The sequence below is a fragment of the Cupressus sempervirens genome, chromosome 5 (genome assembly GCF_028749045.1).
Source record: "Cupressus sempervirens isolate cs-2001-9-10 chromosome 5, ASM2874904v1, whole genome shotgun sequence".
Classification (NCBI taxonomy): Eukaryota; Viridiplantae; Streptophyta; class Pinopsida; order Cupressales; family Cupressaceae; genus Cupressus; species Cupressus sempervirens.
The window spans coordinates 211217128-211289216 of record NC_143122.1 but is presented as its reverse complement, the minus strand read 5'-3'; the positions used below and the strand labels follow the sequence as shown (position 1 = coordinate 211289216).

General features: G+C 32.6%; 1 pseudogene; it reads left to right on the top strand.

Annotated features, from left to right (window-relative positions):
* The first annotated feature begins 42065 nt into the window (after positions 1 to 42065).
* LOC149555169 (uncharacterized) lies at positions 42066 to 59427 on the top strand (annotated as a pseudogene).
* The last annotated feature ends 12662 nt before the right edge of the window (positions 59428 to 72089 follow it).

Genomic DNA, 72089 nt, shown 5'->3' with positions numbered 1-72089 from the left:
TTGATCCCTTATTTTTTTCTCTAGGATCAAGTAGTAATGCCATTTATTTTCTACACTTGTATATAGCTATTTTTCCATTGTATTGTCTATTTTCTATTATGTGTTTATCATATTAAGGGGAGCACCCTCTATCAAATTTTATCAGAGATAGAGTTCTTGAGTGTGTGGATAGATAGTCAATTGTGAGGCAATTTACACCAAGACCATGGTTTGGGCTAAGCATTTAGACATGTCATCAATTATGAGGTAGTTTGCACTAGCATTTTAGTAGAAGTGCAAAAATGCCTCCATGAAGAGAGCATGGTGGAAGATTTGTGGGTATTATATCTAAGGGTTTTAGAGTCCTCCAGAGGAAAATGTAGGCATTACAAGTGCAAATGTGTAGAGGAATGAATCTTTTCATAGGCAATGAAAAAAGGGAGGATGAAAGGGAAGAAAGAAATATTGATCAAGTAGTGAAAGATGAAGTTTTGAACTCAGACGAGGAAAATATTTTCAAGGTCATTTCTAAGATTGGTAAAAGACTAAGTTTGATGTTCTCACATTTTTGGGAAACCTTAACCTAGAGGAATTGATTGATTGGATCAATGAATTAGAAGAATTCTTTGAATATAAAGATATTGAAGAGTTGGATCGAGTCAAGTTTGCAAAGGACAAACTAAAGGGTCACACCAAGATCTAGTGGTAGGAGATCTAGTTGGAATGAAATAGAAGAGGGAAAGACAAAATCACCAAATGGAATTGAATGATAGAAAAAATGAAGCAATAGTTCATTCTATTGGATTATGAACTTGATTTGTTGAAGAAGATGCAAGGGTTGAAGTAGGTGGGAAGATCCATTCAGGAGTATACTAAGGAGTTCTATCGAGTTCTTATCAAAACTGACCATGTTGAAGATGACAAGGAGAAAGTTACCCATTATCTTAATGGGTTAAGGCCAAGCATTTAGGATGAGCTAGGTTTGGTTTGAATAATCAATATTGAGGAGGTGTACCATTTTTCCCTAAGAGTTGAGGAGAAGCTAAGAAAAAAAATTGATAGCAAGAATAGTGGAAGAGGTCACAGTGGAAGATTTAGCAAAAAATATTATGGAGGCCAAAATAAAAATCAGAAGAAAAAGGATGAGGCTAGAAGTGGCAATTAGAACTAGAGGTGAAACAATTTCAATCATTTTCATGAACAAAACAATAGAGGTCAGAGAGGAAGAGGAAGAGGGCAAGGATCTAGAAGAGGGGGTTTCCATAGAAAATGTTTCATTTTGGAGAAGAAGGGCATAGAGCATTTGAATGTTCCTAGGGCCAAGGAAGGATAGATCAGAGAATCAAAGGCCAGGTTAGAGTTGTGCATGTCAATTAAGATGCTAGATCATCACAATTTGAAGATTCTGAAAGAGGAGAAGTCCTAGTTAATAGAAGAGTCCTACTGAGTGGTGAGAATGAAACTGATCAAAGAAGGAGCTTGTTTCACACAAGGTGCAGATGTAAAGATTAGTGTTGTGATGTGATAATTGATGGTGGAAGTACTAAAAATTTGGTGTTGAAAAACTTGGTCACAATGTTGAAGCTAAAGAGGTAGAAACACGTGTGTCCATACTATATTGCTTGGGTGTAAGATGACCACAAGGTCATGGTCAGTGAGAAATGCTCCCTAGAATTCAAGATTGGAAGCTACCAAGATAAGGCATTGTGTGATATGACACCTATGGACATGTGTCATATGTTGTTGGGTAGACCATGGTAGTTTGACAGGCATTTTGTACATGATTGGTGAGCTAATATCTACATTTTGACAAAGGATGGATTGAACCATAATTTAAAGCCATTCAAGGAGAAACAATAAAATCTATGTAGTGTTGCTAGAATATGTTTCATTGATGGAAAGGAGTTTCTCAAAGGTATGAAGTGTAAGCATATGTGTTTTTCTATAATTCCAAAAGATGGTAAAGAAGAAGAAGAGGAAGTACCTGTAGAAGTTACAAATGTATTGGGAGAGTTTTCTGATATTGTGTCAAGTAATGTACCTGATGGATTACCCCTAACGAAGAAAAATTGTAACCAAATGGATTTGATTCTAGGAGCCAATTTTTCAAACAAGGTAGTGCATAGAATGACACCATAGAAAGTGAAGAGTTGAACAAACAAGTTCATGAGTTGTTGTAGAAGGGGTTGATTCAAGAGAGTTTGAGTCCATGTGTTGTATCAATAGTATTAGCACCAAAGAAGATTGGATAATGGAGGATGTGCATAGATTCTCGCACTATCAACAAGAACACAATCAAGTATGGATTTCCATTGCCAAGGATGGATGATATTATGGACTATTTGAGTGGAGCTATGTATTTCACAAAGGTAGATCTAAAGAGTGGGTGCCATCAGATTTGCATTAGAGAAGAAGATGAGTGGAAGACTACCCCCACGATAAGGGAAGGACTATATGAGTGGTTAGTCATGTCTTTTTCACTAACCAATGCATTGAGCACTTCCATGAGGCTCATGAATGAGGTACTAAAGGACTTTCTGAGTAACTTTGTCATTGTTTACCTAGACGATATTTTGATCTTTAGTAAGACATTGGAGGAGCATTTGATGCATATTTGAAAGGTGTTTGATAAGTTGAGGGAAGAAAAGTTGTTCATAAACCTAAAGAAGTGTAGTTTTATGAAGAAAGAGTCGATGTACCTGGGATTTGCAGTCTCAACAGGAGGTCAAAAAATGGACCCAGAGAAAGTGGAGACTATCCTTGAATGGCATACTCCAAAGAGTGCTACAGAGGTAAGATCTTTTCATGGATTGGCAAGTTTTTATAGAAAGTTCATAAGATTTTTTAACAGTATTTGTGGACCTTTGACTAAAACAATGAGAGGGGATAGGAAAGAATTTAAGTGGACTATATGAGTAGATAAGAGTTTTAATCTTTTGAAATAGAAATTTACAGAGCAGCCTATTTTAGCACTTCTAGATTTTAATAAGGTGTTTCAAATAGATTCTAATGCTAGTGGTACTGCAATAGGTGTTGTTTTGAGCCAAGAAGGTAGAGATGTTGCTTACTTTGTAAGAAATTGAATGATCCCAAGAGAAAATATTTTGTTTATGATTAGGAGTTTTATGCTATAGTTTAGGCATTGATGAAGTGCAAACACTATCTTCTTCCTAAGGAGTTTGTTTTGTATATTTATCATCACACTTTGCAATATTTTAATAGTCAAGGAAAATTAAATCAAAGGCATTTGAAGTGCATTGAGCTTTTACAGAGTTATGAATTTGTTTTGAAACATGGGAGTGGGAATTCCAATAGAGTTGGAGATTCTCTTAGTAGAAGACAACTTTTGCTAACAGAAATGTAGATTGAGGTGGTTCGGTTTAAGGAACTCAGTCATTTATAATATCTGAAGGATCCTAATTTTGATGAAGTTTGGAAGAATTTTAAAAACTTGTTACTCTTGATAGGAAAAAGTGTTTGGATTTCATAATCTAAGATGGTATGTTGTTCAAAGGAAGCTACTTGTGTATTCCCATAAGTTTAATGAGAGAGAATCTCATCAAGGAGAAGCATATTGGAGGATTGGTTGAACACTTTGCTATAGATAAAACCATTGCTTTGGTTGTTGAGAACTATTATTGGCCATAGCTGCAGCAAGATGTGAAGAAGTTTCTACAAAGTTGTCGAGTATGTCATATGCAAAGGGGGTGAAGTAGAATATGGGGTTGTATCAACCATTTCTTGTACCAGAGAACCTATGGGAGGATGTTTGCATGGATTTCATTCTTGGATTACCAAAGACTTGATGAGGGAATGATTATATTTTTGTGGTGGTTGACAAGTTTTCAAAGATGACACAATTTATTCCATTCAAGAAGACTAGTGATGTTCATGTGGTAGAGTTTTTTTTCGAAGAAGTGGTGAGACTACATGGTTTTCCAAAGAGTATAGTTTTAGATCAAGATACCAAGTTTATTAGGTATTTCTCATGTACATTATGGAAGAAATTGAAGACAAATTTGAAGTTTAGTTCATCACATCATCCATAGACTAATGGGTAGACAGAAGTTGTGAATTACAATTTGGTAAACTTGCTGAGATATTTGGTTGGTGATAAACCAAAAGGATGAGATTTGATTTTACCATAGCATGAATTTGCATTTAATAATTCTATCAGTAGGAGTACTGATAAATCACCATTCCAAATTTTATATGAGGTGGTTGGATAAAGGAGAGATAAGTAGTGTTGATGTAGAAGAATTTGTTGAACGTTTGAAGAACATCCATGAGGAGGTGAGGAGGCACATTACAAAGATGAACACCTAGTATAAGGCAAAGGAAGATGTGAAAAGGAGGTATAAGGAATTTCATATTGGAGATGAATTCATGGTTCATTTTAGAAATGAGTTTTTTTTCCATTGGGTACATATAATAAGATGAAAATGAAGAATTTTAGACCATTCAAGATAGTGAAAAGGCATGATTTTGGAAATGCCTATGAAGTGGAGTTGCCTACTGAATTGAATATTTTACCTAAAATCAATATTTTAGATTTCATAGAGTATTATGAAGAGGTGATGGGGATGAAGTTATAGAAGCACAATGGATTATTCTAATGACTAGTTCATCTATAAAGGAGATTCAGGATATACTAAACAAGTGTGTTGAAAAAAGTACAACAAATATAACTTATGAAGAATCCTTGGTCAAATGGAAAGGGAGACCACTATAAGATTGATCATCGCTAGTATAGGAGGTGGTTAACAATCTTGGTTCTCCTTTGAACACATGAGACATGATGGGGTCACTTCGGATGCAAGAGCATTGTAGGTGTAAGAGAAATCTTGCATCAACCAAAAATATTTCATTTTAGTTGCTTCAATAAGGGTTGCTTAATGCAGAGTTGTTTTCTACGAAGACTTAGTACATAGTAAGTTAGTCATAGAAGCTTGGAATGTGCTAAATTTAGAAGTGGATATTCATCTTGGATATATTAGCCTACCAGTTGAGGCTTGGTTCTATATCATGCATATTCATGGATTTATTGCAGATTTTTGGTTTGTATTTTTGGTATATAAACTTCATCCTCACCATTGGATGTCTAAAAGTACCCAGATGAGGCTTGAAAACTCAATGAATGGGCATTTGCATGGATCTGAGCCTATAGATCAAGAGCTAAGGTTCCAAAAAGTGGTTATAATTGCCAATCGAAGAAATAGTTTGAGAGTTTTGGTCTTCCAAAATTGGGATGACCAAAAAATCCAAAATAAATGTCAAAGGTGTATTTGACCAACTTTATATGTATTGTTAGTGTCTATTGTCCCTAGGTATTAATTTTGAGTATCTAGAACCTTCCTGGGCAGCATAAAATTTCCTATTTAAGTAATGCTCAAACAAATATCTAGGATAGTTGTGGGTGATAGTTGGCAGCTTTGTCGAGTAGATTAGTGTAATGAAGACACCCATGTGGGTTAGCATATTGTAATTTCAAATTCTATAATTCCACATTTGTTACAATAATAAGAAGCCCATATTTTGTTCTCTCAAATTGTTGTTGTTTCTTTGTTTATGTTATGCATTTATGGTATTAAGGGTACCACCCTTCATCATAAATTCTTGTTGTTAACCCATTAAGGTAATGGGAAACCTTCTCCTTATCAGATCCTACATGCCTCTTCTAGATAAGGACTCATCAAAATTCCTATGTGTGCCTAGATAAATTTTATAACTTGCTTTAGCCCTTGCATCTCAAGAAAAATCAAACTCATAGTCAATATGAATGAACTTTTTCTTTAGTTTGTCCACCATCTCAACCCATCTTGTGATCTTCTCATTTCCTCTTTGACTTCCAAACTAGACCTCCTGCCACTAGATTTTTGCATGCCCCATCAATTTAACCTTTACAAACATGACTGTCTCAATATCCTCTACATCTTTATACTCAAAATAATCCTCTAGATCAAATTTATCCAATCAATTAACTTTTTTGGTCTAAGATTTCCAAAAAATAAGTGAACATCAATTTTAGATCTCTTTTCAATTCTAGAAATAACCCAAAAAATCCTAACAATCTCCCAATGCCTTTATTCTTATTGAACCTCTTAAAATTATCCCTCTTCTATGAATTCTTCCTTACTTTCATGTCTAGTCCCAATATCAATCCCTCTTCATTTTTGTTCTTCAAGTATGCTACTTTCCTTTGGAGGGAACTGAAACCCTTGGGTGTCACACTAAGCTAATTTATTCTACCATGTTCTCTTTGTGGAGGTATTTTCTTACTCTCCCATAACACACAACCATAGTCCTAATGCAAACTACCTCATAGTTAGTGATCTATCTACACACTCAAGAACTCTTTTTCTTATACTACTTGATGAAGGCACAAATTGAGACAAAAATGAACCCAACAAAAAAGGAAAATTTCTATTATTTGAAACATGCATTAGTGTAAAAATAAAGTCCAACTACATACCCTGTAGATTATAATATTATTAAATTATGGAGAAAAACCCTTCTCACAATTTCTTCTCCCAAACTCCACCAAAGAAATGCATTTTTACCTCAAGGATGGGCCTTAAATAGTTGACCTTATTTTTAGCTTTGAGAATGGAATTTGCATTTTAACATTTTTCTGGTGGCATCAAAAAAAGATTTTAGTTCACTCAAATTATATGTACAAAAATAGAAGGTTCTAGAAAAAGTAGTTCAATTTTTGGGAACATGACTTTTGATCCAAGACTTTGATTGGTGAATTGTTTATATTTTTAAAAATCAACTTGAGCTATATATAGCCTTATGGACAATAAATTCCATTTTTTGAGGTCATACAAGGTCATTTTGTGCCTCAAATATGACTTTGAAGCATTTCTAGGAGGTCTCTAGGAAACTTTAAAATGAAATAAGTTTGAAAAAATGAAATATTTTGACTTGATTCAGACTGCTTGGTATTTTAATTACAACCTTCCCTCCAACTTACACCATCTAGTTCTTCATAATTATGGCTCACAGATAAAATAAACCAATTTTTTATTTGCACATATCTTGAGGTGTGCCAAAATACGAACCCTAAAAATTAACAATGGAAATCTAAGAGTTGGAATCTCTATTTCACCCAAATGTGTAACTGGTACAATAAAATCACATCAAATAGAAACTATCTATAGAAATAATCTCAAGTGATACAAAATTTCCTTTATACTATTGGATGCTCTTGCATCATAATGTAGATTGTGTAGCAGAGGTTTCATGGTGCACCTTTGATGCTCAATCAATTAATTACTGTGTTATCATTCATGTCAACTTAAGTAATTTTTGTTGATAGTTTACCAATACTATTGTTTTAGTAGATGCATAGTGGAAATTAATGTTGTATTTTTTTTGTAGTAAGAATTAGAGTGTGTGGATGGAATGGGATACTACAAGATGTCTCTAGATGAAGTCTTTATGATTTCATAAGATAGAAACAATTATGGAATGAGTTATGATCGATTGAAGTGTGACAAAGAAACCAATAAGAATAGTATATGACTTGTAAACAATTAATGATTTGATTACTTTATCCAATTTATTTGGTTTGAAGTGTTGTGGTTTAAGATATATGATTTAGATATATGATTTAGACTCAATTATTTGATCTATATTTTGATTGTATAATTTTATTTTTTTGGAAGATATGGTTTACATTGAATAAGGATCACTTTATGGAAAGTTCATAGAACACTTAGAAAAGTTTGTGTTTGATCCTTAAATAAGATGTTTTGGCTAACTTTGATGAATCTTTTTTGATAACAAGTGTTATGGTGATATGTAAGTGATTTGCAATTGTGGGATTATGCCTAGTTTTCCTTGCATCAATCGTGGTGATTGAATTTCTTGGTGTCATACATATATGTCAAAAAAAAATGAAAAAGCCTAGCTATTCCATGTTAGATAAATGAGCAGCTGAATTTGGTGTCCAACTAAACTTGGAAAATGATAGATTATGGTATGGTATTACACTTTTGTGGGATATAAGTGAAATTAAAATGTGATTCTTTTTTATTAAGGTGGTGGCTACCCTAATAAGTGAAAGATATATTTATATTGTAGTTTATTCAATTTTCAAGTTTATAGATCACAAATACAAGGTGTGGTCAAGTAATTTTGTTGATAATCTTCAAGAAGAGGGAGAATTTGTGCTATGTTTGGTCTATATGATTGAATAAGAAGTGTTAATTTCATATCATATTCATTTTTTAATCTTAATAGGTCTACATATTAAATCCATTAAACTAGGTGGCTCATTAGTTTGAGCTTCATAGAGATGATAAACTAAATACTTTCTCACATCTTCTCCCTTGAAGCTCAAAATTACATGATTCTCCTTATTTATCTCAATAGGCATAGTTGTGAGAGGGACATATTTTTCAATCTTGAGTTCTTCCATGTTAAGTGCAACAACTAGAAAAAAATGTTAGAGGATTGAACCCAAATTTAAGCTACTTATGCAAAACTAAAACTATCATACATTGTAGGGATAGGTCTGAGGATTAAAGTGTAATGTTCAAAGTTGTTCATGATACTATGAATGGTATTTGTTATTACAATTTTTAATTATTATGGATAAATTATATACAAAGCATAGAATTATTATTCCTAAACCTAAGTACAAAATTTGAGCTCACAATCATGATTGTAACTTGCATCAGGAAGTGCTTCATATTTTTTCAAATATAATAAGTGTTATGATCATATGAATTTTACAATGAGATCTTGAAGATATATATAGTAATTTCCTAATATTTATCAATTCTTGTTTTGGATTAAGGTGAAAATAGGTTTGAGGGGACCCAAAACCCCATACAAAAAAAAAAGATAAATGATAAAGAGTTTGCATGGTTTTACAAGGACCCAAAACCTATAGTAGCAACATAAAAAAAAGTTTTTACAAGGACTTGGAATCCACAAGTAGAAATGTAACAAAATCTAGCTCGAAAGTAAAAACATAATAAAAACAACCGACACAGGAACTAGAACTAGAAACTTGGACCAGTGATCATGACTAGCAAAAGAAGAAAATGAAAACCCTATCACTAGAGCTCCTCCACAGGCTTAGTTAGATCTTTAGTAGTATCAGTAATCCCTTAAAGGAGATCCTCAGCAAAAAATGTTAGGATTAACCACAAATAGAAACCCCCTTTTTTCTACAAGTATTTTTGCCACTTTAGGGTTAAACTTAGTTACAACATGTTGGCCCAAATATGCCAATAAAATAGCCCCAAAAAAAAATTGAGGGGACTAGCCTAGCCCCGAACCCCGCCAAGGAATTATGGAGTATGTATAGTACTTCCTTGATTAGTCACCACAAAATAACAATCTCCCACTTGGGGCTAATTAGGCTCCATACAAGAAAATAATCGCTCACCCTGATATTGATTTGTGCCAATGTTGCTACTCTTTAAGGCTCCCATTGGAACATCAAACCACCCTGGACTCAATTGTTCTTTTATTTTGTTTAATTAAGAAGACCAATTGAAGTTGAAGAAGAGTTCAACTTCTCCCTTTTCACTAACCTCATAAACATATTTGTTGGATTTTCATCTATATGTATATTATCCATCTTTAATTATCCATCATCCAAAATTGACCGAATGAAATGATACCACAATAGTATGTGTTTTGTGTTTGAATGTAGAGAAAAATTATTTACAAGCTGAATGGATCTCTAGCTACCTGTAAATAAGTAATTATCCCTCTAAGGGTGTCCCAATTCTTTCAAGAAGAATTGAAGCCATATCATCTCCATGGTTACCTCTATACCAGCAACATACTTTACCTCTATAGTGGATAAAGCATTAACCTTCTACAACCAAGAAACCCAACTTACTGTTGTCCCACCAACAATAAATACATAATATGTAGTACTTCACCTGGTATCAATATCCCCTACCAAATCTGAGTCAACATAGACATATAAGTCAAAAGAGCCCCCAAAGTGTAAACAACTACTGAATGTTCCTCTCAAATATATGAGAATCCATTTGACTACATTCCAATGCTCAATTCCTAGATGAATCGTATATTTTCTAATGAATCCCATTGCATGTGCACTATATGGCCTTGTATTTATGCTAGCATACATCAAGCTTCCTATAGCTAAAGCATAAGGTACCTTGGAAATTTTATCCTCCTCTTCTTATGTCTTTGGACACATCTCCTTAGTCAACTTCAAATGACTAGGTAAAAGTGTGTTGATAGCTTTAACATTCTCCATAAAGAAACATTGCAATACCTTCTCAATATAATTAGCCTAAGATTGATTAAAATATTTTTTTCTTCCTATCTCTGTGAATTTTTAAACCAAATTTTTTTTTTGGCTACCCCCAAATCATTCATAGAAAATGAATGTGCTAACTATTCTTTTAATCCCTTAATGTGATCCATGTTAGACCCAACTACAAGCATATCATCAACATATAAACCTAAAATAATGTAGTTTTCATCCTCTAACTACTTAAAGTAAACACAATGATCTGAATGACACCTACTATATCTATGCTCATGCATAAAATTGTAAAAATTTAGATACCATTACTGAGGTGCTTGCTTCAAGCCATACAAACTTTTATGCAATCTGCACACTAAGTTCTCCTTGCCTTTGACCTCAAATCATTTTGGTTGTGCTAGATAGATCTCTTCATCCAAATCATCATGAAGAAAAGATATTTTAACATCAAGCTACTCCAAATGCAAATCTTCAATAGCCACAATACTTTGAAAAATATGAATAGAAGTCATTTTAACAATAGGAGAGAATATCTCATCAAAATCAATGCCCATTTTATGTGCAAATCCTTTTACAACTAACCTAGCTTTAAATATTTTATTACCTCCATCTTATTCTTTCAACCTATAAACCCATTTATTCTGTAAAGAATTTTTACCTATAGAAAACTTACATAAATTTCAAGTCTAATTTTTTAACAAGGAGTCCAATTCATATTTTATTGCAAACTCCTATTGAATCTTAGTAACCACCTACATAGCTTCATCATAAAGTTTAGGCTCACCAGCATTAGTTAATAAAATAGAGTAAAAAGAGGAAAATAATCTTTTTGGAGGTCTACTTAACCTTGTTGATTGTCTAACATTCACTGGGTTGTGTGGTAATTTTTATTATGGTTGTTGAAGATCATGAGGAACTATTGGAAAATCATCTTTTGGAGTATCATCTAGCTCTACATAATCATTTTCTTTCTTCTCATGCTATTGTAATAGATCTATGTACAACACTTTCTCATTGAATATGACATCCCTACTTCTTACAATTTTATGATTCATCCCAAAGACTATAACCAAATTCATCAATGTCATAACCAACAAATAAACATTTCTTTGACTTAGCTTCCTCTTTGGTTCTAATTTTAGAATATGTTCAAATGCTTCACAACCGAAGTTTTTGAGGAAAAAATAACTCACCTTCTTACCAATCCATGCTTCCTCTAGAATATCACAACCCAAAGGAGTAGAGGGACCTTTATTAATAAAATAAGTAGTAGTATTGATAGACTCCAACCACATGTTTAAGGGTGATCCAGCATGTAACTTCATGCTCCTTGCACACTCCATTATTGTCTTGTTCATGTGTTCAGCCACTCCATTTTCTTTTAGAGTCCTTGGAATGGTTTTCTATCTACAAATAAAATTAGTGGAGAAATAATCTTCAAATTCATGACTGCAATACTCACCACCATTATTTGATCTAAAACATTTTAAACTTTTACCTATCTAATTTTCAACCAAGCATTTCCATTTCATAAAAGTTTGAAATACATCAATTTTTTGTCTAAGGAAATAAACCCATACTTTCTAGTTGCATCATCAATAAATCTAACATAATAATGAAATCCACCAAGAGAAGATACCTGATCTATTCCCCATACATCTTTATGCACAAGCCCTAATTTTTCATTTCTCTTTTCCTTCCCACTCTTCACAAAAATCACTCTCTTTTATTTTCTATACACATAAATTTTACAAAAATCCATATTAATGCATTTTAGATCCAGTAGAAATTTCTTTGAATGAACTAATTTCATACCTTTATCACTCATGTGCCCAAGTCTATTGTGTCATAGCATTGTATTAGAATCTATAATAATTGTCTGTTCTCCCTGCTCAACTACAACAATTGTTCCTAAACATTCATTTTTCTCTAAAATAATTAAAGTAAAAGGAATAATATGACCTATCCAAAGATATAAGGTGCCTACTTTCATAGCTTTTTCTACTACAAGGGAACCTTTTGTAACCTTCCAATTTTTATAGTTAAAAGTAACTACACAACCCTCATCACTGAGTTGTTGTGCTGAGATTAAATTCCTACTTAAAATTGGAACATGTCTTACCTCATATAGTAGCTAATGGTTCTCATTCTGCAAATTAATCTTAACTTTTCCCTTTCCAACAATCTCATAGTGTTCATTATCTCCCAAATAAAAAAGGCCAAAATCCCCTTGGACATAATCAATAAAATAACCTCTATGGGGTGTAGCATGAAATGAAATCCTAGAATCTACAACCTAAGAATCATCAATACTTTCTAAAGAAAGAAGAAAAACATCCTCTTCGAATTCACTACCACATTCGTCCCCTTCTTACCATCTTATTTGTCTCCTTCATTTTTCTTGCAAGTCCAACAATATTTCTTCTTATTCCCTGATTTACCACAGTACTAGCAACCTCTTAGTCCTTTGGATTAAAACTTCTTCCCCATTGACTTTCCTCTTGATTTCCCATGATTTCCAGAATTACTTTCTCTCTGTCATTTTGCCTCTATAAAGAACTTCTTAATGTAGATCGATCTCAAGTTTTCCTATGAGTTTCCTCACTCAAAATAACACTAATCACATCATCATATTTTAGGGTATTATATTGATGCAGGAGCATCTTGGGTGTAAGAGCAATCTTGCATCACCTAAAAATATTTTATTTTCAATATTTTCTATTTTAATAAGGACTAGTAGGTAGGGTGGTTACTATTTATGGGAACTTGCTATTTTTATTAAGTTCGGCATATGAGCTCAAAATGTTCTCATTGTATATATGAAGGTTTATCTTAGAGTTAAAAACCTACCACAAAAATCACATTGCTCCAACTTAAGTATCAAAGAAGTTATTGCAGATTTTTGGTGGAAATATTTGCAGAAAAATCTTTAGGCTCACTGTTGGAGGCCTTAGAGTGCTTGGATGAGGTTTGAAATCTTGATGGAAGGGTGCTTGTAGGATTTTGAGCCTATAGATCAAGAGCTAGCATTTCCAAAAAGTGGTTATAATAGCCAATCGGAGAAACAGTTTGAGAGTTATAACCTTTCGAAGTAGGGCTACTCAAAATATCTCAAATAGTTATCAAAGATGTATTTGGCTGACTCTATATGTATTATTAAGGTTTGTCAGCCCTATGTATTAAGTTTCATTGTCTAGAACCTTCCTAGGTGGCATAAAATTGCCTATTTAAGAAAGACCCAAACATTGTCTAAGACAACTCTGGGTAGTAGTTTGTAGCTTTGTCATGCATATCACTATAATGAAGGCACCCATTTGGGTTATCATATTGTAATTGTGAATTTTGTAATACTGTATTTACGGTGATAACAAGAAGTCCATATTTTGTCCTCACATTTTTTGTTGTTTCTTTGTTCTTGTTATGAGTTTATGGTGTTAAGGGGAGCACCCTTCAGCATAGGTCAAGAAATAGAACTACTCACAGCCATTACCAAGTCATTCCAACTTCTAGGAAAAGAACACAAAATCAAGAGAGCTCTAATTTCTTTATCAAAATTAATATTCACAAAAGATAACTAACTAGTAATAATATTAAACTCGTTTAAATGATCTTCAATAGATCCACCTTCTTCCATCTTCATATTGAATAAACTCTTCTATCATCTTCACTTTTGTAATGTTAAATGTCACCAATGGTGCTAAGCATAATCAAATACTTCCCAGTGCCTGTCTATTTGAAATTTTCCATTCCTCTTCTATCATTCCTTGTTTATTGGTTTTTCCTTCCAATGACTTCCATAAATCCTTTTGATAAAGATAGTCCTCCATTTTAATTTTCCATAACTAAAAGTTCTTTCCATTAAACTTGTTAAAATTTAGCTTACCCTTGTACGTCAACACTCCACTCAACCATGATACTTCCACTCAACCACGAGACTTTCCTGCAAAGGATATTTGAAAAACAACCTGGCTCTGATATCACTTGTTAGAATTAACCACACAAAGAAATATAAATTACATGCAAATATAAACAATATTAGAAAATAATAAATCACATAGAAGAGAACACAAGACACCAAGATTTAACGAGGTTCACCCAATCCCTAGCCTACATCCACCAAACAATTAATCCAATATTATTACCCTCCATTGATTACAACCTAATTACAATTGGTAATCCCTTACAGCTCAATAATGTTGCAAGAAGTAGTTTTCACATCACACATTATACTAAAAAACTAATCAACAACAGAAATAGGGGTAGCTTCAATGGCCCTTTTAGTACTCTACCTTGTCCTTCTACTAGGTCCATGAGTCATTTTGATATGCATAAGAGAGATAATTTTCTTAGTGCTCCTCCTTCCCAAACTAACTATTGTAGCACATAAATGGGCAGTTATCATGCCCATCTTCTATCTATTTTCTTTGACCAATTGCCTAAGGCCATCTTCATAGGCCACCAGTTTCTCAGGAATTTTCCCAATTTTCCCTTCAAGTTTTATTGTTTTGTTTCTTTCAATATTTACACTATTTTGGAACTCTTTAACATTTTTCTTTAATGAAATGATTTCATTAAATAGCCATGTATCAGTCTATGGAGTCACATACACCTTCATTTTAGCTTTGTCAAGAAACAAAAGCCTTCCACTAAAGTTCTTTGCACCAACCTCCTCAACACACTCTTCAGCTCATGGTGACTAGAATCCATGTGGATCTCTTTTAGTGTGGCCTCTTCTAGCTTAGATTCTATGTCCCCAACAAAGTACTTTTCCTCCTTATCAATAGTATTTTAATCATGGGTAGTAAGCATAGTATTATGATCCTTCTTGGTTTCCATTTGGGCCCCTTCTTCCCTTGCATCTCCATTTGTGGGTGTAATATTTGTCACCTTAATATCTTTGTCCTTTAAAATCAAAGAACTCTCTAGGTTCTTAATTTTAGAGTTTAGAGAACCCACATTACTCCCTATCTCACCTAACTTAGCCATAGAATCATCTTAACTATCTAAATACCCTTCATTGTTCAAGCTAAAATTTTCACTCTCTATTTCTCCTTCCTCTTTATTCTCATCTTTTTTCTATGATGTTATTTTCCTCTTCTAAGCTATCTTAGCTAACCTTGGGTCTGTTATTAATTTTCATTTAACCTTCCCATTTTACTTTTTCTTTGCACTTTCCTTCTCACTAGCCCAATCGCTATCTGACTCAGTATCCATTACCTTAATCTCCTCAATTTTAACATTGTGCATTTTGACTTTTTTGGCACTAGAATTATCTAGAATCTCCTTCTAGAGGTATTCTTTCTTTTACCATTTGATGGAGAGACATTAATAGCATTGTCCCTACAATATTCCTCAATAGGAAGGATCATTCCTTCATGAAAAATACGCCTAGAAATCTTTTTCCTATGTGTATTAAGGTTGTTCAACAAGGAATACTTCAAGTAGAACGAAAAAAAAACCATGTCCTTGTATTTGAAGTGATTTAAAATAAAATAAAATTATGCACTCCTTTGGATATCCCATAAAGGATGAAATACTCATGAATGCATGATAGAACATCTTTCCATAGAACCTTAATCTGGTTAAGATCAAAGAATTTCCCTTCCTTAAACAATTTTCTCTCTTCTTCAGGGTTCTTTAGACATTTTTTGTGGGAAACATTCAAGATTTTAGTCTCTTTCTTGAATGTTATTTCCCTAACAAAAAGCCCAGTTATTTCCACAATAAACTCTTTTGTAATATTCACAGAAACTCTATGCAAAGTCACACCATCCCTAGCCCAATTTCTAAAAAATCTTTAGTAATATGGGGTTTTTAGCCATGCAAACTTTCAAGGTAATTACTAATGTTACCTTTATGAACAACATTCCAGACCATCATTTTCTCCTTCTAGTGCTTACACTTCACTGCCCCTTACTTCCTTGGTTCACCACCCATTCTGTGACTCACTCTAATCACCAAACTCCTACAATGAAGAAAGATGTTTCAATAACAAGAAAATCAATCTTTTTTCATTACAATCTGAGATCACCCACAATACGTGCCAATCTAAGAGGGTAACAATTAAGAATTACCTCCTCAAAAAAGGAATACCATTATCATTAAGGTTACAACCTCCTTCGATATTAGTGAAAGACTTAATCAAACTAATAATGGAAACATGGGTAGCTTCAATGGCCCTTTTTGTACTCTTTCTTGTCCTTCTACTAGCTCTGTGAGTCATTTTGGTATGCATAGGAGAAATAATTTCCTTAGTGCTCCTCCTACCCAAACTAATGGTTGTCACACATAAATGGGTAGTTATCATGCCCATCTTCTGTCTATTGTCCTTGACCAATTCCCTAAGGCCATCTTCATAAGCGACTAGTTTCTCAGGAATATTCCCAATTTTCCCTTCAAGCTCAATTATTTTGTTTCTTTCAATATCTACATTCTTCTACAATTATTTAAAAAATTTCTTTAATGAAATGATTTCATTATAGTTTCATGCATCAACTTGTAGAGTCACATCTGACTTCATTTTAGCTTTGTCAAGAAACAAAAGCCTTCCACTAAATTTCTTCACCCCAACCTCCTCGTTCACACTCTTCAACTCATGGTGACCAGAATCCATGTTTGTCTCTTCTGGTTTAGCCTCTTTTGACTTAGATTTTGTGTCCCCACCAAAGTACTTTTCCTTCTTATCAATAGTATTTGGATCATGGGTAGTAAGCATAGTATTATCATACTTCTTGGTTTCCATTAGACCCCTTCTTCCCTCCACTACAACATTTGGGGTCAAATTGTGATTATAATTTGCGATGTTAGTGTAATTCATGTTGATTTTAATGATTTTTTTCAATTATCCTCGACATCATCACAATGGCGACAGTGGAGCCACACTTGCGATGCCCTTGTGAGCATAAACAAAAAAAAAAGACATAAATCATTTTCCATTTTTTTTATTGTGGAGAGCTACACGTGAAAGAGGTGGAGAGTTGTGGACATTTTTGTGCCCTCATGATCAATACATTTGGTTATTGTGCCCTTGTGATCTCTCTATTTCATTTTTGTGCACTTGCTCTATGATTTCATTATCATGTTATGCCCTTTGTCTGCAATTTCATTATTCATCTTGTGCCCTTGCTCTATGATTTCTTTGTCACATTGTGCCCTTGTGATCTACATGCCCTTTCTTAGTATTTTTTTCAAGGGGCGAGAAGAGGTAGGTATGTTAAAAAAAAAATCCTTGAAAACATGTATGTCTTTATATTTCCTTCTAAACATGTATCTATTTATATAGTCAAATAGATTTCTTTTAAGGTGCTTATTACATATTATCTCACAACAAAAAAAATGATCCAACTACATACATATTCTAGAATTGAAATGATTAAATAATAAAACTCACTCAACCCATGCTAAGTGACTTACCTTAAGATCCTACACAAAAATAATGTAGACCACAAAAAATGGGCAGAGCATGCAATAAATTTACAAAAACATATCATAGAAGATATTTTTAGAAAGAAACAAACCATAACCTAGTTAAATTGGTCTAGTTGCTAATTAACTGGGTTGATTACAAATTCCTATAGAACTTTCATTAGATTAGGTGCATATTATAGAATCCAAATAATGAAACAAAAAAACTCACTCAACCTATGCTAAGTGACTTACCTCAAGATCCTGCACAAAAATAATGCAGACCATGAAAAATGGGCAAAGTTCAAAAAAAAAAATACCAAAATATATCATAGCAGATATTTTCAGAAAGAAATAAACCATAACCCAGTTGAATTAGTCTAGTTAATGATTAGCTGGGTTGACTAAAAATTCCTGTAGAACTATCATCAAATTAGGTACATATTTCAGAATCCAAATAATAAAACAATAAAACTCACACAACTTGTGCTAAGTGACTTACCTCAAGATCTTGCACAAAAATAATGTAGACCACAAAAAATGGGTAGAGTTTTCAAGAAATTTTACAAAAACATATTATAGCAGATTTTTTAGAAATAAACAAGTCATAACCTAGTTAAATTGGTATAGTTGTTGATTAGTTGGGTTGATTACAAATTCCTATAGAATTGTCATCAGATTAGGTACAATAAAACAAACAATCATCTTTACCAAAAATTATCCATCTACATACATATTCTATAACATTGTCCTCCACATCATTTTACTTAGGGTTCATTTGTTAACGAGAATACAGTTGGAATAGGCATTTGTTTATTCTTGAAATGTTTGAATTCTTCATTTGGCTATAGTAGTTAGGAATTGGTAATAAGCATACAATAGGAATACGTATTCCATTTATGACCCAAAAAAATGAGAATCTCAATTCCACCTAAATAGGTGGAATTGGAATACTTATTCCTATTCCACTTTTTTACTTTGTTAAAAAAACAAAAAAAATTGGGTCTGTGAAAATTGTGCTACTCATTTTCATCAATATTGGCACTCAAGCTTCCAATCATTTTCATGATACTTGTAAAACATCATGTTTAGGGTTATCACTTCCATTATTGTTGAAGATTTACTTTGCGGTCAAATTCACCATTACATGTCTTGAGGTTTTTTCTTCTTTTTTGATACTGGAGATTATTTTTTTAAATCCTTAATGATATATTTGATGTGAATGTTATGATGGTTTATTGATTTTCCAATTTACACAGATTGGTGGAAGTTGTAGGAAGTACCAATAAATTCTCTTTGGGCATGGTTGTATGCTAATTCTAGATTAATGTATGTAATTGTTGTTGTTGATTTCAAAGTGCATCTATAATTAAAAGGTTAGTAAATTATACATATTGCTCATGTCAATTTTATTTGTTGATACAAACTAGGAAAGTTATTTGTTTCCATCTATGTGTATGAAGATATTAAGTTTTTTCCATCAACGTAAATTATTATAATGTCATAACAACTTTTAAATTAATGTAGTTTTTTCTTTGGAGCTACTAAACATATATTTAAATTAGACATATTAAATACAATTGTAGGTGAGGTAATAGGCTTTAATTATGGTGACTAATTATGTATAAAATGAGAATAAATAATACTAGTTTGATAACTATCTTCTTGTGCGGCTAATTATGTGATAATTAAAGTGTTATTCGCATTTTGTGCAACCTAGTAGAGAATTAGAGGAGTAAGCGTATTAAAATCAGCATGTTCACTATATGGAACAATTGATTCAAGATGAGAGAATTTCATTGTGCAAGGGTACTTAAGAAGGTATTTTGTTGTGCAACCACTTTCCTTAGTATTATCCTAAGATTATATGGGCATTTCTATGATCATAAAAATATGGAGAAATAAATTGAAAATCTATTCTACAATATATAACAATAGAGAAACAATACAGTTGGGAGAAGCAAGGATTTAGGAGATACATCACTTGCATGCTAGGCATGAAGTGTATTCCCCAACTTATAATGAATGGTTGGATATAAAGGCTCCATACATTGGCTCGACAATGGAAGCCAACAATGTTGAAGAATAATTTCAATGAAGATTTGAGTGACATTACCTCTAAACCTTTAAACATATTGAGAGATATTTTGTGGTCAATATTGAGGCCCTTTCAAATGATGATCAAATAGGGCCCTAAGGTGCAAATGTATTGGACATTAATTTGAGCACCCAAGATCATGATAAAGAACTTCAAATTCATGAGGATGAACTAGGAGATATCACCTCCCTAACATTGCTATCAAAGTAAATGTGATCGGGACAAATAATAATATCCCATCCATTAGGAGTTAGCAAGGTAGATCTAATATCAACACCATGTTCTTGCTTTTGAGCTAATAGTTCTTCAAGTGCATTTTCTTATAAAATATTAATTTTGTTGAATAATTATAAACTCTTAGAAAATGAATTCTTGTTTTCTATTACCATTGATGGTCTTCCCTTGAACAAAATAAAAATGAAGAGGCATAAATACACCAAATTTTTCTTTCAAAACCATATGCATACATATAAAAATTAAGTACATGTCCAATATTTTTGTAGATATACACATTAATTATACCAGAATTTTCTTTCAAAACCATATGTGCAAATATAAACATTAAGTACAACGTGTCCAATAGTCTTTCAAATAAACACATTAATTACACCAATTTTTTCTTTCAAAACCATATGTACAGATATAAACATTAACCAGATGATGCTCCTGATGCATATGATGCCTCTATTGATCACAGTGATGATGATGAGGAGGAGGATGATAATGATCAAGAAGGATGATGATGATTATAAACTTTTACTATTTATAATCTATATGTGATGCTAATATTCAATGTAATTTTGAGTATATCTATCATGACTTTTTCAGCTAACATAAGACAATTGATATACTATTGTAGAAACACGAAGCCCTTTCACAAGCATCCCACATAGGCTCATGGATCATCAAGTATAAGTTAGTACACTCCATAGAGATTAATGTCTTTTACCATTTGTAAAAATCTCTCTTATTTCCACCTATCTATCTTATTTCATGGACTCTAGGTACTAGCGAATGGGTATTTGTCAAATTTGTCTTCCTCAAGCATGGAAAATGTAGGAATGGAAGAAGAAAGTAAGACATTTAGTATGTCTAAATCAAGGAGGTCAACTTGAGGTTAAAATATCATAAATAAATTCAAAAAGCACATGAAATTTTTCCTTGCTCAAGGAAGGTCATTTTCTTAAGATGACGAGAGTAAAGGTGACTTCGATGTGCCTTTTAGGTACAAAGATCTATAGAAAAAATGGCTCCCCAATGAACTTCCTCCAATAAACACTAATCTTTGTGTTGGAGATAGGATATATCACATAGCACCATCCTCATTACATGGTTTGGGCCTATTTTCCATGGATGGCATAAACGTCTCTTACAACAAGGTTGTTGAGTTGATGGAGTATGTTAGACCTTGCTATTTCTACAATTGTTGGATGTAGATTGTTAGATATAAAAAAACATGAGTAGGTATGCACTCGCAAAAAATTATATACAATAAAAAGTTAGTGAACAAAGTAAAATAGTAGCTATATACATTTACAAAAGGTCAAAAGAATCAAGGAATATTGTATGTTTTATAAATAGTACATGACCTGCATCAACTAAAGCCACCCAATTACATATTTGAAGCACGTGAGGGAAATCGCATATTTTTATGCATGATAAAATTAATATATGGAGGCAAAGAGATTCTTATTGATTAGAATTTGAATCACATAGATACAAAAAAATCCACTATCATGAGCTAGGTGCTGCATACTATGCACATTTAAAATCAACTCCAAGAAATGAAGATAAACACACCATTAAATTTGTATATTGTTTTTCTTTTTGCTAACCTAGAATAATAACACATGTTTTTTAACATGTCTCAATGGTTTTTTTTTGAAATGCAGGGATACAGTATGGGTCAACACTCACAGGATCCTCACGGAGGTGATGGTTCTTCTTCCCAATAGGTAAAACTCATTGTTGTACAAATTAGATACCAAAAATATGTTAATGCATATTTTTTATTATGTTTTATTCTTCACTACTATTTTGGATTGATTTTAAATAAAGAGATAATAATATTTCTCTCACAAATGAGTGTTGATCAGGACAAGGGAAATGAAAAAGTAGTCCACAAGGACGAGGAGTCATGCCACGATGAGCTAGTTGAATTTACTATTGATTTTAATTTAGTCGTTGATCCTACAATTACATTGAGAAAGTGTATTAATGATATAGGAAAAAAATTATCATAAGTGGCATTAACTCAACCTTAGACTCCTACAACAGAAGATAAAATCAATAGGTTGTTGACCCTAATTCACACATATTCAATAAGTATTAATGTAGTTTTTAATTCTAACAAAAGTTCAATAACATTTTTTTTAGTATACTCATTTATTTATGTCATTAACTAAATTTCACGTGTTATTTTTTTTAAGGATGGTAAGGATATTAAGGGGAAATTCCCCTAGAGGATGATAATTTAGTTGGTTCAAGTACATCACATGTTCTATCCTATGCTTGTGTTTTTCTCGAATAATTTTTTTAATAGCTCTAACAATCTTGTTTGGTTGTGCTTTAACAATCCTATTTTTCATCTCCTACCATTGCTCCTCTATTCACTATGCCACCCGGTACAAGGAATAAACCCAAGAGGCACTGCCAACTGCAAATTCAACAATACATAGGTTGATGACAGATGTAGTGGCATCGCCTATTGGTAAGTTGATTCATCTTTTTCTCTCTCATTTTTCATGTGATTATTTATCTTGATATATTATTTCTTAGGGGGCATTTTGAAATATTGGATTCATTTTATGCAAGAGGCCATGAGGACATTCATGGGTGTTCCCATGTTAGATGTACAAGAACATTAAAGAATTGTGATCAATTACTTGTTAGCAATGAATATGGTCTTCCCCTAAAAGTACCCCAACTTCTGGGTTCTTTAAAGATTGATCCTTTCTTTTACTATAAAATCTTATACTCTTAATAAAATGCACTAACCTCCCATTCAATCCCTTGTAATAACTACTAATCACATTATTATTTTGCAGGGAATAATATTTTTTATGAAAAACTTAATGATGAATGTTTGTGTATATTTGGGCCAACCATACGAACACGTGGTATCATATTTTGATTTCATTTAGATCATGTTTCCTTAATTTGATCAATTTCTTCAAGTAATTTAAAAGGTAGCTTCAGTTCATTTATGAATCTAATAATTTTTTTTCTGTTCTTAAAAGGTGGAATTTGCAAGCAAAAGAGTTAAAGGACCAACTCATTAATGCCATGACATCACTTTTTGGACCCAACGTCCTTCAAAGACTTAGGCTCCATGAGAAAGAGGACCAATATTTAAAGTATATTAGGTTCAACTATAGTCCACCTAAATGGAAAAAAATTATTGTTATCAGTGGCCCCCCTATATTCATGTTATTAAGTAGGAAAATTTTATAAAGGATGCCACTGTTCAAACAAATTAGATTATGGAGAACTGGTACCACCCGAGGAAAGAAGGTATATCATAATATTAAGAAAGAAATTATGTAATAATTACTCTTAATACTTATGTGATCTAACATATTTCAAACTTCACGTAGGTTGTCTAACACATCAAAGGCAACTAAAGCAAGAAAATAGAAGCACTGACAGCACAAGCTTAGCTTGGGTGGATAGTCAAAACTTACTACATGAGTTATAAGTATAAGTAAATTAAAAATATATGCAAATATTTTTAAATTGAAAAAAAATTGGTCTTGATGAAATTGATTACAAAAAAAAATTCATGATACCAAGCAAAAATGTAGGCCATGGAGTTTTTTTTTTAAATCTCTAAAGAGGACAAGAAATTAGCCTATAGACAAGACTATACAATCATGTCTGAACAACTCTGAGCAATGAGTGTGCAAGTTTCTTTTGCTAGATCTATCAATGAGGTAAATAAGTCACATCATTTTTTATTTAAAATTGAAAACTTTAGCAATTATTATATTTGATATTAAGTTCCAAAAATATAAGTTTTTATATTTTTTTAAGGGAATAATGATTATATATTTTTTTTAAACTTTAAAGTGGATATATTTATACATATTAAAATGAATAATTAACATTTATTAGTATTTGTCTTTTATTTATATTTGTATATTTCTAATAAATGCACTAATTATTTATATTGGATTGTAACCTGTCAATCCTTATACATCAGCGGAGCACCATGGATGCAGTGATTCGAATGTGGATCCTAGTACTCAAGGTATATATTTTCTATTCAATTTTTTTACTTCTAAATTATTAATACAAGTAAAATTTTTTAATTGAATTTGGTGTAGTAATACAAATTTAACTATAATATGCATTGGGATTTTAAAAAGCATCTTGTATTACAATTGCAAGGGATGTAGAAGTTATTCCTAATGAGCGTGATGATGTCCAAGCCGATGGGAAAGATGATGTAGTTGGACAAGGTAAAGAGTGCTACAATGTTCTTTAAAATCTTTAAAGTCTCAAATTTTTAAATATAACCCTTTTATTTGTTATTGCATAAGACTTTCCTTTTCAAAGGATAGCAAGTACATGTTCACAGGTAAGCAAAAATATTGATGACAACATGGATATCCCTCTGCAACAATATAGGGAAGGATAAAAAAAGAAAAAAGAAATGATTCATGTAACTTATGTAACTTATTGGATAATGATTGATGTTTTTTTTATGTTATATTGAATGTTCTAATGAACCTTATGTTTCGATGTTAACATGAATTTTCTAATGAAACTAATGTTTTATTGAATGTTACATTTTATTATTTTATTAATATAATAAATGTGTTTTAGATGTTAATGGGGAATATGGGGGGGGGGGGGGGGGGGGGGCAAGCAAATGACCTTTCATGTGGTTGGCCCTAATTAGTAGAGAATATTAAACTATTCTAAAAATGAAGTGAAGCTCAATATTAACCTATGATTACATGACAACTAATTGTGTGAATCTCTTGGTTCTAGGAAATACAAAAGGATGCCATAGTCCAACTCATTTATTTATGAAATTTAGTTGTAGTGTGTGAAGTATTTGAAAGAATGGCTTACTATGGGATTGCCTCAAATTATTCATCTCTAATGTATTCTAATGTTTCTACTTATCTACAATCATGTTTAATTGCATTTGATAACTTTTGTTGTAAATTGGGAGACATTAAAAAGAATTTGAATTGTGGAAACAAATGATATTAGATCATTCTAAAGTATACATTGATTCATGAACTATTCTCATTATTTCTTTTTAGTGTGGTGATATGTTGAATAATATTGCAGGGAGGAAGTAGAGGATCCCAAAGTTTGGTCAAAGATTTGTCTTCAAAACATGGCCAAACTAGCAAAGGATGCCACCACAATATGTCGTGTGCTTGAACCAATTTTTCATTTCTTTTATAGTGGGAAACACTAGTCCCTTCAAAATTGACTTGCACTATGTGTTCTATATGACATGCAATGCTTAATGGAGAAAGAAGGTAACATTTATAATTTCACAATTTATAATCCTTCTTCCAAATTACAATATGCAAAAGTCAAACTTCATTGGCTACATCTCTAGCTAAGTTTATATATGATATCTATTGATTTTAGTGACATACCCTTGATCTGCAATTTTGGTACCATGTCCTTGCTCTACAATTTCAATACCATGACCTTGTTATGCAATTTTGGTGTCATGCCTTTTCTCTGTGATTTTGTTTCCATGTTGTGCCCTTGCTCTATGATTTTGTTTCTATGTTGTACCCTTGCTCTGTCATTTTGTTTCCATGCCCTAGCTCTATGATTTTCTTCAAGGGCTATTTAAATGTTGGTTTCTTTTCCTTCAAAATAGGTATCTCTTTATATCTCCTTTTGAACATGTACATTTAGATATCTTTTTTAAGGTTCTTATTACATCTTAGCACAACAAAAAAATTAATCTAGCTACATACATATTCTAGAATCCAAATAATAAAACAATAAACCTCACTCAACCCATGCTAAGTGACTTACCCCAAGATCCTCCACAAAAATAATGCAGACTAGGAAAAATGGGTAGAGTTTGCAAGAAATTTTGCAAAAATATATCAAAGCAAATATTTTTAGAAAGAAACTAGCCATAACTAGTTAAAAGGATCTAGTTTCTGATTTTCTTGGTTGATTACAAATTCTTGTAGAGTTATCATCAGATTAGGTACAATAAAATTAACAATCAACTATTCCTAGCTAGTAGGATAAAATACAATTTCCAAGGTGATAAAGTTGCATATGCAAGGAATTGAAGAATAACTTCAGTGAATGGTTAAGTGTAAGAGTCGAAGAAGCAAGTCCTTCTTTTGTATAAATTTCATAATCACGAGGCTCATTCCCTTGTAGAAGCCTCTTCCACAATGACATTACCTCTAAACCATGCAAAGGATGGTGAACTAGTTCCCAACCTTGAAACACTCTTATAAGCATTTTATATTTGGATTGTATATTCTCAAAGAAGCTTGCAAGTGATTTCAATGTCATTAGTACCTATCGCAACACTTTCCTAGATTCTATCTAATGGCTCCCATAATATCCACTATGTTGTCTAGTTGTTGTTTCTATCATGCAGTCTCTTTCTAAAGCCACTCCTTCTCCTTCACTCAGATGCCTTAAATTTTGATTATCAAACTTTTGAACATCTACCTCTACCTTATCTAAAATCAACTTCACATTATGTTATAACTCTAACATAGGTGTTTCATCATTCAAGTTTTCAAGATTGGTCAACACTCTCACTTGCAAACCTCTCGTGTCAAGCACTTTCTATACTTTTTCAACACCATGTTGTATCCGAGCTAATAGTTCTTCAGGTGTATTTTCTTGCAAAACATTAATTTTGTTAAACAATTGTAAACTCTTAGAAAGTGCATTGTTGTTTTCATGTATGTATGTATATATAATAATGAATAGTAATAATATTTTCATGTATGTCAAAATATTAACTAATATTACCATTGGATCATATAATAATAAAGTAATCAACACAATTAATAAACAACTACACCAATTTAACTATTGTTTAAAATGCTTATTCATCCTGTGCCTAGGTTACTCTATGATCTTTCCTACTATTGTCTAAATTTGGTGTCTAGTCATTGTCTCAAGAAAGAATTGAAAACTCTTGAGATTGTTGAGCTTGTATCAATAAACATCAATAGACATTATTTCAAACTCCATAGAACCTGCCATCATAGAAGAGGTATCTCTCTGAATAAATATGATCTTTCTCTTAACTAGGCTTTGATACAATGTTAAAGATCCCATTTAAGGTCAAAATTTTGATTATTCATCAAGTCTGAAATCACCAAACATGTCATGAAAGGATATCTTTTAGCTTTGAGAAATTGGTATAAATATGTTATGAAGGAGACATGTCATGAAAGGATATGTCTACATGATGTGGAGTCATGTCCATTCATGGCATGGCTTCACTATTAACTAATCAAATCATAACAATGGCCCAAATTAGATTAGTTGACTTTAACCAATATTATTATAAGCTCATGTCGTTGATATGCATAGAAGAAGAATGGCTAATATACCCAATCTCTTTCATGTATCAACATTATTTTATTTGATCCTTTCTTGACTGACTCTATGCATGAATATCAAATCATTACTTGATTTCTTACAAATAAAGGATAGTGATCAATATTGAAATAAGAGTATTGCATTCTAATATTTAGCCATTGTGTTGGCCTCTAATATTTCTAGAAATGATTCTTTGGTGACTAACATGTTGGAATTACAATATGACAAAAAACTCTAAGAGGGGTAGGGGGTGAAGGGTGAATTAGTGCTTTAAACTTTAATCCATAAAAGCATTCACCATACATCCATCTCACAATTCAATAAGTAAACCGAAATACCATGTAAAGAATATACATCTAAAGTATGTAAATAGGTAAACATTCACACATATATGACACAATATATGATTACCCAGAAACCCTTCAATGAGAAGGTAAAATTGGGGTGGGGATGACACCCACAAATATTCACTATTATAGTAATAAAGTGTATCCAATGAAGGTTGCAATGTTTGATCATGAACATGATCTACCTTGTGAAAGGTTTTCCCTGTTAAAATCTTACAAAGACTATTAGGTCTTACCTTGTTAAAGGATTTCAACACCCTATTAAAAGTGTTCTTAATTAAAGGACTTCAACTCACAATTAAGTAAGAACCTTGTTAGAGGATTTCAATATAGCCTATTAGGACTACTTTGTTAAGAGACTTGACTAATTCACCTGTTAGAATGTATCAGCAATGATCCTGCGATTAGCAATGTATTGCTTGATGTCAAATCACCTCTATATTGATATGTACTTTATCCTTTTTGATTATATGTCTCTTTGTTGTTCACTATTTCCTTCCTTTGTTCTCCTTTAACTGATTATGCAATGTAATTCAGATCGTAATATCTTGGTCACCATGAATGTCTTGTTTGTGCATGCAAACTCTCCTTCTCTTTTCTTCTCTACATATAAAACATTTAGGGTTTTATCCTCCTTAAGAAGACCTAGGTGACTTAGGATTAGGTATGAATCAACGATTGTGATTCATCCATATTGTTTCTTAAACCTTCCATTTATTTGATTGGATGCATGTAATACATAGGGCTTCTCATATAAGATTCATCCTTATCAACAAAAGATCATAATTCAATACTTAAGTCAAACCAAAAATGGTTTACATAGTAGTTTGTGCCAATACAAAAAACTATGTCAAAATTGTGTTACTTGACATCTAAAGTCCCTGATGCTCAACACTAACTATGACTTCAATTTTGTCACTCGACACTTGAATGACTTGGCATGCACTGCTTGCTCAGCACTTAAATCACTCGGCACTTGAATGACTCAGCATATGAGTGAGTCAGCACTCACTATTTATTTGCCATGCTCTAACTTATATGTTGTACTCGGCATATGTTACTTATTCAGCATGAACTAAGTAAATGACTTAAGTATATAGACACTCACTTGTCAAAACCAATCTGAGATTAACAATCTCCCCCTTTGACATGAGTGCCAAAAACACTTGGTCATACATTAATAATCTTATTCTTATGAGCATAACATAGATGTTGATTTGACTTCTATACAAAATTTAAAAATATCAAAATTTTGCAACATGACTTATACCTCAAAATTTCATAAATCCCCATGATTTGTTTAATTAGTTCTGTATTATGCTTTGTATCAAAATCTTTCTCTTACTGAGTAGATTTGCATCAACTGATAATCTTTCTATGTTTCTGACTGAACTAATTTTTGTATTTTTTTGTTCTCTTACTCCTTCTTTGTTTCTTACTCCACCTCGGGTATAGATATATAGATATATCTTTGTTCTATTTGCTTGCTCCCCCATTTCTCTTACTCCCCCTTTTTGACACTAGTGTTAATCGATTATACACCTATAGTGTATTTTTTCTAAAAAGGATTTATGGATTTCAAGTATAATTTTAGAGTGGCATCCCAATTATCACAAGCTACCTCTAAAGATTTAATTTAGATGGGTAGCTGGGTAGAAAAGTGGACTAAGTCATTTTATGTAGAATGATTGGGGTCTTTCTTCATAAGTGTTTCTCCATAGCCTAGCTCCTTGTGTAAAATCTCCATGTATGGTGGCTCTCAAATGAACCTAGCTTAATAAACCCTTGTAATGTGCACCATGTAATGGAAGATTCAAAGAGTAGAGAGAAAAGTACCTGTATCAAATAATCCATATGCAATGCAATGAAAATGCAAGATATGTTAGAATGAAATGCAAGCTAACAAAGAGAGTTACAAAGCTTCCTACTTAAGCATGTGATCTAAGCTAAATCATAAAGAAAGATAAAATAAGAATGGCATAGAGCTTTTATGCAAGTAAAATGAAAGCTAAGCTAGGATGCAAGAATTCTCCAAGTGCTCCAAAATCACCAAGAAAATGTACAACATAACATTAGTGCAAAATCATAACATAAGAGAAAAATGGATAGTTGAGATTTGTTGGATACAATTGTTTAATTGTGTGTTGTCTTTGATGTTACACAAATATCATATCAGTTGACAGTTAGTGCTTATCGAACTGACTTGGTCAGTAAGACAATTTTCCTTTTCCACAAAGTGTTCTTGAAGTTTATTTTGCAAAGATAGTGTCTATTGAGCTCACTCGGGTGTCGAAGAAAATTATGGTAGAAAATAATGTTAATCAAGTTCTCATGGTTAACGATGGAAAGTTGGACAGAGTTAGTGCTAATCAAGTTAACTCGGTTACCAAAGTATTTTCACAAGTTTACAGTGTTAATAGAGCTTCTATTGGTTAACACAAGAAATCATCTCAGAACCAATGTTTACTAAGCAAGGTCAGCTAATGAAGGATTTCATTTTTTTGGCATAAGAAGCTTAATTATTTTAAGTATTGGTTCTAGCCAACTATGGTAATAATTATTGGTCATTCTAATTTGTATTGAGCCAACTTGACAATCTAGATAATATAAATATAAGGTCAAGTTGTGATTTTCAAGTATGTGCAAGTGTGTTGATTGAATTAAAAGGAAAAGAGTGGAAGTGAACTTGAAGGATAAGCAGATATCCTTGTGGAGCAAAAAATTAATATTTGATTACGAAGGATCAAGTTTAACAAAGATTTGGATTCAGTAATTCATTTGCATCACAATCAGTTCATTTCATTGTTATTCTCTAACCATTGTAGTAGTGATTTAAAATCTCTTAATAGAGATGGTTTAACAACCAATTGTAAATCCTCTAACAAAGTGACAATTTCGTTGAATTGGTTTTAAGACCTCTTACAAGGCCACTCCTAATAGGGTGATTAAATCCTTTAACAAGGTCACACCTAATAGTGTGTTTTGTAACCTTTCACAGGATTGGCTCCTAACAGGGCTCACTTCAGAAGAGTGAAAAAATAGTAACTAATTACATTGGTGGTTTTTCCCATATTGAGTTTCCACATTAAATATGGTGTCTCATGTGTTCATTTATTTTCTCTCATGTTTGCAAGATAATTACTGTTATTATTAGATCTTCTCAAGTAATACATAGTCTACATTTACTGAGTTATAGCAATTTCTATATGTTTACCAAGCTGCAGCAGTAATCAATTTTATCAATCTATTTTTATTAACATCTAAGGGATCTGATATTTATTTTTGCGGTAAATAATTCACCCCCCCCCCCCCCCCCCCCCCCCCCCCCCCCCCTCCCCTCTCACTTACTCCTTCTATATTTCCAACAATTGGTATCAGAGCTTTTGGTGCTTACAAGAAGGTTTCAAGGACCTAAGCAAAAGATCAAGATGTCTTACAAAAGAGAAATCCCTAATCTAAATAGAGATAACTTTTTAGCATGGTAGGGACTCTTGAGGCTTCATCTAGCTACCATCAATGATTTAGGTTGCAAATACCTTTATGAAAAATACAAAACTCCCACTAGTACATTATCTGTTGAAGATCTTGTTGAGAAAAAGAACCATAACATCATGATGATTGGCATTGCATCTTCTCTTAGCTATGAAGAATTTGATGAGGTCAAAGATTGTAAAACTTCTTTTGAAATGTGGAACAAACTCAAGGAACTCTATGGTGGTGATGACAATGTAAGGAGAGACAAAGCATAAAACCTTAGAGGACAATTTGATCAGATGAGGATGAGAGAAGATGAAAATGTTGCCAAATATGTGGAAAGAATCAAAGCCAGTGTTAGTGCAATTAGAGCATCTGGAGGAGAGATCAAAGAAGAAACTATTGTAAGTAAAATTCTTAAAACATTTCCTCCCATTTATGCAATCAGAATATCTATTATTCAAGAAGTGAGATGTGATTCAAGTAACAAGATAGGTTTGGATGCCCTAGTAGGAATATTTATAGCTTTTGAGCTAGACAACTTTGACAATTATGTTCCAACTTTCAAAAATATTGAGTCTGCATTTGAGGCCAAAATTTCACCCAAAGATAAAGGCAAAAAGATAAAGGAAAATTGGTTAGATAGTGAAAAAGAAACTGAGGAAAGCTTAGATAGTGATCTTGAAGTTGTTGAAGCTTTACTTGCAAAGAAATATTCTAGAAGTAGAGGAAAATACAAAGGTAAAGTTCCTCTAATCTATTTTTCATGTGAAGAAATTGGTCATATTATTGCCAGGTGCCCAAACAAAGATAGCAAGGATGAGAAGAAGAGCCACAAGCACAAAAGCAATAAAAATTTCAAAAGTCACAAATCATACAAAGACAAAGGTAAGAAAACTTGTTTTATGGCTAAGGATTCTCATAATAGTGAGGATGAAATAGTGTACATTCTTGTAAAAGATGAATTTGATGATGAAGAAGATAAGATGGAACTTATCTCTCATGTTAGTAAAAATGATACATGGATCATAGATAGTGGATATTCAGACCATATGACTGGAGATAGAACATAGTTTGAACATTTTGAACATTATGATGGAGGTAGTGTAAGATTTGGAAACAATGAACCTTGCTGCATCAAAGGAAAAGGTCATATCTCATTAATCAATGAACTTGTATGTGACAATGCTTATTGGATTGAAGGACTAAAACATAATCTACTGAGTGTGGCATAGCTAATCAACATTGGATTCAAGGTAGAATTCATGCATGGCAAGGAAAGACTTATGGATAACAAAGGAAATCTGATTGGATTAGGCAAACAAACAAAAGGTAATCTATTTTTATCTTGATCTTGTGATTGTTCATGTTTTATTGCTCAAGTAGAAGAAAGTTGGCTATGGCACAGAAGGCTATGTCATGTAAAATTTGATAACATGGTGAAAATAAGAAAATTCAAGAAAGTAAGAGGTATCCCTAGTTTAAAGAAACCAAATGTTGGTTTATGCAAGAATTGTCAAATTGGCAAAATGGGGAAGACCATTTTTAAAAGAAAAAACTATCAATCTAGAGATGTCTTGGAAATTGTGAATAGTAACCTTTCTGGACCAATTGGTGTACAAAGCTATAGTGGAGAAAAATTCTTTATTCTTTTTGTTAATGACTACTCTAGAATGATGATTGTTATGTATCTAAAAGAAAAATTAGAAGCATTTGAGAAATTCAAATGGTATTTGGCAAGAGTAGAAAAGAAAATAGGAAAAAGATTGAAATTCTTAAGATTAGACAGAAGTGGTGAATTCATCTCCAATGAATTCAATAATTTCTACATTGAAAGAGGAATCAAAAGACAAGTGTCAGCCCCTGGCACTCTCGACCAGAATGGGATAGTTGAAAGAAGAAACAAATCTATCATGGATTGTGTAAGGACTCTAATGTTTGAAAAGAATGTTGCTATGAAATACTAGAAGGAAGATATCAAAACTATAGTTCATACTTTGAACCGAGTTCAATTGAAGAAGGATTAGACAAAACTCTCTATGAACTATGGTATGGCTACAAACTCAATGTAAGTTACCTAAAAGTATTTGGAAGTAAATGTTATATCTTGAAAAGCTCTAGAAAAGGAAAGTTTGATGTAAAAAGTGATGAAGTTATATTTCTAGGATACTCCTACAAAAGAAAAGCATATAAATGTTTGAATTTGTCTACTCAAAAAATCATAGAAAGTGCACATGTGAGAATTGATGAGTTTACAGAAAAAACTAAAGAAAGAACCAAAAGACTACAGAAGATTTGTCTAGTTCGAATATGATACTTTTCCAGGCATATTTGATAATAAGGAGACTTCATCTCCCAAGCCTACTATAGTTACCGAGTTACAAGAAGTGCAAACCAAGTCATAGGGACCCGAGTTACATTTTGAAGCTATCGAGTCTGAAGGACCTGAGCCACAAACTAAACAACCTGAGTCTCAAGATGAAACTCAAAAGGAAGACAATGCAAATCATTCAAAAAGAAAGGAACCTGTATTGGCCAAGTATGTCAAAAGGCATCATACACCTAATCAGATTATTGGAGATGAAGAAAGCTAAAAGGTGCACGTTTACTTGCTAAATTTGAACCTAGAAGTGTTAAAGATGCATTGGAAAATGAAAGTTGGATTGAGGCTATGAATGAAGAAATAGAACAAATAGAAAAGAATAAAACTTGGACCCTTGTACCTAGACCTAAGGATAAAAACGTGATTGCAACAAAATGGGCATTCAGGAATAAGTTGAATGACGATGGTAAAGTATTAAGAAACAAAGCAAGACTAGTATGTAAAGGCTACTCTCAAGAAGGTATTAATTATGGTGAAACTTTCACCTTGTTGCAATATTGGAAGGTGTTAAGACCTTAGTTGCATATGCAGCACACAAAGGATTCAAAGTATATCAGATGGATGTTAAATCTGCACTCTTGAATGGTATTCTTGATGAAGTCTACATTGAACAACCAAAAGGTTTTGTTGATCTAGACAAAAGAGGCATGGTCTGCAAATTACACAAAGCTCTATATGGTCTCAAACAACCTCCCAGATCATGGTATAAAATATTACATAACTACCTAATACATATTGGTTTTCAAAGAACAAATGATAACAGTAGTTTGTACATCAAGGAAGGACCAGATAACAAGATTGTGTTGACAGAGCTATTTGTGGATGATACTCTATTTATAGGGAATGATGGTCTATGCAAAGAATATTTAGAACAAATGAAAAAAGAGTTTGAAATATCCATGTTTGGTGAGATAAAATTCTTTTTTGGATCGCAGATATAGCAAAAAAAGAATGGTATCTACATTACTTAATCTAAGTTTATCAAGGAGATACTCAAGAAGTTTGGAATAGAAGATTCAAAACCAGTTGGAACCCCCATGTGTACTGAACTAAAACTTACAAAATATGATGATTCCAAAGAGGTAGATCAAACCCTATATAGATCAATGATTGGGAAATTACAATATGTAGTTCATACAAGACCTAATATTTCCCTAGTAGTTGGAATAGTGGCAAGATTCTTGACAAAATCCAAAGAAAACACATGATGGCAATCAAAAGATTCTTGAGATATCTAAAAGGTACTAAAGACTATGGGTTATGGTACAAACTTGGAGGAAATCTAGACCTAAAAGTGTTCGCTAATGTTGATTGGGCAGGAAATCTTGATGACTGAAAAAGCACCAGTGGTGGAGCATTCTTTGTTGGTAAAAGGTTGGTATCTTGGACAAGCAAGAAGTAAAATTGCACATCCCAATCCACGGTAGAAGTAGACTATGTTGCAACAGCAATGAATTTTTCTAACATTGTTTGGTTTAAACAATTGCTAGAAGGTATGAAGGTTGAAATCAAAGAACTAGTTGGAATTTATTATGATAACACCAGTGTAGTTAATATATCAAAGAACCCAGTGATGCACTCCAAAACAAAGCACATTGCTATAAATATCACTTTGTCAGAGAATTGGTGTAGGAAAAAGAAATCAGATTGGAATATGTCCATACAAAACAATAGATTATAGACATATTTATCAAGCCATTACCTAAGGATGTATTCTTGTATCTAAGAGGTAAGTTAGGGGTCATTCTTCTATATGAAGCTCACTAAATGAAGTTTTAGTGAATCATCAACAAGAATAATTAGTTGGTGCAACATAGTCAAGAGAATATTGCATATGAAACAATTCTTAAGGTACATTGGTACTAGTCTTGTCTCTGTTGTCTTTGATATGTGTTGTCAAAGAGGGAGAAGTATATTGTCATATCTTTCTGAAATTTGTTTTGTCATTTCAAGAGGGAGAAGCTATGTAATTCCTTCACAAAGGGAGATTACTGCATAAAAGAGAATTTTTTTGGTGTAAAATCCAAGAGGGAGAAACTTTCTATCAGAGAAAGTCTTGTTCTCAAATTTCATTGTGCTATGACATGTTGTGTTGCCATCAATGCCAAAGAGGGAGATTGTTGGATATAATTTTTTAATTGTGTGTTGTCTTTGCTGTTACAAAAATGTCATATCAATTGACAGTTAGTGCTTACCAAGCTCACTTGGTCAACAAGATAGTTTTACTTGTCTACTGAGCATTCCTAAAGTTTATTTTGCAAAGACAGTGTCTACCGAGCTCACTTAGGCATCGAAGGAAATTATGGCAGGAAACAATATTAACCAAGTTCTCATGGTTAATGAAGGAAATTTGGACAGAGTTAGTGCTAACTGAGTTAACTCAGTTACCAAAAGATTTTCTCAAGTTCGCAGTGTTAATTGAGCTTCTATTGGTTAACATAGGAAATTGTCGTAGAACCAGTGTTTACCGAGCAAGGTCAACTAATGAAGGATTTCATTATTTTGGCATAAGAAGCTTAATTATTTTAAGTATTGGTTCTAGCCAACTATGGTAATAATTATTGGTCATTCTAATTTATATTGAGCTGACTTGACAATCTAGATGATATAAATATAAGGTCAAGTTGTGATTTTCAAGTGTGTGCAAGTGTGTTGATTGAATTAAAAGGAAAAGCGTGGAAGTGAACTTGAAGGATAAGAAGCTATCCTTGTGGAGCAGAAAAGTAATATTCGATCAAGAAGGATCAAGTTTAACAAAGATCTGGATTCAAAAATTCAGTTGCATCACAATAAAGTCATTTCATTGTTACTCTCTAACCATTGTAGCAGTGATCTAAAATCTCTTAACAAAGTTGGTTTAATAGCCAGTTGTAAATCCTCTAACAAGGTGATAGTTCCATTGAATTGTTTTAACACCTCTTGCAAGGTCACTCCTAATAGGGTGATTAAATCCTCTAACAAGGTCACACCTAATAGTGTATTTTGTAACCTTTAATAGGGTTGACTCCTAATAGGGCTCACTTCAAAAAGAGTGAAAATCAGTAACTAGTTACATTGGTGGTTTTTCCCATATTGTGTTTTCACTTTAAATCTGGTGTCTCATGTGTTGATTTCTTTTCTCTCATGTTTGCAAGATAATTATTGTTAATATTAGATCTGCTAAAGTAATACATACTCTACATTTACCAAATTACAACAATTTTTATATGTTTACCGAGCTACGACAGTAATAAGTTTTATCGGTCTATTTTTGTTGACATCTAATGGATTTGGAATTTATTTTTGTGGTAACTGATTCACCTCCCCCCTTCCTCTCAGTTACTCCTTCTATATTTCCAACAGAGATTAAGAGACAAAAGAGACACAAGCAAGGGTGGAGAATGAGTCTTGAGTTATCCATGTGCACAAACATCTCACCTAAGCAAGATAAATGATGGTGTTTAAGAGGAAAAAGAAGTATGGAGGGTTATTAAAGTTATTTTGAAAATACATGTTACTTTCACATAGAAAAATGTGCCCCTCATGTGAGACAAAAATCTTTTCTCTTTTATTTTCAAAATAGGAATAATGTTTTTTATGTGCACACTTAGGATAAGTGAGACTTTGAAGATTTATTTAATTAAAAGGGAGAACTTTTTTTTAGTTAAATAAAATACTTAGGATAAAGTGGTCAAACCATAGATTGTAATTGAATAAATATTATTTGATCGAGAATAAGAAATAAATAAACAAAGCAAAAATTCTAGAAAGGGGGACTCATAGCTTAGATGACCGGTTTTGGGTGATTACATAAATGAATATTTAATATAGAGAACTCACAACCTTAAAGTGGAATTAAATTTTTGATAGAAAAGTAACATTGAAAAAAATAAAATTTCCACACAGACTGTTGATTGAAATAGACTTTCTTGGCTACAAATGTCATAATCTCATGTGTTCATATTTCTTTTAATGGAGGAATGCTAATGAAGATATTCTTGACAATGAATATAGTGAGGTAGTTAGGATTTTTAGGTAAACAAGAATTGTAATGAAGAGGAAGGTTGTCTCAACAATGAATATAGCTAGGCAGTCAGGAGTTTCAAATAGAATGCTACAAAATACTACATCTATAGAAAACTTGTGTACTACAATGAATAAATTCAAAAATATTAGTGTCTTTGAAAATATCTCAAGAGAGAGACAAAGGAAGATATTCAAAATATGTAAATTTTAGGATTAATTTTCATTATCTATATACTTCTCTTGTATTATTTCTATGATTGTTAGATCTATATATTTTTATTGTACTATTTGTATGATAATTCTTCATTATTTTGATTTATTAATTCTTATATACATATTATACATATGTAATTACCATTACTCTAACCCCTCTATACACTTCCAGAGGACAAATTCCTAAGAATAGGTGCAAGGGTATAACTGATAGTTGTACATCGTCAAACATTTTAGGAATGTGATGGACAAGGGAAATAGGGTGGCTCATGTAGATACAAGAAAAGAAAATGAGCAATGTGAGAAGATAGATATCGAATTGAATCAAATGGATAATACTATTTTCCAATAGCATAACACTAAGATTCAAAATCTAATGTAATCCACCTAGAGCTATAATTTAGAGAAAGATGATAGTTTTCCTATTAAATGGAAAGCTTTATCTTTTAGAAAAAAAATCAAGTTACATAAATTAATATAATCAAAATTATCACACACAAGAATTATCAATTTTGTGTCATAATTGAAAACCCTAGTAATGTGGAACAAACAATTAATAGTTACCACAAATAATTCAAAGTACTATACCACAAGTGATAGAAAATTGTACTAGGCATAAGTTACATGGAGCTTCCATAAAGCATCAGTTCATAGAACTACTGCAACTCATTCAAATTAGTGTGGAAAATGCAATAGAAAATTGTACTATGTATAAGTTTAAAGAGCTTTCCAAAAAGACAAATCGTCGAATCATAGTAACTAGTATGGTACATTCAAAGAGTGCAAAGAATTTTGAAAGGAAAAAGGCTAGCAACATATAAAAACTATGATAAGACACCCAAAAGACATGGGCCAAAAAAGAGAAATTCAATCTAATCCCTTTCCAACTTATACTAACAATTTCCTTATGTTTTAACCATGTAACTTGAAATAGCTCATATTTAGCTCTCATAGAATTGGTGGTTTGGAGTATGTTGCTCTGATAATGCATGTATCTTGTGTTAAATTATCAAGACTAGGTATATGACAAGACTTTTAATTTGAATTTAATAATTAAATTTAAATTTTAAATTTTAAAATCCTTGTCACATGCCTCATGTTTCTAGTATAGCCAACTCTTACAAAAATGGCTTTGTAATTGTCGATTTAAGCCTTGTCACATGCTTTTTGTTTCTAGTATAGCTAACTCCTACAAAAATGGTTTTGTAATTGTCAATTTACAAAAGGTCAAACTAAACAATTTACCCCCTTCAAGATCTTTTAGAAGTCTCAATAATAGCACAAAAGTTAGCAATCCAACAATAGGGAGTAACCTACATGAGATGAAGTGTTGGCCTTTTAATAAATTCGTTTATGCCTAATGGTAACATGTTTTCCTATTTAACACTTATACTTAGCACAAATCTAATGAAATCTGGGAGTCATTTTTTAATGTTCACGTGTCCATATTTAATTGATTTTCTCATAAAATACCATGTCAAACTCTACCCCATGTTATTGTTAAATGGGTTAATGCTTTAGGACATCAATAAGTAAGATGAAATCAATCTAGTAAGATCGTGAATGACTAGAACATCATACATTAAGACTTGACTCCTAGGCTAAGAGTGTTAAAAAATAAAGTTGACTTAATTTTTCCAAGCTTGATTTTTCCTTAGTGTGTGATGTTTAAGGGTGGTTGTAAGATCCAAGGATTAAGCAGCATAGTTGTAATGAATCTTCTCAAGGTCATGCCTCCCCCAATCAATGCCTCATGTCTAAAAATATAATGAAACTTGTGTTTATTCTTTTTGAAAGTATACCCAACATTTCTTTAGTTCTTAATCATGTAAGCCAAATAGTGTATTTGTTAACTTGTCTTAATCAACTCAATTAACCATATTAAGTTCTAGAACACTCTAATACAAACATGTTCAAACAGATTAACAATATTCATCACTTTCTTACTCTGTGTAATTTTAAATAATCTTTATTGTTGTTTTGTGTGAAGCCTAATCAATCTTTAATATTTTATTAATGGTATATGATGACCAATCATGTTATCAACTTAAAATATAAAGATCATGAGATGTGATTTGGCATGTAAACATGTCTTTGTAAGTTTTCAAAAAGAGTTCAATAAATAAATGATCATGGGATGTAATAGTCCAAAAGATTTGATAAGTCATATAATGTACAAAATTTTGATTCATTTTTGCTAAATAACAAAAAAAAATCCATTTCTCTATAAATATAATTTGTATTGAATGAACCAAATTAAATCGCCATATCATTGAAAATTAACATTATTATTGTTATTAGGGGAATAAACCTAGTAGTGAGTTTAGCTAACTTCACCCTAGTTAGGTACCAAACAATGTAATAAAATTATATTTTCTATTTTTTATTTTTGTAGTATGCAACTTAATTGCTTAAAGTTAATGTTACAAGTTCTACCAATAGCATGCACCCTATAGAAGACATTATGCACAAAAGGGTCTACAAGTGGCCCAAAAATTTGTTCATTATACTTGACCCCATTGCACCAATAATTTTTCATTCAATCACCGAAGTGGTTCACAAAATGTCAAGTAGTGCTTCACAAATCTCCAATAGTAGTTCATAAATCACGAATAGTGGTGCACAAATGTACTTGAAAAATAAAACAACAAATTCAAAAACAAAGAGACTAATCATGAAGCTTGTTATTAATCATTGATAATAGTAATTACAAATATATAGTCACATTACTTTGTCAAGATCCTATAATTATGCTAATAAAAATGACAATGACATAATACAATTGACATGAAACTAAATGTGGCTGACAACTAACTTAGACTAATTAACAACTAACTCAAACACATCTACAATCTAATTTGATTCATTTTCTAACTCTCTAACTATTCAAAAACAAAGAGACTAAACATGAAGCTTGTTATTAATCATTGGTAATAGTAATTACAAATATATAGTCACACAAATTCATCAATATCCTATAATTATGCTAACACAAATGACAAGAGCATAATACAATTGACAAGAAACTAAATGTGGCTAACAACCAACTTAAACTTATTACCTAAGGGCTTCTTTCATGTAGGGCCTACAATCAAGGTTCAAGTCTCCACAGGGTTGCTCTCTACTGTGGTTCTTAATTGAGAGTTGTTTACTTTGACCCTTCATGAAATAGTCAGGCTTCTTGCCTAAAGTGCTTACAAACAAGAGTCAATAAATGTTAGGCTTGTGCCTTTGGTGAAATGGGGGGGCTTCTTTCCTATAGGGGCTACAACCAGGGTTCAAGTCTCCATCGGGTCCCTCTTTATTATGGTTATTAATTGAGAGTTGTTTACTTTGACCCTAGGTGAAATAGTATGGCTTCTTGCCTAAAGTGCTTACAACCAAGAGTCAATAAATTTTAGACTTGTACCTTTGGTGAAATGGCGGGTTTTCTTTCTTGTAGGGCCTACAACCAAGATTCAAGTCTCCACATACTGTGGTTCTTAATTGAGAGTTGTTTACTTTGACCCTTGGTGAAATAGTGAGACTTTTTGCCTAAAGTGCTTGCAACCATGAGTCAATAAATTTACGGTTGGTAACCCCAAAAAGAAGCAGAGGAGGATATGCCCTTAGAAAAGAAAATTAAGAGGAGGATATGCCCTTAGAAGAGAAAATTGATTTAGGTCCTGAGATTTTTGTGCTTCCTCCCTCTCCAATTCCCACACAAGAGCAAGAAAAGGAGAAAATGGAGGAAGGAAGTGGTGAGGTGGTTATAAAATATAGGTGTATGGCTTGAAAAATTTTCAATGCAGAACCTCAAAGATGGGGATTGTGAGAGAAGTCATGAATTCTCAAATCTTTCAAGAAAAAGAGGGAAAGATCCAGTTGGAGGAACTAATTGAACTGGCACTAGTGGCCATCACTGACAATGCAAGGGAGGTGGGAATGAACTTGCTCAACAATGCAAAAAATAGCATGATTGATAACTTCATATCAATTAAATGAATTTTTCATGGATTTGAGGAGGTAAAAGAAAAAATGGGACAATTGGAAAGCCAGGGGAAGATGTTTGAGCAAGGGAATCTAATAGACCAAGGGGATTGTATTAGGTTAGTTGAGAAAAGGATGCATAATCTGGAGACTTACAACCACAACATGGCTAACCAGATGATCTCTATTCTAAGCTCTCTCAATGAAAACAGTATTACTCTTGCTGGTAAGCTGAAAGCTAGGGGTTTTGTTGAGGAGAATGAGGGAAAGGACAAAGTAGAAGACATGATGGAAGAGGACACCATAACGGACATGACCCAAAGCCACTTTGATCAGACCTATGTGAAGAACTAGGAGCAAATGACAGAGGAGTTTCAGAGAGCCTATGAAGTGGCAGAAACCATTCAGGACCTTGAAAGAAAGGTAGAGGAGTAAGTAAAGGATTATCAAATTCTTTCTTTGGTTTTTCTAGTCTACATTTGTTTTTTCTTTGGCTTTTTGTTTATTTTTTGTTCTAGTCTTTCTGTTGCCCATAGTACTATTTCTAGGCTTGTTTTGACAATTTTATAGTCCTTTGTTATGTAAGAACTTTTGGGTTTCCGGATCCCTGTAATACCTATTTTTCTTATAAGAAACTTAAACGTATTAACAACTAACTCAAAAATGTCTACAATCTAATTTGATTCATTTTCTAACTCTCTAACTGTTTGAACATTAATTTCCAACAAAATGAACCAATCATCGATAAAAGAAGAAATTTTACCAACCATTTATTAGCCGATAGGCTACTTCTAAGAGGATCCTCTACCAGCAAGTGTCATGTTCAGGTTGGACAAAAGAAGCGGTGGTTGGACATATGATCTAGCTCCGCTACATATATAAATGCCACAAATTTACCACCATCAAGATGGATAAAGACGACGGATTGTCATCCTGCTTCTATGGTTTATTTTCATCTCCCAGTAATAGCATTTGAATAAGGAGATTTGGAATGGGGCCGCCTGAAAATTTACCTCCATATGAAAGATTTCTTAGATTTAAGTGTTTCCTTCAGTTTCATTTTGGGGAAGAGTTGAGTGGCAACCGACGAAAAATACCCAAATTTTTTATATATTTGATTTGCAATGTGCATATGAAGTTTGTTTCTTTAGGATCAATTTTTCAGCCATTCTGATGAAGGTTATCCAACTTCTCACATCAATACTTTTAAATGTGTCTTGCACATGATAATTCCATTCGCAACATTAGATTTTGATAAAAGATTCATCTTTCAATAGTTCAAGAGATGAGTATACCAGATAATGTATTCTATTACATTTTTCTTCTATCAAGAAACTTTGTAGGTTTGCGTGGAAGAATATGATGCTGCTACGGTAATCAATCTTAGACCAATTAGATAGAAAATGTTGTCTTCGGTGCACAAGGACATTGTTCCTTTTCAAGTTTCTAGGTCTCCCTTTCTTTAGGTTTTCTTCTCAAAAGTCAAATCAAGTCTCGTAATTTACATTAGCATACTTATTTAGTTTTATGTATAGATTAATATATTTATTGTGAATTATTTATTAAAGTTAAGTAAATTCAAACTCAAAATCTCTCACATAAGAGATTCATAATTTACTATTGTTGAATAAAGGATTCACATTTTCTCATTACTCTCTCCTTACCGGTAACATTACAGCAATTACAGGTTGAACGACTACAGTTTTAAAATAATAAATATACCTTTGAGATATGTTTGACCATCGTTACTATGTATAACAAATGTCCAATTATCATGTTGTTCAATACTATAAGTATCTATAAATGTTTAATTTTTTCCTTTTTTTTGTTATGAATTCATGTAAAATATACCTTAAACTCTAGAACACTATAAACTGGCTTCATTTTTTATAATTTATTGTTTAATAAAGTGTAATAAATGGAAGGTGATTTGCAAGTAAGAAGGAAGACTAGTAAAAAGAGTTGTGAAAGACGTGTTAGATACTTTAAACATTACTTCGTTGGATGTCTCTGAGCATCTTGTTCAACTCCAAATAGATATTTATGACCTACTTGAAAAATTAGATCTAGGCTCAAGGCATAAAATAGAGAAAGTGAGAGTCATTAGTATCGATGGTGTCGGTATAACCACATTGAAAAAGCTATTTATAATAAAATTTGCAGTGGATTTGATGCTTGGTTCTTTGCAAAGAAAAATACTAGCCTTCTTGAATTGCAATAGGAAATTCTAAGCAGTCTGATAAATTACCATAAAGAAGTTTCAAGTCGGGAGAAAGCTCTAATGAGAAACCAATTGTGAGGAGTTCGTACCCTTGTCATCTTGGACGATGTGAATGATGAAATCCAATTGGATGCAGTGAATGGAGATTGGTTTGGGCTAAGACTGACATATACTCAATCTTGCCAAGTTTAAAGTCTTTATTTTAACTTTAAGGCTTACAGGAGATAACTAGATAGTTATTCGGGGATGTTGAGGTTCCTTGGTGGAAGCAAGTTTGAAATAAAGTTTGTTGGTCCAACTGCAATTTTTTCATGTGGCTAGTGGATCACAACCGTTGTCTTACATGGGATAATCTTTGTAGACATGGATTTCAGGGCCCCTCTTATTGTGTTTTGTGTGGTAATGGGGAGGATTTTTTCTCCCTTCTATTCTTCCATTCCTCCTTTTCTACTCAATTATGGCACCTTTGGTGGAGCGCTTGGGGTTGCTCTTGTAGGCATGATTCCTCTTTGCCTGAGTTTTGGACCTGCTTGGGCGGTGCTCCCTCCAAGTCTTCTCCTCTCCATGCTACTTGGATTGCTGGCCCATCATTCATTCTTTGGCATAGCTAGCTAGAGAGGAATCATTGAATCTTCCAAGATGTTCAAATTGATCTTATGCATCTTTGGTGGAAGATCTCACATACTCTTCAGGAAACTATTTAAGTGAAGTGTGCGCTAGATGGGGGTATGGACCTGGCTGATCTTGTTATATGCAATCGCCTCAATTTTCATCTTTAGGATGGGGTTGCAGCTCAATGGTATCAAAAAGTGCCCAGGCAGCCTTGACAATAGAGGAAAGGATGGGTGAATCGAGATAGGAATTGGACTCCTCCTTCCCGTGGAGTTCTAAAAATTAACATTGATGGTTTTTCTCCGGGAATCCAAGCCCTGCTAGTATTGGGGGAGTGGCTCATTGCAGTTCTAGTGATGTTAAATTATTTTTCTTAGTGTATAAGGCTGATTACACTAACAATCTCATGGAGGCTTAGGCCATTTTATATGTTGTGGAACAATATTGTTTGCAGGGATGGTGCAAGATTATCTGTGAGTTTGACTCTCAGGTGGTGGTGAACTTTCTTTCCTCACAGGAGTTTGAGGATGTTAGTTAGTAGCTGGCCATTATTGTTAATCAAACTCTTCTCTTTTGTAGCTCTCTTGAGTTCATTAGGGTTAATTACGTTCCTCGTGAATATAAAAGAGCTACTAATTGTTTCGCCAAATGGGCTTCTAGTCATGCTCTAGGCTGGAATATTATGGATAGAAGCCAGCTTCCCTTTGAGATGGTGCAAGAATTTGATAAACTTGTTGCTCAGGATAGAGCTCCTTGTTGAAATCTCCTTGTTGTAATCATTTTTGTTTTGTTAAATTTTTACCCCTCTTTTTCCAAAATAAGAATATGCTTGTGAAATATTTTGTAAAAATAAAAATTCTATTTCAATAATTTATGAAATCCTTTTATTTTTTCAATATGTATCATTTTCAAATTTTGTTTTATTATCTAATAGAAAAGAAAATTATACCAAATATAAATGTCGTTTTGAATGAGAATTTTTTTCCAACTGTGCAACCTCAATCAACACAGTCCAAAGAATATGTGCCTTAACAATTTTTGAAAATAACACTTCACAGGGACACCATAGTTTGTAGACATTGCATTCTACAATTTTTTTCTAAATTAAATGTGTATTAGCTCCTACTGTGAGTGGAGTATTGGCTCAAACTTTAACAACCTAAGAAATGAAGTCTTACAACCTCTTTCGAAAGACAACAAAAGATAAGAATGCTCTATCCAAAAAATTGAATTAGCACTCAATTCACACTCAAAATTGATAGATCATGCTCCGAGCACATTTAACCACTGTGGAGCACAATTTAACCAAACAACTAGTGACTTGGGTGCCACGCAACCAGATTTCTCCATCAACACACGAGTCGTTCCTACTAAATATCAAATTAGAGGCAGTCACAATGTTTATGAACAAGGCATTCATGTGAATCTAGAAACATTTCAATTGGGTCTGCATTGGGCATTCTTTACATGGTAATCAGAACAAGGATGATGCAGGCAATTTGGAGTCTCCTTAGTGCATTGAAAGTAGAAATAGTATTGTTGAAAAAAATAAAAAATATAATTGAATTCAAGGCACTTTTAAATAAATTGTGTTTACAGCTTAAACAACATCATGCAGTAAGGCTTAATTCCTAAGGCTAAAAGTATTAAATAGTCAAAGTTGACTTGTTTTTCCAGATTTAATTTCTCCCTCGGTGTGTGGTGCTTAAGGGTGATTGGTAATTACAGTCCTTTCATGTGCTATGTAGACTTTGCGAGAGTATTGCTTTTGAACTTTAAATTTAAATTTTTTTTAAATTTTTTTCCTTGTAGAAATTTTGATTTGAGTATTTAAAATCAGAAATTTTTTATGGGCTTTAGATTTGTAAATTTTAGGTTTTTAAAATAATATTTAACTTTTATTAGTTTAAAAATTTCCTAACTTCTGAGTAAACATAAATGGAATTTTTTTAGAGGAATTAAAACTTTCAATTTCAATTGTTTCATATAATATTTATTTTTTATTAGTTAGTTTTGTAGTTAAACTTCTTATTATATTTTTATTAAATTACACAAAGAAAGCTACATGTTTTAATCTTCAAAATTTATAAAGAAAGTTAAAGAGAAAATTTTTAAGTGATATTAATTTCATGAAGTGTTTGAATTTTAAAACATATTTTTTTAGTCATTTAATTTATATTTTTCTGACAAAACAATAATTGATATTATATTTCTTTTCTTTTCATAATATTATGACTATCAAGTGAAAATCCTAATATGTAAATCGAATCATGATAGATTCTAAATAATTTTTAACAATCATTGTGAGAAATAAATTGCAATTAATATTCATCTTGAAGATTCTAACCCAATATTGCTTCCAGTAACACTCACATTATTATATCCTTGTCAATAACTTTAGGGCTTCGATGGTTTTTAGATGTGTTTTTAAATTAATTATTTATCTCTTACATCTCATCCAAAACTACATTAAAGAGCTACATCACTCATCTTATCTCTATCCCTTATTATTCTTAACTAAATCATGCATCATTTGTTTTCTACTATCATACTTCCATAAGTGCTCATTTGGTTGTTGGAATACAAATGGATTAGTCATTGAAAATTAAAATATCTATTTGTATTCTTCATTTGGGCCCCGTTTGGTTGCTGGCATAGGAATAGAAAATTAGAATAGAAAAATGGAATGGGAATGGAAATGAGGAATGGGAATAGAAATAGGCAATTCTAATCATGTTTGGTGCAGTTGGAATTCGACTGGGAATATGTTAATCTATTGTTTGGTTGTACAAAAATAGAATAGGATAAGGTTAAATTTTGTATTTTTAAAAACATTTTTCTTTAAAAAAAAATTTAATTTATTATTTTTTTAGTTAATTCATTTTCATTTTCATTTTTTTAAACAAATAGATATAATTTTAAAATATGTTATTAAAAAATTTAACAAAAAAAATTCAAAAAGTAAAAGTAAAAAAAAAAAAAAAAAATTCGGAAAAAAAAAAAAAAAAAATTTAATTTTTTTTTCTTTTTAAATTTAAAAAAATATATATATATATATATATATTAATGAAAAATCGGAATGAGAATGGAAATGGCCTATTCCAATAACAGATATTTTTTGGCATAGACATATGCTCATTTTAGGGGCAAAATTAGAATATGTCTTCCTATTCCCAATTCCGATTGAGCTTACCAAACAGCGAATATAAAACATATTCTAATTTCGTTTTCCTATTCCACTCATATTCCACCAACCAAATGGGACTTGGTGAATGGAATGAGAAGGGGGAATAGGAATATGTATTCCCATTTTATCCCAAAATGAGCATATGTTCATTCCCAAAAATACCTGTTATTAGAATGGAGGGAAAAAAATTAGACCACCTTGATCTGGGCACTCTGTTCTTCGATCGAAGAAATCCGAGTTTGATTACTCCCAAGTCTCTCCTTCAGCAAAACTTTCATGTTCAACGTGGTTCCTTCTGCTTCAAATTCTTCACAACCTAGCGTTTATCATTACCCCAAACAAATTTCCACTGGGAGCTCTAGCAGGTCAGTAGCTCGGTTTGTTCAATGTCTCCTCCATTGGGAAGGTTTTTTATCATCTCTTTGGAGTGGAGATCGATAGAGGAAAGAGCGAAGAGTTTCAAGCTATTAACAGCCACCATGTCGATGCAGATCTTAATGATCTCACTTTGTTAGAATCTAAGTCTGTCAGGTATTGGTCTGGAGCTCAATTCGAACAACTCATTCTCAACAATGGACACATCATTCAGACTTGGATTGATTACAACCATCCAAGGAAGGAGCTCAATGTAACAATTACTAAGTTTTCTTTGTCCACAAAACCCCTTGCTAGCTTTGCAAAATGCAAGTTTACTAGACATTCTACAAAAAGAAATGTATTTCATAGGAGCTATAGGAACCACGTTTGAAAAAAATTGCATCCTTGCCTAGAGTTTCAGTATGGTTGGCTCCGCACCAATCATAAACACATCAAATCTCCCATTTTGTTTTTGTTTGATTTCTCCACAACCATCATTCTTTTGACAAAGTTTTTGAGTTAATGCCAAGATCTTTGAAATTTAAACTAAATTCTCAATTAAATTTTAAATGAACCAAACGAGACTGAGATTGCCATTTTCCACTTCCATTCCCTATTTACATTCCCCTTTCCATTTTCCATTCTAATTTCCTATTCCTATGCTTGCAACCAAACGAGCCCTAAATATCCTTTCCCATTCCTCATGGTTGAAGATACATCCTTTAAAACTTTAGATTCCCCTTCACCTTTACATATAAAATAAATTTTTTATGTCCTTATGTCTCCTCCAACACATTCTACACCACACATATAATAATTTAATAATTTTTCTCTATTACTTTTTCAATAGGGACAAACCTTAAAATATACCACTAATAGAACTATCTTTTAGGAGATATATCCTCCTCATTCTGTAAACACTTATTGAGGATGGATCCATACACTCTAAATATGGCTCATTACTAGTATGCATAAAAAAATTTATCCATATATATTTATTGCATTGGTTGGACATGTCATAGATCAATCCCACTCATGTAGAAAACATAAATGTTATACTAGATAATGTGGACCACTAGTCGCTTGGGTATGAAGAATTACTTAATGAATGTAACCAATATTTTCTTGAGGCATAATCATAATATGATGAGTGTAAGTCTTTATTTAAATGTTTTGAGGGCATTATTTAGAAATTTTAGACTTGTTTTGTTTATTGGCTTGTATTTAAGATGTGACTTTGGGATGAGTTAACTCAATAGCTAATAAGTAAACATTTTCTTTTGCAATTTTTCAATAAATTTTGGTTTGTTCTCCAATCTTAGCAAATATGAGTTTTGTTGACAATAGAAATTGGTCAAGGCTTGCACCTACACTTCTTAATGTATATTTTATGTCATTTGCTTGGTCTTTTTTTTTAAATCAACATTGCATCATAATTTCACTATGAAATTAACGTTGACCATTTAATTAAATTAATTGATTATGTCTTATTTTCTTGTCATTCCTTATTGATTTAATAATCCATGTAACTTTCTATCACTATTCTAAATAGATAGATGTCTCAATTTAATCTCTTTCTTATGTTATCATTAATTTATTGTACTAGAAAACATTATCTATTTCACCCCATTATTATAATCATGCTTCTTTGGTAAATAAACACATTTATTTATTTTCCCTTTTTCTCCATCTCACACAATCAAATTTATTGACCTATTTAATTGTCTAACTTATTAACAGGAGAGTGAAGTAGTAATTTTTAATTATTTATTACTCTCTATTTCTAACTCTGCTTCCTAATTTCTTTCCACTTCCCTCTCTTCTTTTAACTTCCCTTCACTCCACCTCACTCTTCTACCTTTATCAGTTCACTCTAGACTTAACTTTTAATAAGTTTCCATTACCCTCTTTACTCATAGTTTGATGTTATTTATATTTAGAAGCAGCGAAAATGGAGGCTGACTGAAAACAACAAAAAGAGTTGAAAATCAGCTGTGAGTCAATACCATTAAACTAACCAACCCCCTTCCGTAATATCAAAAAAACAAATTAAGATGTTTCTAATTTCATGCCTTTGAGCATAGACAACAAAACTCATAGGCATTCATTATTAGGTTGTCTAGTATTATTGTTGATCTATACTATATTTCCAATACTTGTATATTGCAGTTCCATATTATAATTGTTCATTGTCTGGCTGATTAAGTCTTTCCACTGTCATTCTACGATAATCATTTCTTGCCTAGTATTTTTTATGTAGCATATGGAATGGACTCTGTGTAATTAAACTTTCTTGTTGTTGGTCTTAAATCTATATATTCGTGATACCAAGAGAGCAATGTATGATTTGGCTTCTATGATGATGATGATGACATGAATGTGTTTTTACACCTATCTGTGTTTTTACAATTCATTTCCTTCTGAAAGTATGATTCATTTCTTTTTAGTCACTTTTCCATCTTTATATGCATAGATTCTTACAAAAATACCATCACTTGACCCTGTAATGTCCCCATTTTAGCAGTTGACCAAGTCTGTGTGCATTAGCCTTGTTCTACATGGTCTCGAGGGCTAACGAAGGGTTTAATGGGATCCTAGAGTGTTTTGGCCTAGTCATTTCCAGTTTGGGCCAAAATGAAGTTGATTTACTCAGTTTCAGGCATACTTACTATTTTTAGTAAGTCGGCAGGACACAGTGCAGGTCAATTTTGGTGATTGGATTCGATACTCCTCGATGAGAGCTTTTTGATGAGCTATCACTCGTATTATTCGGAGTCCGATTGCTAATACATTTTAATGCCTAAAGTTTTATTAAAGTAACGTCTAATTTAATTGTAAAATATTAAAGTGTTACTTTAATATTTATTTTATGGTGATGTGTACCCAAGGGAGACATAAGGGGTATTTTAATATATGTTTTATTTATTACACATCTTTTATCCCACATTGCCCATATGAGTTGAGTGGACCCTTGGAAATAGAATAAAAGGAAGCATTTGTGGCTTCATTAGACAGGTTGAATATGAGAAGAAATTGGTGTGTGAGTTGCAGCATCGTTCTTGGCATTTGAGGATGTTTATCCTCTCTTGTAACATTCTAGACGTCATTCCTTTGGGGTTTGGCCTTTGGAATTCTTTGTTATCGGCTTCATTATTAGGCAGTTTAATTGCATTTTCGGCTAGAGGCAGATTTGGTATTTTGCTCATATCGTCTTCACTACGTGGCCGACGCTTATGCTGCTTTGAGAGAATGATATTATGAAGGTACTGGACTGATTGAAGGACAAAGTATTGTAGCAACAAGTTCGAAAGCATGTGCTGGAGTATTATGTCAATAATGCTGAAGTAATTAGTGAGTTGATAAATCTGCCATGTATTTGGTTTTATGAATTCTGAAAATAACATTTATTTGGTTGTAGTTCATTTCCACTTTGCATATTATTGTAGTTTCTTTCTTGTTTATGTTGTATGATACCAATTCCATGGACAAACACAACAAACAAATGAACGTTTGATTTCTGGAGTTATAAGGGGTTTAAAACATTAAACGGAGAAATAAGAGGTTGAATGCAAACTGTTGACATAATTCCTTTCAGCAATTTGGTTTAGTTTTTGCGACATTCAGGGGTGCCCATTACAGTGGTATTAGAGCTATAAGTCCTGCCATCCTGTGGAGGTCTTATAGGAAATTTGGAACAGCCAAATAGAGGGAAAAAGTGTTTAACGAAATGTCAAAACACTAAAATCAAAAATAAATAAAAAACACAGGTTAAGCATTTATGTTTGAGCATGCGATAGGGGTCTTATAATTTTCGTGATACCAGAGCAAGAAAAAATAGGATTTCAAACTCGCAAAGCAAACAGTCTAGTACATCCGTGCAGGTGGACATTGAATCCAACCATACAGACACAGAGGAGATATTCTTTGATTAGGACAATAATATGGGTGATCGAGATGACAGGAATACAGGATTAGGCAGAGGCGAAAATGCTGGTCCAGATCAGGGGGAGGTACTGTTCAGACAGTTACTCGATACATTAGAGCAAGGGCAGCGTATGCAGCAGGAGTAGAATAGGTGAATGGACATGATGTTGCAGCTCATGGAAAGACAGATGGGTGTCAATATTAATCCAGGTGATGCCAACAACAGAAACAATAACAACGAGGAAAAAAATAACAATGGGGGAAACAATAACCATGGAGGCCAAGGCAACAAAAATGGTCCTGAGAATAACATTAATGGTAATAATGGACATGTCAACAATGGGAATGAGGCTGATAACTTTAGACACGTTGCACGCCCAGCGTGGACTGTGAACTCGAGACCTCTTCTACCCACTTTCCCACCCAGAGATCCGGTTCAACCAGTAAATGAACCGTAGATTACCGAGTTACAGGATCAGTTCAGGAGGGACTGGGAGGCTAGTGGACCAGAGTTTCAGGCAAATATTTTCCTCAGAGATTATATGGACTTGAGGATGAGACACATTCCTAGAGCAGGAGGGAGGAATCAAAACTTTGAGCTGAGGAAGAAAGTTGGAAAACTTTCTTTACCTTATTATGATGCTTCAGGGAAGATGACTGCACGAGCTTGGGTGCAGAAGGTAGATACATACTTGCAGCTAAATCCTATGCCTGAGGAGGAGGCTATCAAGTATGCGGCTATACACTTGGATGGCATTGCACATGAATGGTGGCATCATGGCATGGGGACTTTGGGGCATAATCAGATTACATCCTATGAGGAATTCACTGAAAAATTGATTGAGAGATTTGACACTAGGGATCCTGAGTTACATTTCAAGGAGCTAGCACAGTTAAAATAGTCAGGTTCTGTGGATGCTTACATTGTCGAGTTTCAGCACTTGTCTGTACTTGTTACTGATATCTCTCCTAGGAGATTGGTGGTGTTATTTTGTGATGGTCTTGCTGATCCATTACAAGGTTGGGTGAAGGGACATGATCCACTCACCTTAGCTGAAGCAACTAAAAAGGCACGAGATTTAGCCCCTTCGATATACAAAGGAAAAAACTATCCAACAGATTCTTTCTACTGCAAGGACCAAGACAAAAAACCATTTCAGAAAGAGTATAGAAAACCCAAAGAAGGATCAAAAGGACTAGACAATGAAACCTTGAATGAACTTTGAAAGAAGAAGTTGTGCTTCCATTGTAGAGAGCCTTGGGACTTATCTCATAAATGTTCTCTCAAGGCTAAGGCAAATCAAATAGAGTATTTTTTAGCAGAAAAGTCAGAGTCAAAGGGGGAGGGTCAGCACTTTGATTCAGATGAGGGTAACACTATAGAGGAGAGCAGCATTCCTAAGGATGATAGATCATTGGAACGCTTGACAGGGGCCCAAAAGGAAATTACATTTAAGATCAGGGGTACTATCCAGGGGCAGAAAGTGATATCTCTTATTGACATTGGGGCTACACATAATTTCATAGATGCACAGTTGGTCACCAGGAGAGGGTTACAGACAGAGGAGCATGATGGGTTTAGAGTCATGGTGGCTAACGGTGATAAATTATTATGCACTCGAAAGATATCTAATCTTCGCATCAGGTTTGGAGATGGCTAGGAGTTGGAGGATGAGTTCTATATTGTGGACATGGGAGATTATGATGTCATCCTCGGCATGACATGGATGGCTTCACTAGTTGAGTTCACACTCAACCTAGTGAAATTGGAGATGAGATTCCAACATGAGGGTAGAACTGTGGTACTTAGAGGACTTTCAGATGGAGGTTGCAAAGTAGTGTCCTTGAGGAGAATGCAGAGACTTTTTCGTCATGATGACATAGAGTGGGCGGCAGAGTGCTACATTATGCCAACTTCACCAGAGCCACAAGAAAAGAGTCATCCACCAGATGTCTAGAAGATACTCGATAGACACGCTAAAGTATTTAGCAATATTCCTCATGGGGTCCCTCCTGATAGAGGGATGGAACATGTTATTGAGCTCAAGGAGGGAGCCAAACCAGTTATGATTACTCCCTATCATCATCCTAAGAAACAAAGTATGAGATAGAGAAGGCGATTAAGGATTTGTTGGAGATGGGGCATATCAGGCCTAGTAAGAGCCCCTTTGCTTCAGCTGTAGTGTTGGTAAAGAAGAAGGATGGGACGATGTGCATGTGCATCGATTACAGGGCACTGAATAAGAAAATAATTAAAAATAGGTATCCCATTCCTAGGATTGATGAGCTGATTGATGAGTTGCATGGGGCATGCTTCTTCACCAAAATTGATTTGTGATCCAGATACCATTAGATCAGGATGAGAGCAAAGGACATTGAGAAAACAGCCTTCCGATGTCACTATGGCCACTTTGAGTTCATGGTTATGCCGTTTGGTCTAACCAATGCACCCGCTACATTTCAGAGTTGTATGAACCAGGTATTCAGGAAGCAGTTGAGGGGATTTGTCTTGATCTTCTTTGATGACATCTTGGTCTTCAGTAAGACCTGGGAGGAGCACTCACATCATCTGGAGGAGGTTTTATCTATTGTGGAGAGAGAGTCATTGTATGCCAAGGAATCTAAATGTGAGTTTGGCATGACTGAGCTCCTTTACCTTGGGCATATCATTAGTGCAGATGGCGTTCGAGTTGATCCCGAAAAGATTAGAGCTATTGTAGAGTGGCCTACTCCCACAAACCTTACACAACTTAAGGGATTCTTTAGTTTATGTGGTTTTTATAGGAGTTTTGTTAAGGGATTCTCACAGATTGCTACACCCTTGACAGATCTTACTAGGAAAGGAGCCTTCGTGTGGATAGGGGCAGCATAGAGGTGTTTTGAGCATTTCAAGCAGGTAATGTCTTCATGTCCAGTTCTAGCTCTACCGAGTTTCATGAAGCCTTTTGAGCTTCATTGTGATGCATCAGGTGATGGGATTGGAGCAGTATTGATGCAGGAGAAGCATCCCATTGCATTCGAGAGTAGGAAGCTTTGAGGAGTTGAGAAAAGTTATTCTGTCTATGACCGGGAGATGTTGGCCATAATGCATGCATTCGCCAAATTTCGATCATATTTGGTAGGTGGACGTTTTGTGATCAAGACTGATCACAACAGTATTAAATACTTCATGAGCTAGTGTGATCTTAATGACTGGCAACAAAAATGGGTGACTAAATTGCAGGCTTATGACTTTGACATAGAGTTTGTCAAAGGTAAGAAAAATGTGGTGGCTGATGCCTTATCTAGGAGACCTCACTTATGTGCTCTGGCAGAGATTTCAAGAGATTGGAGAGATCAGATTATAGTAGAGTATGTCAGAGATGCTTGGGCTTCTGGATTGATTTCAGGTACCATACAGGATGATCGCTATGAGGTGATAGATGGATTGATCAGAGTTTAGGACAGGGTTTATTTGATTCCGTCATCACATTTAAGAGAGGTGATACTGAAGGCATTTCATAATGCACCTAAAGCTGGACATCCAGGGGTCTTCAAGATGTATAGGCAGATTCGAGAGCGATTTTCATGGAAAGGGCTCAAGGATGATGTTCAGAGGTATGTCAGGGAGTGTGTGGTTTGTCAACAGAATAAGGGAGAGCACACATTTCCTGCAGGTTTATTATAGCCCTTGCCCATTCCTAATAGGAAATAGGAAAGTATTTTGATGGACTTCATCACTGGTTTACCATGAGTGTAGGGAAGGGATCGCATCTATGTGGTGGTGGACCGCTTGACGAAGTTTTCTCACTTCTTTGCTATTTCATCCACTTACACAGCAGCATAGGTGGCAGATCTTTTCTTTAGAGAGATATTTAGGTTACATGGGCTGCCCAGATTCATTGTCAGCGACCAGGATAGTAAGTTTATGAGCATTTTTTGGCAAGAGTTGTTTAGGTTGTGTGGTACAGATCTTACACCTAGCACTAGTTATCATCCGCAAACAGATGGGCAAACAGAGATTGTGAATAAATGGGTAGAAGGATATTTGAGGAACTATGTAACTACACAACAAAAGGCTTGGATCAGATGGTTACATACGGGAGAGTATTGTTATAACACCACTTATCATATGTCCATCAAGATGACTCCTTTCATGGCACTCTATGGTTATGAAGCACCTAGCTTCATGGATTTAGTTTTGGGGGACAGTAGAGTGCCCAAAGCCAAAAACTTATTGCAGGATAGTCAGGACATCTTGAAAGTGCTCAAAGAGAATATACAACAGGCCCAGAATCAACAGAAATTGTATGCTGATCAGCACCAAATAGAGCGTAGCTTTGAGGTAGGGGATATGGTTTACTTGAGGCTACAACCATATAGACAGTCATCGCTCAAGAAGAGTGGAGCTGAAAAGTTGAAACCTAAATTTTATGGTCCCTACAGGGTGATTCGCAAAGTGGGCAAAGTTGCCTATGAGCTTGAGCTTCAGGAGGGCAGTCGAGTGCACAATGTGTTTCATGTGTCTAGGCTTAAGAAAGCCATTGGTCAGAGTGTAGTGCCTTCTACAGATTTACCTCCTTTGGATGAGGAGGAGAAGCTTGTGTTAGTACCCAAGGCTATTTTGGACACCAGAGAGAGGAAGCTTAGAAACAGGATAGTGAAGGAGTATTTGGTCGAATGGAAAGACCTGTCGGAGCAAGATTCTACATGGGAGAGTGAGCAGGTTATTCAACAGGCTGGACTGAGATTGCTTGAGGACAAGAAATTTCAAGGGGGTGGACTGTAATGTCCCCATTTTAGTAGTTGAGCAAGTGTGTGTGCATTATCCTTGTTCTACATGGTCCTGAGGGCTAACGAAGGGTTTAATGGGATCCTGGAGTGTTTTGGCCTAGTCATTTCCAGTTTGGGCCAAAACAAAGTTGATTTACTCAGTTTCAAGAATACTTACTATTTTTAGTAAGTCGGCAGGACACAGTGCAGGTCAATTTTGGTGATTGGATTCGATACTCCTCGATGAGAGCTTTTCGATGAGCTATCACTCGCATTATTCGGAGTCCGATTGCTAATACATTTTAATGCCTGAATTTTTATTAAAGTAACGTCTAATTTAATTGTAAATTATTAAAGTGTTACTTTAATATTTATTTTATGGTGATGTGTACCCAAGGGAGACATAAGGGGTATTTTAATATATGTTTTATATATTACACATATTTTATCCCACATTGCCCATATGAGTTGAGCGGACCCTTGGAAATAGAATAAAAGGAAGCATTTATGGCTTCATTAGACAGGTTGAATATGAGAAGAAATTGGTGTGTGAGTTGCAGCTCCGTTCTTGGCATTTGAGGACGTTTATCCTCTCTTGTAACATTCTAGATGTCATTCCTTTGGGGTTTGGCCTTTGGAATTCTTTGTTATCAGCTTCATTATTAGGCAGTTTAATTGCATTTCCAGCTACAGGTAGATTTGGTATTTTGCTCATATCTTCTTCACTACTTATCCGACGCTTATGCCGCTTTGAGAGAATGATATTACAAAGGTAGTGGACTGATTGAAGGACAAAGTACTATAGCAGCAATTTCAAAAGCATGTGCTGGATTATTATGTCAATAATGCTGAAGTAATTAGTTAGTTGATAAATCTACCATGTATTTGGGTTTATGAGTTCTGAAAATAACATTTATTTGGCTGTAGTTCATTTCCACTTTGCATATTATTGTAGTTTCTTTCTTGTTTATGTTGTATGATACCAATTCCATGCACAAACACAACAAACAAATGAACATTTGATTTTTGGAGTTATAAGGGGTTTAAAACATTAAACGTAGAAATAAGAGGTTGAATGCAAACTGTTGACATAATTCCTTTCAGCAGTTTGGTTTAGTTTTTGGGACATTCAAGGGTGCCCATTACACATTCTATGATAATCATTTCTTGCCTAGTATTTTTTATGTAGCATATGGAATGGACTCTGTGTAATTAACCTTTCTTGTTGTTGGTCTTAAATCTATATATTCGTGATACCAAGAGAGCAATGTATGATTTGGCTTCTATGATGATGATAATGACATGAATGTGTTTATGCACCTATCTGTGTTTTTACAATTCATTTCCTTCTGAAAGTATGATTCATTTCTTTTTAGTCACCTTTCCATCTTTATATGCATAGATTCTTACAAAAATACCATCACTTGACCCTATCTTGTTAGAGAGTTTGTAATATTTAGAATTAAAGGATCTGGAATTTTCAAATCTGCCAAAAATAAGAGCTATGGAGCTTATCCTGAGAAAATATAATCTTTACATAAAACCAACACTATAAATTTTGAATTTTACTAATTTTCTAGCCTTAATAAAAAATAATTAAAGGATCTTTTAGAAAATTAATTGTTGCATTAAATCAGCATGACCCTTGCACCTGCAAGTACGTGCTGGTATATAAATGATACTACTCAAAACTTCAATGCCTACAAGTGACTGAACCTCATTTATACTCCATTCATATCTTCCCCTATCAAATAAGTCCAAATTTTCTTAGACAAGAGAAGTAAAAGAAGCCAAGAAGATATCCAGTACAAATGGCATGCTTATTTTTTATGGCCCATCCTTGGCAGCTTCATCACTGTTCTTGATTTACAAACTGGAAAACATTGGATCAGCAGGCCAAAATCTTCTCGCCCTTACATTTGCTTTAACTATACACTTCCTTAAAAGAGAATTGGAGGCAAGTGTATATGATACTGCTTCTCTTCTCTTACTATTATTTTTCATTTTTCATTTATAGAATTGAAATCTACTGAAACCTGCTGCTTCAAATTTGTCATCTTCCCTGAAAAATCCTGAAGATTGAGAGTTCTATGGCAGTAGAAACAATGGTTTTGATGCATAAAATTCAGTTTTTTTTCATTTGGAGTTTTGTTTTAACATAGAATTCTTCTTCTACCATGCACTAAAAATCAATGTATATATAATATCATGGGTTTTGCAGGTCTTATTTCTTCATCGTTAATCTGGTGATATAACCCTGCAGGCCGCTTTATTGATTTCAATTATGTATTTCTTTCAAACTATTAATCTTTTGTACGCCCAGCAGATCTCAGAGGGCTTGCAGCCACCGGCTTGGAACTTGATGTGGGTTGGAGTTGTGTTGTTTTGTGTTGGAATTGGAGAAAATTTTTATCTTCATTATCTCTTGTCAAGGCTCAGAAAGGATGGGAAAAGAGGGTATGTAATTCCCAGCGGAGGTTTGTTTGATTTGGTGGTCTGCCCACATTATCTATTTGAGATTGTTGATTAGATGGGATTGGCCGTCATCTCTCAGACTCTATACAGTGGTGTACATGGCAGGTAGAAGCTATGCCACGAGACAATGGTATTTGCACAAGATTGATAACTACCCCAAGCAAAGAAAAGTGCTTTGTCCTTTCATATTCTGAATCTTGTAATTTGGTTAAAATATTATTTTGCTTTAAATTTAAAACAGCTTTTTTCATTCCTTACATTGTCATTGTCATTCCATGTTTAATGCTAAATAGCAACAACAATGCTATAAAGTGTAATGGCTAGGTTGATAAAAATATATAATTGTATAAAATATTAAAAGGGGAGAGAATATTTTGAGTAACACAAAAGTTATCTTATATTATAGTGTCTTTGGACATACAATTTATCCAATTCAGAAGGACATATAATTTATCTAATTCAGAAGGACATGTAATTTAAATCTTAAGATGCATAAATTCGTTAACTCAATACATTGGCCATATATAATACATTTTTTATGTTCACTAGCAATGTTTCCTTGATACATATAGTTGTATTGAAGACCTAAAGAACAATAGCATTCACAAAGAAAAAGGGCATATGCCAATATTCACAAAGAAGTCACCCAACAAACTTCTATGATAAACCTAAAAATGGTGGCATGCAATAGTAAAAAAACAACAAAAAACAAGATCTAGGTTGTATTTTGATGATTTGTTTCCTTTCCATTGTGAGAAAACTATATTCTTTGTTTGAGATTGTTAACGATAGAATGGTTATGATAATAAGAAACATTTGTACTTGCTTCAATGTTGTTGATCTCTCTTCTAGGGATGAACAGTTAAAGAAGATGAGTTTAAGAGAACCCTTTTCGTGATAAACAAAACTTTGATTATCATACACTTGTCGCCTATCTATGGTAATAAAAATCCTTTCAATAACCTCTTTCTCAAATTTTGAGTAAATTAATACAACATAGAGAAAAACTATTTGCATAATAATTTATTCTTTATAGCAATTCAAGCTTTCAACATAAATAATTTGAATCTAACTATTGAGTATTGCCAATGAGTACAATCTATAGCTTTCTTCGTGATCAAAATGCAAAGAAAATATTACAACATTCAAACATAGCAAGTTTCCACAATCCATAGTTGTTCTTAAAATGGCTGCATTTTTTTCTCCAAATTATGGATCAAAAAGTGTGAATTGAAATCTCCATACATGTAAAAACACTCTATCATTCTAGAAGTGCGGAAGATAATGACAGTTCTACTATGGTATATCTTACCTATATAACCTAATATACAAGGTTAATGTGGGAATATAAGAATATTCATCCCTAGAAACTATTTCATAATTTCAAATGTCATGCATGGGACAAGTTATCTAGTGTTGTTCTCTTAGAATTGTAGTGTTAAACCATAGAACAATGTATACAATCTATTAATAGTCAAAAGAAAATAAAAGAAATTCAACGTCATAACTTTGTATCATTTCTACAAGGTGCCTTAGGTCCCTTACTTGCACTCTATTGAAAGTTGATACCTAAAAATATTTATCAAGAATATCTAAAGAGTGTGAATCACCAACAAAGCCATATTACATAGATAATTTAAACAACCAACTAAAGAGATGTTATCAAATATAGAATTTCATTTGTCACTTTCGTACCTACATATTGATGGTCCAATATACTCATAAACAATATTTATGTTTGTCAAAAGTACCCATCATTATAAAAAGTCATGTTTCTAAGTGATCCAAACTTTAAGAAAGTAGTAAACATCCACCTGCATCAAAAATTTAGCAATCGAATGCATCTTTTGAAAGTGGTAAACTAAGAAAGCACCACTAACTATTCATCTTCTACTTCAGCCACTAAATGTAAAAGCATGTCCAACAATTTTATTGGTGTGTTGTAGTGATAAGCACCATCCTCCTCTGTGTAACATGCTTTTATGATGAAATATTCCTAGGATGCCGTGCAAATAGGCAATTTCCAACTTGAGGTTGGGACCTCCATGAAGGCTTGCAAAGGTTATCACAAGGCTCTTCTCCCCATCCTCCAATGGTTCTCACAAATGCCTTCTCAATGCACTAAAAACATCATTGAGAAGCATCTATTTTTTGTTGTTATATCTTGCAAAATGATTGATATTGTGTGTAGTGAGGACATATTCAAAAAAACACTACTATGTCTTGTTACTAGTACTTTTTGAACTATTACAAATTACATTATATCAATAAAACACATCCTAGGAAGACTGTAATTATATTCTATATAGTTTTATATGAGCTGATTATCAATGACACTATTAATAGTTGTTTTGGTTTGTAATTTGGGCTGCAAAAGACACTTTTATTTATGTTCTCAATACTCATCCTTTATAAGGATGTGGAGCATCTCATCAAATTTAAGCATTATAATAATTAATTATCATTATTTAAAAAATAATAATCATTGAATATAAATAAAAAATTTGTGTTTTGGCAATAGAACATACAAGATTGAATCTTTCTTGTGCTCAACCATGATTTTAAAATGCCTCAGTTTATTAGTTTTTAGTTACTAACAAATTGATGTCATAGTTCCATAGATCATTATGATTAACAAACAAGGATCTAATTTATTTGGAACAAAAAAATCCAACATAATTGCTTTAGGAAAATTTCTAGTCATGTATTGGGTGCTTATAATGTTTTTGAAATCAAAATTATCCAAAACAAGGGGGTTGATCCAAGAAGAACAACCATTAGATACAACACATTAACAACAATTGAAAACCAAAAATATTTACAACAAATTGTTATCTTATCCATTCCCTTTATTTAAAAATCCCCTCTCTAAAAAACCAAATAGCCATCATTGTGTTTTTACTAATAGTAAGAAGAGAATTCACTGTAAGAATTTTTTTTATATAAATTCCTATATAAACCAGAAACTAAGCCATTATGGCTCTTAATGAAAATGTGCCAAAGATAATAAAGAAAGTCTTATGTCACATAAGGTTGGTATTCAAAATGTAAATGAGGATACTAGAGAACCTTCAACAATAAGTTAACTTGGACAAGCTAAAAACCATTAGAACAAATTATAGTCCTCCTTGGGCATCAACAATAGCAATTGGGTCCAATCCTCAGTAAGGAAGGAAAATAACTCCTTAGTAACTTGTCTATCAGAGCCCTCCTTGTCTTTCTTTTCCTATAATAGGTTGAGAGTAGTAGCTATGGAGTGCATCACCCTAAGGGCATAAGTGGTTAGTCTAGTGTACCTCACATACATATTCTCCATTTGGGGCTTTAGTTTGGATATCACCTCCTCATTGGATGCACATCCATCGAAGACACCAAAAATTTGTGGCCACTGGCCATGTAGAAACATCCTCTAGAACTTTTCCACCTTTGTCTTGAATAGGGGAGCTCATAATATATTTTTTATCAATGTTTTTAGGGGAGTCCTAAATGCCAGATCATTAAACTTGGTAGAGATATAGGTGGAGATTTTTGTGGCATTTTCCTCATTTCTAGGAGGACCTAGGGTTTAGGATAATACCGTAACTCATTTTGACTTGTAAATGATCCTAGCCAGATGATCTAGTTTTAAGATAGACTTTGACCATAATAAATAATTCTAAAATTTTATCTTTTAATTTTATATATGGTTGTGTGGCAATCATTTAATTGCTTTTAGATAAAATTATTTAATGATAAGAAATTGTGGTGATATTTGGACCCATTGGTGTTATAGGTAGCTTCCCTTGTGCTCCTTACTAAAATTAATATTTAGCCTTGTTGTCAGCATTGTTCCATGTCACCAATCAAGTAGATAAGTTTTAGTTATTTTAAATTATGTATAACTTAGGCCATTAACAAAGTGATCTGTAGACCATGTGTAGCTAATTAATTATTTAACAAAGTTATAGTCTAAGCTTACAAAAACAAAGAGCTCTACTTTTTTCACCAAAATAATGTATGAGCATCTCAGTCAAAAACACAATCTACTACAGGAAATAATGTATAAGCATCTCACTCAAAAATGTAGTCTAAGAACCTAATCAAAATTTTGAAGCATAGTTCTAAAACTTTTCAAACACTAATTTAATATAACTAGAATAAATCAATATGGAATTAATGAAAAAAAATTATATAAAAATAAAGTTTAATTAATTTTTTTAAATAAAATGATTGAAATGTTAAAACTATTTATTACTTTTTTATACTAACATGAAAATAATTTTTCATTTAGATCAATAAAGTAGTTGTCAAATCCCTACAATATTCAAAATATGGTGGACCATGGGACTGAAATCCACCTTTCTAAAGTCACTTCTCCTTGTATAGGAGGTTGGTACAAATAGTAAACATTTTTAAACATGTTCTTGTTAGATATTCCACTCAAAAAAAATTGATTATTTCAAACAGTGGCCCACTTAACTCCGAAAAAATGCTTTGGTGAATGTCATATCTGCCTCCACACATCTTTACTTGAGTCATTTTTCATCACTTTGTCTACTAAAAAAGAATATAAATCCCCTAAAGTGACCAATAAATACCTTGTGTGCTATGTTTATGTAAGCTTCATCTTATTCCATGCTCCAATCTTTTTATTAAAGACTACAACATTGTTTAAAACATCTATCACATCAAACATCTGCAACATTTCTTAAAATGATGTTTGAGGAATACATCCACAACCACAACCTCAAACTCTTATAAAGAGGGAGAGACTCCCTCTTTTGTCCCTCTATATCATGCACTATTGTTTTGACTATGTCAAAATCTACTACACTCACATATATATGTCCTTATGGAGATGCCGAACATGTGAATTCATATTTAACTTTAGGCACATCATCTACTTGAACCCAAACAATATATGTACACATAAATCAGTCTATAAACATAATAATAAGGTGATAGCAATTCTCTAACAAGTAATAATTATAAAATATGCAATACGCAAAACTATGCATGTAGAATACCTTCAACTAATTATTAGAAGAAAAATCATAACTCATAATCTCGTTTATCTGCATAGAAATAAGGCTATGATTGACAACAAAAATAGCCAGAATTCTTGAACGTGTAGAAATATATAACCCATGGTCTTCCATGTTGCATCTTTTTGAGGATCACATATACACACTTCATAAGTATAACCGACCTCAAGATCTAGTGTTTTTCTAACCACAAATATAACCTCCTCAGTTAATTTTAAATGTCTTCTCTCTTGATAAAAGAAATGACTTTCAACCATAGCCTTCCAACCTTTGGAAACTTGTCTTAGCTCATCATGATATATGAATGCCACTCTTAACAAGCATTCTCTACCTATTTCAATAGGAAGACCTCGAATAATCTGCTCCATTTTCTATGAATTTTTAACTTCTACTCCTCTTTTATATAGAGATTGTCTTGGTGCACAAGTTTTCGATTCACTAAATATAGAGATACACAAAAAATTCATTCAAAGTGATGATTAAGTATTTTATTTTTCAAAAAATAAATAATTATCAAATTGGAATAATAATTTTTTTTGTAACTACTGCATGATCTTTAATATTGAAAATTGTTAATTTTAAAACGTCATAAAGTAATTGTTGTTGGGTGATGCGATGCGCTCCCCTACCCACAGGTGGTTAATTATGTAGTGTTCCATGTTCATTAACAGTCATGGCTTTTGGTGCAACGGCAAATGGGCCCAACAATTGGTATCAGAGCCTGGTTTTGGCTTGGTCATGGGTTCAAATCTCCCCGGTGCCTTCCCGACCCGTGTAAGCACCTGGTATGCGCGTCGAGGGGGAGATTGTTGGGTGATGCGGTGCGCTCCCCTACCCACAGGTGGTTAATTATGTGGTGTTCCATGTTCATTAACAGTCATGGCTTTTGGTGCAACGGCAAATGGGCCCAACAATTGTTTGTAGCTTAGTGATCAAGTAGTGGAAAGGAAAGTAATTCAAGATTAAGAATTATACCAAAATTTTATACATGCAAAGGTTAAGTTAGAAAGAAAATATTTATAAAAGAATTTAATTCTAGTCAAAGTAAGATATCCATAAACATGCACAATTAGTTTAATTTAAATTATAAAGATTATTAACATTAATTCTGATTAAAAAACTATTAGAAGTTAGGAGTTCAAAGTTCACAAGAAACTATGAGCATGACTTAAAGATCACATAGTAAGCTTAGTGTGGGCCCATAAACATGGAATAATTTGTCAGAGATGGGTGCACAAGTTGTTAGCTAAATTTAATATTCTAAATGAGAAGCACAGCTTGCCAAGTAACCCATCATCATGAACTTCACCTCAGATTTAAGGCAAGTTTAGAATTTTTTTTCAAAAAACATTTCATTCATTTATTTTATATATTTTTAATTTAACAAAAAAATTAATTGAAACTTTTTATATTATTATTTATATCTATTCATTTTTTAATTAAATTTTTATTTTTTAATTTAATTTTTAATTCTAGTCAATCATAAATAACAATTAAATCTATTTATAAGATCAATAAAAAAATAAAACCTATTTAAAAATTTTGTTCAGCAATAATTTTATTTTATTATATAAACATCATCTATAGTATTAATTTAAACAATTATTTAAAAATTTGTTAGTTGTGTTTTAACATTTTTGGTAACTTTAATCCAATATGTAATTTTTCTTTTGAATTTGATTGTATGTTGTTTTCACTGATCTATCATTAGGATGAGAGAATGTAAGAATAATAAAAATATAACTATATATATACACATGTGCGCACACACTCACTGAAAGTCTATAGATATTGAGGCTTTAATTTAAGTTATTGAAAATGTGAATTCATTCATTATATATTATTTTATTAAATAGTATCAGTCTCTATCAATATTTTTTTTTAAAAGTGTGTTATGATAATATTTGGTTAATGGTTAGGGTGTAAAAGGATTATTTTAATGTTTTATTTGATGTGATGGTTAGGTTTAGATTATAGTTTGTCTTAACATTTAATTGTGAAAAGGGTAGACTGCATTCACCTTTTCATGTTCATATTTTTATAAGATTTGGTTTACCATTATGGTATTTTTGTAATGCTATATTGGAGTTGATGGCTAGGTTTAGGCTATATTTTGGCTTATTATTCAATTATGAAAAGGAATATAATTTATTTACATGTACAATTATGATTTTATGTCAAAATTTATGTATGAATATGTTGAATTAAATTCAAAATTAGGGTACAATAGGGTTTATGGATAGATTTCATATTTATTTAATATTAGTGACTCTTAATGGATTTAGTCTAGTTCATTTGTTGTCCTTTATTTACCTTCTAACTACAGGTAATGTATCTCACTCTCTCCCTCTTTTCTCACACTTTCGTAGATGTCTCTTGCCTACTCTCACCATCTCTTCCTTCAATTTACCCTCTATATGTACCTCATGCCTCTCTCACACACTCTCTCATTTCCTTTAGTTTGTTTATGTTTGACTCAATGTATTTTTGATATGGTTTACTATTTTGAAAAATATTGTATTGGGCATATGATATAGGGTAAGTTAGTTTGGTGTAATGGTAATGTTAACATTGTGCGTGCGTGCGTGCGTGCGTGTGTGCGTGTGTGCATGCGTGTGTGTGCATATATTCTCAATATGGTATCTAGTATTCAATTAACTTTACCATTGGAGATTCATATTAAATATTATAAGGAATAATATTTTATTTAGTTTCAAATAAATGGCATGCTTAGTATAGATTTAGTTTAACATGAGGGCTAAAATATGGTATATTGTATTTATTAAACATAAAAATTAACAACAAAATTCAATTTTTGAAATATAGTTGTATAATATATTTTGATATTACATATATTAACATTAAAAATTATAAATGTACAAAAAATTAGAATAATTTATATAATAATATTCTTGTATTGAATATTTTAAAATAGCTTATCTTATATAATAATATTTTATCTATTGCTCAATGGCTAAACAATATTGGCCTTTTTTTTGACTTTTTTTATTTTTAAAATTTTATTTAATTTTTATATCTATTTATATTAATAAAATAGTTTAATAATTAAAATATTATTTTTTAAATATTAATCATATATATGATTAAATATTACCAATTATTTTAATGTTACAAAGTAATATTTTCTTTGTAGATAGTAGAGTGATGTGAAACATTAATGCAGAAATTAGAAGAAAATCTACCCAAAAAATACAACAAAGAAAAAACATAGTGAGGTTAATCAATAAATAAATATCTATGTAAAAAAACTTAATTTTAGATCTGATTATATTAGCAAACAATCATTTTTAATCAAAAAAATGAATTATAACTAATAAAACACATATAGTAAAGAAAAGGGGTACAATTTGCAATTGAAATAATAAGGAAAAAGATATTGTGCTTGATAAAATAAAAGTCTATAATAGTTTATATAATGTCAATAATTTTTTTATGCATGAATAAAATCACATCTTTTATCAATAATAACTAATTTGGTCAATGTAAAGACCTTATAAAATAATCGCTGATGTGGTAAGTATTGCACAACCTTCATTTTCTTCATGGTTAGCTTTGGCTTCTTCCAAAAAATCTAGAAAATAAGCTTTTCTATTAAATGTCTCATTTCTCATTCTCAAAATTTCTTTATTGGAGACGAAATCAATTCATGTTACTACATTTTCAAAATGAAGAAGCAATTTATAGCAACCCTCCAATGTAGATTTTTCATGTTTATCAATAACAGTTTGAGGGGATCCATCGGAGCTCACTGAGCCAATTGGACTTGGCATAATGATTTCAAACTAATTGTCAAAGTGGTCCATTATATTAATATTATATCCTATAAAAAACATAGAAGGTTGTAAATAAAAAATTATTACATGTACATTATCATATATGGTGGTCGTGAAATATATAGAGCATGTATACAGAAGAAAATATGACTTGCAATTAAGAAAAAATATTATATTATTATTTTTGTGTAAACAAAAAAAAAATCATTATAGAAGTGTAATACATCAATATTCTCAATTGCTACTTATACATTGTAGAGTGTGTGTGGTAATCTAAAAGTATGAATATGTTTCATAAAATTATCTAAAAGCTTTAATTTTAAATTGTAAATTATCAAAATTTGGTAATTAAATATGAAATATATTAAGTAATTAGAATTAAGTAAAAATATTATATATATTCTAATTTGAGTTACAACATAAGTAAATGCAAATATGAATGGCAATTTATTTTTTCATTTGTAACTGTTTGATTGAATATTGAAATCATCATGGAATTATTTTAAATTTGATATTGAAATTGATTACAATAGTATCAAGAATCAATCATTTGAATCTAAATCACTAGATTCATTACAATGAATCATGTTTCATCAAAGTAGGTCATTTGTATCAGGATCCAACACATCAAACTAATACAAGTGCCCAAAGGTTCTTTGTCTCATATATGAAGTACCACTATTTGAATGCCTCGATATAGAAAATTCACAAATTAATTGCATTCATGTAGGCATATGTTATATTACGATTTTTCTTATGCTTAAATGAAATGAAAGATTTAAAAAAACACTGAGGTCCCCATCTTTGAACCAAATGTAAATTCCAAGGCATATCCAATAATCCATTAAATTGTATGCAAAAAATTTGACCATGACAGTGAAATTTCTTTAGACCCTGAGTACTAATTTACGAAGCTTGAAGCATTATTTTCAACCAATGAGAACCATTTTCATCTGAATCTGTGGGGTAAGGAGCTTGTTATAAATAGATCTTTGCAGGAACAAAGTACAATTCAGTGGGATCAAGCTCCTCACAACAAACCAATTCATCAAAAATAGGATGTCTATAGAAATGGTTGAAATTTCGAAGAGTTGGAGGATGAAATCTAAGAAAACTAGCTTCCAAAAGATTTCTTTTTGAAAATAAACATTGTTCCCTCTCTTTAGTATGCATTCTTCTAAGATCAACATACTCATAGAAATCATACATTCTAATTGTTCTTTGCCTTAACATTTATTTTTGAAATATCTGAAAGAAAATAAAATAAAATAAAAATGACTGTGTAAAAGAGAATGAAATCTAAATAAAATATTTATTAAAAAGCTATTTAATAGTATTTGTCAAGTGGAATAAGTTAATAGGAATAATTTAAAATATTTTTTTTAATTATAAATTTGTAATTTGACTAGTACCAATATCAAAGAAAGATAATAAAAGAAATTCGAGTCCTTCCAAGAAAAAGAACATGTATAACCTCCCAATAACTGATTCATATTATATTTACATAGAACAACTATTTACAAATGATTTCACAATTGCATTACAATAAAAGAAAAATGAACTTTTGCAGTCAAAGTTATTATGATATTAAAGAGAAATGTTTTATGACATATTTTCTATTTCTCTAAGCCTTATTTCTTCTTCTTTTCTTCTTTCAATTTGTTTTCCCTTTTTCATTTTCTCATAGCAATCATAGAAAAATGGTGACATTATCTTCAATTCCTGTAGTGACTTTACACAAGAAATCACAACAAACATCATTCATATTCTCTCTGTTGGACCTAAATCAATTGTTGTTTTTTCAAGTGGTAAACCTTGATATTTGTACTGTCAATGCCCATGCCAATCGCAATGGTATTTGAGTTGTACAACCTCTTTGAGTAGGATATATCAAAACTAATTTTGGATTTTCTTCATTGAAAGGGAATACATAGTGTGTCAAATTTCACCAATACATACAAGGGTCATTTTGGTGGTACAGGGGTCATTTTGGTGGCATGATTCCTAGCTGATACACAATCTCATGAACATAACCTAGAGCACCATTTACAAGTCCTACTTCTATCCATAAATTGGAAGTCAACATTACTCTTGCATTCTTTGAGTTCAACAATTCCATATCTAGTTCATCTGTAGAATTGTCATATGCTCTAGTAACATTTGATGCTTTAGTTGCAATAATGCATGCAACAAGTTCTTTAAGAGAATGTAACATACGTATATTATGAATGCCAACATTATCATTTGCCAAAAATAAATGAATATTTTTATCAAAATCATCATTTATTCCTAGAAATGATGGTGTTACTATCTTCACCAATATAAATTACAATTTCTATGAACATTTTATACAAAAGAAACTCTAAGAAACAAAACTCAACAAAATTTTTAGATTGGGGTGTTGGAATAGTTACAAATCTTGTATATAGCTTAACATTTGCATTCTTTTGTCTTCTTTTCCATTTTTTTTCATTTTTTCTATCCTTCTTAAGTATCCACAATCTTGAGTCATCAATCAATGACAAATTTTCTATAGAGTTGGGTCTCCTTCTATATGCATAATAAAGGATTATGTTGGCTCCTTACTTTCACCTTCATTTTTTTTGTTATTGGTTTGAAAAATTTGCATGAAACATTTAGATTAAAAAAATTTCTACTACATTCAACCAATGGAAGTTCTAGCAGCATATGACATGTCCCTTAAGCTCCAACATCTCTTTCAATTATAGTTTCAGTTAAAATTTTCCTATACACCTTTTAGGAAAAGTCATCAAGATTCTCTATATTGGCCAAATGCATTAGCATTTGATGGTAGGTTTATGATTTTCTTTTTGCCTTTCTTGCATATTTTGCAATGTACTTGGTACCTACATGCTCTAATAAAACTAGCTGCCAATCAATATTGGCTCTCCAAAACTGGAGTATGTAACAATTGTGTGAGTTAACTCCATCATCATTTCTAGCAAGCTCAAACTTTTTTTCACCATTTTTAATATCCTCATATAACTTTGAGCCATTCAAATTTAGAGACCGAGGGGAATTATACCTATACATTTGAAAAAACAATTTAATATTACACTAAATGGTCAATAAATTTATTTTCTATATGAAATACACCATTGAAATAATTTCTACCTCCAATCCACTTTTCCTTTATTTTTTCCTAAGCCATGCACCCTTCTTAAACATTGTATGTCTTTCAATAGTATTTAGAATTTCCTCATAATCTCGATAAAATCTACATCCACAAGTTGCCTCTTGTCTCTTAATCATGGATGTTGTGAAATTTTTTGAAATACCTAAAGAAAATCACTTCCAATTTAAAAATTGTTCAACATTAAAATTAGAAAACACTATATTAAAGATAAATAAAATTTGTAAACTTATTGTAGATATAGTTATGTTGGCAAACATTAGCTCTTGGATTCCATGCATGAACAATCTTGTGAAAATAATTTCTAGCTTCATTTACTTATTCTTCATTATGCCAATCTATTAAATCCATATTTGGAGAGCCATGAAGCCATAAAAACCATGTACATGTGGAGACCCCCTATGTTGTCATTCATATCTAGACCAAAAGTCTTTAACATTCAATCCCTTTTCTAATATCTCCTTTTGAAACATAGTATGTCTGAGGTGCATGTAGTGAGTAACAATGTGAAGGTAGTCAAAAACATTTTGTTTTCTCCAATTTTGGGCTTCTCTTGGGTTAGTTGGTGGAGTTCCTAGCATTAGCGCATCTAGAGCAGGCCAATACATATCAGTTGCACTTAATGTAAATAAAATTGTAGGCATCCCTAACTACCTAAGCATGTCACATAATTATCCTCAACTCTCAGTCCAATATGACCTTGTGCCTCACAAAGTTGTGCCAAATCACATCAATATATCAACAAGATGAGAATTCAGTACATGTTAAATATGTTCTCTCAATTCTTCTATGGTAATTGAAAATTCTTGGATATTTATTTTTGCAAATATAGATCTAAATTTTGGGTTGGGTGTCTCATTATCATGTTCATCATGTAATATCAA